At 39.1% G+C, this 72,089-nt stretch overlaps 2 protein-coding genes across 4 annotated transcripts in view; one reads left to right on the forward strand and one right to left on the reverse strand.

Annotated features, from left to right (window-relative positions):
• Positions 1 to 14,655: 14,655 nt before the first annotated feature.
• TWF1 (twinfilin actin binding protein 1) lies at positions 14,656 to 27,007 on the reverse strand. Its single transcript, XM_047066220.1, has 9 exons — positions 26,899 to 27,007; positions 25,198 to 25,275; positions 23,440 to 23,618; positions 22,370 to 22,465; positions 21,209 to 21,313; positions 19,431 to 19,556; positions 18,814 to 18,964; positions 18,539 to 18,660; positions 14,656 to 16,803 (listed from the first exon to the last, which is right to left on the reverse strand). Exons 1-9 carry the CDS (start codon positions 26,921 to 26,923, stop codon positions 16,633 to 16,635), a joined length of 1,053 nt encoding a protein of 350 aa, XP_046922176.1. The 5' UTR covers positions 26,924 to 27,007; the 3' UTR covers positions 14,656 to 16,632.
• A 34,397-nt stretch (positions 27,008 to 61,404) lies between these two features.
• The window catches only part of TMEM117 (transmembrane protein 117), a 496,769-nt gene continuing 486,084 nt past the window's right edge, over positions 61,405 to 72,089 (forward strand). Inside the window, exon 1 of one of the 3 annotated variants that reach the window (XM_047066667.1) lies at positions 61,405 to 61,697. The gene's annotated coding sequence lies outside the window, so the exon portion shown is untranslated. Of the gene's footprint in view, positions 61,698 to 61,863; positions 61,885 to 72,089 lie in introns of those variants that run through there. The other 2 variants (XM_047066664.1, XM_047066665.1) reach the window with 2 other exon arrangements.

Below are 72,089 nucleotides of genomic sequence, written 5' to 3' on the forward strand. Positions count from 1 at the left end.
TCAGTTGGTTGCGCAACGGACTTCGGCTCAGGTCATGATCTTGCAGTTGGTGAGTTCAAGCCCCACGTCGGGCTCTGTGCTGATAGCTCAGAGCCTGGAGCCTGCTTCGGTTTCTGTGTTTCCCCCTCTCTCTGCCCCTCCCCTGCTCATGCTCTGTGTCTCTGTGTCTCTCAATAATAAATAAATGTTAAAAAAAAAATTTTTTTTTAACATTTAAGTCCAGTGTAGGTGACATACAGTGTTACAGAATTACAACACAGTGATTCAAAACTTCCATATACGACTCAGTGCTCATCAACATAAGTATCCTCTTAATCCCCTTCACCTAGTGCACCCATCCTCCCACCCACCTCCCTTCTGGTAACCGCATGTTTGTTCTCTATAAAGAATTTTTTTTGGGGGGGTATCAGACTCTTGGTTTCAACTCAGGTCATAATCTCACGGTTTTGTGAGTTCGAGCCCCGCATTGGGCTCTGTGCTGACAGTGTGGAGCCTGCTTGGGATTTTGTCTCTCTCTTGCTCTGTCCTTTCTTCACTCGTGCTGTGTCTGTCTCTCTCAAAATAAATAAATAAATTTAAAAAAAAAAGAGAGAGAGAAACTGTTCTTTGGTTTATCTCTTTTTGCCCCTTTGTTCACTGCTTTCTTTTTTTTTTTTTAATGTTTATTTATTTTTGAGAGAGAGACAGAGTGCAAACAGGGAAGAGGCAGAGAGGGAAGGAGACACAGAATTGGAAGCAGGGTCCAGGCTCTGAGCTATCAGCACAGAGCCCAACGTGGGGCTCAAACCCACAAACCATGAGATCATGACCTGAGCCAAAGTTGGATGCTTAACCAACTGGGCCACCCAGGTGCCCCCACTGTTTTTTTCTTAAAATCCACCCTATGAGTGGAATCATATGGTATTTGTCTTTCTCTGATTTATTTAGCTTAGCATTCTACTCTCTAGATCCAACCATGTTGCTGCAAATGGCAAGATTTCATTCTTTTTTATGGCTGAATATTTCAGTGTGTTTGTGTTTCTGTGTGTCTGTGTGTGTTTATCACATTGTCTTTAACCATTAGTGTCTATTCATATCTTCTACCCATTTTTTAATTGGATTTTTTTTCTATTGAGTTATATGAGTTCTTTATACATTTCAGATATTAACCCCTTACCATAAATATGATTTGCAAGTATTTTCTCCCAATTAGTAGGGTGCCTTTTCCTTTTGTGGATGACTTCTTTCCTGTACAAAAGCTTTTTGGCATTATGTAGGTTTCATAGTTTGGTTTTGCTCTGTTGCTTTTTGTGTGTGTGTGTCAGATTCAAAATATCATCACCAAGACCTAAGTTAGGGAACTTACCACCTATGTTTTCTTCTAGGAATCTTACAGTTTCGGGTCTTATTTCTTTTCTTTCTTTCTTTTTTTTTTTAAGTTTATTTATTTTGAGAGAGAGAGCCTAAGCATGGGAGGTACAGAAAGAGTAGGAGAGAAGGAATACCAAGCAGACTCTGTGCTACAGAGTGCAGACCTTGACATGGGGCTCGATCACATGAACCATGAGCTCATGGCCTCAGCCAAAATCAAGAGTCAGACACTCAACTGACTGAGCCACCTATACACCCTCTGGTCTTATTTTCAAGTCTTTATTTTGAGTTAATTTTTATATATGGTGTAAGGTAGTAGTTTAGTTTTATTCTTGCATATAGCTGTACAGTTTTCCCAACACCATTTATTGAAGAGACTTTCTTTCTGTCATTGTACATTTCTTGGCTCCCATATCATAAATTAATTGACCACATATGCATGGGTTTATTTCTGGGCTCTCTATTCTGTTCCAGTGATCTATATGTTTATTTTTTCCAATACCATACTGTTTTGATTACCATAGCTTTGTAATGTACTTTGAAATTAGGGAGCATGATGCCTCCAGCTTTGTTCTTTTCTCAAAATGGCTTTGGCTATTTGTTTTTGTGTGTGTGTGTTTGTTTTTTTGTTTTTTGGTTTTTTTTGTGGTTCCATACAAATTTTAGGATTATTTGTACTATTTCTTTGAAAAATGCCATCATAATTTTGATAGTGATTGCATTAAACCTGTAGGTTGCTTTGGGTAGTATGGACATTATAACAATATTGATTCTTCTAATCATGAGCATGATATAGCTTTCCATTTTTTGTGGGTTTTTTTTCACTTTTCTTTCACTATTGTCTTGTAGTTTTCAATATATAGGTTTTCCCATCCCTGGTTAAATTTATTCCTGGGTATTTTTTTTATATACAATTTATATAATTGTTTTCTTTATTCTCTTTCTGAGAGTTTATATCACTGTATAGAAACACAAGAGATTTGTGTTTGATTTGATTTGATTGATTTGATTAGAGAATTTAATGCATTTACATTTAAATTCATACCTGATAAGTATGTACTTATTGCCATTTTGTTAATTGCTTATTTATATCCTGCAACTTACTTGTTTCACTTAATTGGTTCTCACAGTTTTTTGTTGGGAGTCTTTAGGGTTTTTTTTATATGTACTACGTCATCTGCAAATAGTGACAGTTTTACTTCTTTCTTTTGGATGTCTTTTATTTCTTTTCCTTTTCTAAGTGCTCTGGCTAGGACTTCCAATACTTGAATAAAAGTGGCAAGAGTGGTCATCTTTCTCTTTTTTCTGATCTTAGAAAAAAGGCTTTCATCTTTTCACCATGGAGTAAAAGCTGTGGGCCTGTCATACATGGCCTCTATTATATTGAGGTACATTTCTCCTATACCCACTTTGTTGAGAGTTTTCATCATAAGTGGATGTTGAACTTTGTCAAATGCTTTTTCTGCATCCACTGAGAAGACCATATGATTTTTATTCCTATTTTTGTTAATGTGGCATATCACATTCACTGATTAGCAGATGTTGAACCATCTTTGCAGGCCCGGAATAACTCCTACTTTATCAGTGTATGATCATTTTGATACATTATTGAATTCAGTTTGCTAATATTTGTTAAGGATTTTTGCATCTTGTTCATCAGGGGTACCAGCCTGTAATGTTCTTTTCCTGTGGCATCTTTGTCTGGTTTTGGTGTCAGAGTAATGCTGACATTATAAAGTAAGCTTAGAAGAGTTCCCTCCTATTTTTTGGAAGAGTATGAGAAGGATTTGTATTAATTCTTTTTTCAACTCATTAATGAAACCATCTGGTCCTGAACTTTTATTTGTTGGAAGGTTTTTGATTACTAATTCAACCTCCTTACTAGTAATCTGTTCAAATTTTCTATTTCATCATGATTGTATCCTTATATCTAAAGTGAGTCTCTTGTAGGCAGAATATAGATGGCTCTTGTTTGTTTTTGTTTTTGTTTTTGTTTTTGTTTTGTATCTATTCAGCCACTCTGTGTCTTATGATTATTTAGTCCATTTGCATTTAAATTAATTACTGATAAGTATGTACTTATTGCCATTTTGTTAATTGTTTATTTTATGTTTTTGTAGTTCTTCTCTGTTCCTTTCTTCTTCCCTTGCTCTTTTTTTTCTTTTGTGGTTTGATGACTGTCTTTAGTGGTATACTTATATTCCTTTCTCTTTATCTTTTGTGTATTTACTATAGATTTTTGCTTTGTGGTGACAAGGCTTACCTATAACAATTTATATCTATGACAGTCTATTTTAAATCGATAAAAACCTAAGTTTGATCCTATTCTAAAGCTTAGCATTTGTGGTCTCCCTCTCCTCCAATGTTTTCTGGTTTTGATGTCACATTTTACATCTTTTTATCTTGTGTATCCCTTGCAATCATAGTTATTTTTATTACTTTTGTCTTTTAAACTTAATACTAGGTTTATAAGTGACTAATCCACTACCTTTACAATGTATTTCACCTTCCCAGTAAGATTTATTTTTCATGTTTTCTTGTTACTAGTGTCCTTTCTTTTCAGCTTAAAGTTCCTTTAATATTCCTTGTGAGTTTGGTTATGGTTTACCTTATGCTCCCCAAGGAGATAAAGAAAAACTCTATCTCCCCTTCAGTTCTGAATGAAAACTTTGCCAAGTAGAGTATTCTTGGTTGAAATTGTATTTTCATCCAGCTCTTTGAATATGTTGTGTCACTCTCTTCTGGCCTGCAAAGTTTCTACTGAAAAACCTGCTTATAGTCTTATAGGCGTTCCTTTGCATGTAACAAGTTGTTTTTCTCGTGTTGCTTTTGATATTCTCTCTTTGTCTTTAATTTTTGCCATTTTAATTACAAGGTGTCTTGGTATAGGTTTCTTTGGATTCCCCTTATTTAGAATTTTCTGGGCTTCCTGAATCTGGATGTTTGTTTCCTTTCCTAGGTTAGAGAAGTTTTGGCCATTAGTTCTTCAAACAACATTTCTGCCCCTTTCTCTCTCTCTTCTCCTTCTAGGACTCCTATAATGCAAATTATAATCTGTTTGATGTTGTCCTATAAGTCCCTTACGTTATCTTCACTTTTTATTTATTTATTTATTTTCTGCCCTGATTGGGTGAGTTCCACTGCCTTCTTCTGCTTAATATATTCTACTTTTGAACCCTTCTAGTGTATTTTTCAGTTTAGTAATTGTATTATTCAGCTCTGTGACTTCTGTTTGGTGTTTTCTTATATTTTCCATCTCTTTTTTGAAATTTTCACCGTGTACATCCATCCTCCTCCCCAGTTTGGTGAGTATCTTCATGACCATTACTTTGAACTCTGTGAGGCAAATTAATTATCTCTATTTCATTAAGGTTTTTTTTTTCAGATTCTATCTTGTTCTTTTATTTGGAACATATTCATCTGTTTCTTCATTTTGCTCAACTCTGTTGATTTCTTACAGTAGATGAAACAACCATCTCTCCCACTCTTGAAGGAGTAGCCTTGTGTAGAAGCCTTGTCATTGAGCTAACTCTGACCAGCTAACTGGTCATGAGCCAGCTAACTCTTTGTCATCTCTCAAACCTTTGTTCTACTCAAGCAGCCTATTACATTTTTAATAGCTCCCAGTAGCTGAGGATGTACCAAGACCTGTGAGTGTCCCTAAGGGGAGCATCTCAGCATGTAGATTCAGACTATTTAGAAGCCAGGCCCTCAGGCAGCAGCTTTTAAAAGTTTGCAAATATATATAGTGTTGTGGGACTACAAGTGTTAAGTTCCACTGGTCAGGCAATCTGGCAGTATCCTCTGGGTAGCAGTCGCAAAAATAGGGGTTCATATGAGCAAATAAGTTCTTTTCCGGGAGATACTTGTGAACTGGAGCAAAGCAGAAGGAGAGCATCGAGATGGTGTTCACAGCCTATGCTCCTTGAAAGCAGCTTCATAGTTCAATAGGTGTGTGATAAACCTAAATCTTGATCCTTAGGTTAAAGCTCCAGGAAATGCCGAGGCCTCCTTCACAGAAAGACTAGGGGGTGTGCTTCCATCTGCTTTCTGTGCAGTGCCCTGAGGGTGGCAACCTGCTAAGAACCATCGTTCCCATTGCCAGTCCCACTGGACCCAGGAATGCAAGCCCCCATGGCCAAAAGAAATAGGCAGTCAAAGGCATCCCTTGGGTGCCAACTGCAAAACCAGAGTACTAGATAAGAAAATCAGATTCAAGATGGCAACATAGGACCCTCCCACAGACACACTGAGTCTACAGCTACAAATGGAACAATTTCCTCTTTAAAAAATCCCCTCAGAATGATGACTGCACATCAGGCAGATAAGAAAGACACATCAAAACAGGTGGAAGAGGTGGGGATACAATTTACCATAATCCCCACCTCCAGCACAGAGACCCACAATGGGGAGAAAGCTTAGAGCCCACCACTTCTCCCCAAGGAGCAAAGGGTTTGAACCACCATGAGGCATCTCAACTTGCATCTTTATGAGCCCCCAAAACATCTAACTCTGAAAACAAAAAGGACTTGTGTCCCGAGACTCATAGATTATAGTGACCAGGGAGACAGCTTTCATAGGCCTCTGCACTTAGTCTCCCCTACCCCAGGGCCCAGCTCAGAGGCAGCCAATTGCACCCAGACTTAGAGTGAAGGAGGCTTACCTGCTTGTATTAAAGCTCTGGCCTGAGGGGCAAGTGTCTAATTTAATACATCTGGGAGCCAGCTGGAACATTCCTCAGGGACAGAGATTGGTGGGCACCATCTTTATGCTCTCCCTTTTCTGTATTCCAGAGCACCAGGATCCCCAGAAGGGAGTTTTTACATGTGTGTGGTGCCCCGATCTTTGTGGCTGCTGCCCAGGATATACCTCTTGACTGTGTGGCTCTGGAGGCCAGGGGAGCTTGTGTTTCCAGTCCCATGCTATTGTAATAATTGGTGTCACCAAGATTTGGAGCTCAATGTCTGTCTGGTGCCCCAATCTTTGTGGCTGCTACCAGGGAACACCTGTACATCACCTGGTTCTGGTGGCCAGTAGGACTTACGCTCATGGGTCCCACAGGACTGTAAGCAAAAGAGAAAGAGTTCTTAAACAGCAGTTCAACACCACTGAGGCACAGCAGGAGGCGACAAACCCAGCAGCTAGGTCTTTCTGTGAAAGAGACCTTTCAGCTAATCATCAGAGCTGCAGCCTGAGGGGCAGGCTTCTAATTAAAAAGGGATCTAGGGGTTGACTAATCCTTTCCAGAGACCCCAGAGGACAGGCGCTATCTTTATGCTCTCCCTCTGACCACTCCAGAGTGCCAGTCTGTCCTGGAGGGGTGCTTTACATGCAGCTGGTGCCCTGGTTAATAGCTGATTTTTTAAAATCAGAAACCATGGAGGTTAGAAGGCAGTGGGAGGATATATTCAAACTGAAAAAAAAAAAAAATATATATATATATATATATATAAGAAAAAGAATGTCAACCAATAAATCCAACAAAACTATCCTTCAGATAAGGAGAAAATATGACAGTCACAGAAAAACAAAAGTTGAGAGAATTTGTGACTAGAAAATTTGCCCTATGAGAAAAAGATAAGAGTTCTTCCAGCTGAAATGAAAGAACACTAAAGAGTAACTCAAATCCATAGGAAGAAATAAAAAATTTCTAGTAAAGGCAACTACATAGGTAAATATAAAAGACATTATAAATATATTTTGTTTGTGGCTCTTTTTCTCTAAAAGACAAGTGCATAGAGCTATAATTAAAAATCTGTGTTGGTGGACATCCCATATGTAAGGATATCATTTGTATGACAATAATGGCACAAAGAAGGGGGCAGGGCAGAGACCTATACAGAAACTATTGAAATTAAGTTAGTATTACTCCAAAGTAGATTTTTATAAGTTAAGATGTTAATTGTAATTCCCAGGGCACCATTAAGAAAATAACTTTTAAAATATGGTAAAAGAAATGATAAGGAGGGTCACCTGGGTGGCTCAGTCGGTTAAGCATCTGACCCTTGATTTCGCCTCAGATCATGATCTCATGGGTTCGTGAGTTTGAGCCTTGCATAGGGCCCTGAAATGACAATGCAGAGCCTGCTTGGGATTTTTCTCTCTCCCTGCTCTCTGCCCCTTCCCGGCTTGTTCTCTCTCTCTCTCTCTCAAAAAAATACATAAAACTCAAAAAGTAATGATAAGGAAATTTAAATAGTACATGAGAATGTATCTATTGGCAGTCATAGAGGAAATGAGTAGCAAAAATGACAACATATAGAAAAATAAATAGCCAAATAACAGATGTAATTCCTACCTTCTCAATAATTACATTAAATGCAAATGGATTAAACACTCCAACTAAATGGAGACACTGGAAAATGGATAAAATTACATGATCCAACTGCATTCTTTCTAAAAAAGACTCACTTTATATTTAAAGATGTGAATAGGTTGAAAGTAAATGGACTGAAAAAGATATACCATGCAAATGGTAACTAAAAGAGAGTTGGAGTAGGTATATGAATACCAGACAATATAGATTTTGAGGCCAAAATTCTTACTATAAACAAAGTAATATGTTTTTTTATATATGCTAAAAGAGTCAACCTATCAAGAAAATATAAAAATTATAAACAGATATGCATCTAACAACAGAGCTTTAAAAAACATGAAGCAAAAACAGACATAATTGAGAAAGAAAATAGACAATTCAACAATTGTTGAAGACTTTACCACCAATCTTGATGGATTAGGTGGAAGATGACAAGGAAATAGAACACTTGAACAGCACTATAAATCAAATAGACTTAACAGAATCTATAGACCACTCCACCCAACAATAGCAGAATACACATTCTTCTAAGCTCATGAGTAATTCTCTAAGACCATATGTTAGTCCATAAAAAAGATATTAGTTTCCAGGGGCTGACGTAACAAATTGACACAATCTTGATAACTTAAAATAATAGAAATTAATTCCCCTAAAATTTTAGAGGTTAGAAGTCTAAAATCAGTACTATTGACCAAAATCAAGGCGTGGACATGGCTGTAACCCCTCTCCAAAATCTCTAAAGAATCCATTTCTTGCTCTAGCATCAATGCTGGTTGCCAGCATTTTTAGCTGGTGGCCACATCACTTCAATCTCTGCCTCCATCTTAACATTACCTTTAACATTTACCTTTACCTTAACATTAATTTTGTAGTCAATTTTTTTCCGCCTCTCTCTTATAAAGATACATGCTATTATATTTAGGGCCCACCAGATAATTCAGGATAATTTCCTGATCTCAAATCCTTAGCTTAGTCACATTTGCAAAGACCCATTTACTGAAGAAAGTAGCATTTACCAGTTCTAACAAAAAGGACAAATCTCAATAAATTTCAAAGGATTGAAATCATACAAAGCTAGTACTCTAGCCACAGGAGAATTAAATTAGAAAATAATAAACTGGGGGTGCCTGGGTGACTCAGTCGGTTAAGCATCTACTCTTAGTTTCAACTCAGGTCATGATCTCATGGTTTGTGAGTTTGAGCCCCACATTGGGTTCTGCACTCTCAGAGCAAAGTCTGCTCAGGGTTCTCTCTCTCCCTCTCTCTCTGCCCCTCTCCTGTTCTCTCTGTCTCTTTCTCAAAATAAGTAAATAAAGTTTAAAATTTTTTTAAAAATAACAGAAGGAAATTTGGTAAATTCACTAACATATATAAATTAAACAACACATTCTTAAATATATGATGATTCAAAAAGAAATCACAGGCAAATTATAAAATGCTTTGAGATGAATGAAAAACAAACAAAACTTAATGGGATGCAGCAAAAGCAGTGCCCAAAGTAGACACAAAAATCCACCCCCAAATTCTAGCAAACTGAATCCAGCAATATATAAAAAGGATTACACACGAAAACCAAGTAAAATTTATCCCGGGAATGCAAGATTGGTTCAATATACAAAACTCAGTGACTATAATACACCATTTAAATAGAGTAAAAGACAAAAACCACATGATTGATCCTATCAATAGATGCAGAGAAAACATTTCACAACATTCAATACTCTTCCATGATAAATTCACTCACAAAGAATAGAAGGCAACATAATCTCATAAAGCATATCTGAAAAAATAAAAAAACAAAAACAACCCAGAACATCTTATGTAATGGTGAAAGCCTGAAAGCTCTTTCTCTAAGATCAGGAACACAGCAAGGATTTCCACTCTTGCCATTTCTATTCACACAAAACAAAAGAAGAAGCAGAGGAAGGAGGAGGAGGGGAGAAAAGGGAAGAGAGAAGAAAGAATGACAGGAGTAGCAGACAGGAGGGGGAGAAAGGGAAGGAAGGAAAGGAATCCAGGCTGGAAAGTGAAACTCTCTATTTACGATGACATGTCTCATTAATGGAAAACTCCAAGGAGTCCACATGCACAGAGGGAAAAATCATTATTAGAGCTAATAAACAAATTTAGCACCGTTGCAGTATACAAGATCAACGCATGAAAATAGGTTGTGTTTCTATACATTAGCAATGAGCGGTCTGAAAAGGAAACTAAGTCTCACTTACAATAGCATCAAAAAGAATAAAATACTAAGGAATAAATTTAATCAAAGAAGTACAAGATTATACACTAAAAACTACAAATCATTGTTGAAAGAAATTAAAGCAGACAAATAAGTGGGAAGACAGTCTATGTTTATACATTATAAGCCTTAATGTTAAGGTGGCGATATTTTCTAAATGATCTACAGGTTCAGTAAAATCCTTAGCAAAATCACAACTGGCTTCTTTAAGTAGCAATGGACAAGTTGATCCCAAAATTCACATAGAAATGTAAGGGAACCAGAAAGCCAAAATAATCTTTAAAAAAGAAGATCAAATTCGGAGGGCTCCCAGTTCCTGACTTCAAAACTTACTAAAACTACAGTAATCAAGACAATGTGGTCCTGGCATAAAGATAAATAATTGAGAAATTAACTCTCACATATACGGTCAGTTGATTTGCCAAGACTGTTTAAAAGGAGAAAGAATAGTCTTTTCAACAAATGGTGCTGGGACAACTGGATACTTACACGCAAAAGAATGAAGTTGGACCCCCTACCTTACATCACATAGAAAAATAAACTCAAAATGGATGGAATACCTAAAGGTAAGAGCAAAATTACAGAACTCTTAGAAGAAAACGTCAGTGTTTTCTTTTTGAATGGGGCAAGTTTCCCAGGTATGACACCCAACGCACAAGCAGTCAAAAAAAGAATGAATGAATGAATGAATGGATGGATGGGTGGGTGAATAAAGATAAATTAGACTTAATGAAAATTAAAAAGTTTTGTGCCTCAAAAAACATTATTAAGAAAAGGAAAAAGCAATCCATAGGATGGTATATTTGAAAATCATATATGTGATAAGAATCTGCTATCCAGAATATAGAAAGCACTATTACAACTCAGTAAAAAAGAATAATAACTCAACTGAAAAATGAGTTGTTTCACATCTGGATAGAAATTTCTTCAAGATATACAAATGGTCGATAAGCACATGAAACATACTTGATACATGTACAGGCCTTTTTATAACTTCTTCCAGAAATGGCAAATGCCTCCAGAGAAATGGAGATGCTGGGTTTATGTTTTTAGATTTCTATCTTCTCCCAGATCTTGGTCTCTATTTCTTGACTACTTGTGAATCCTCTAATGCCTTTGAGCAGAATTTTTCCCCTACTTTTCCTCAGGGGGAAAGTTGAACTGAATTAGCTGCTCTACTCTTAGCAAAAGCAGAAGTCACCTGGTTTCATTTTCATTTCAGATAGAATTCCATCCCTTCTTGAGACTTTTTTTCTTGGCTTCCTGGTTTTCCTCCTGTCTCTCTGTTCCTCAGTTTCTTTTGAATGCTTCTCTGTCCCTTCCTAGCCTGTTCATATTGATGATTCTACCCTAGATATCTCTTCTTTCTGGACATATCTATCTTGTCCAGTTAAGGAGTTTCAAATATCATCCACATGCAGATGACTAGATTTTTCTAGTTCTCATTATTAGCCAACCAGCCTGAAATATGCTTTTTTCCCAAACAAACTGCAGTTCTTGGAACTTCTTAAATATGACATGGCTATCTGTGTATTTATGCATATGACCCATTCTTTTCTTCTGCCTGAAACGCTCTTACCTGCCTTGTCCACCTGGCAATATCCAGATATTGCCACATATCAATTCTTTAAGATTCAGTGCAAGGATCCACTCCACAGTCTTTTCTGATTCCCAGGTAGAAATAGGTGCCTCTCCTCTGTTCTTTATTTTTTTTTTTTTAAGTTTATTTATTTATTTTGAGAGAGAAGGAGACAGCAGGGAAGAGGTAGAGAGAGGAGAGAAAGAATCCCAAGTAGGCTCCGCACCATCAGCACGGAACCTGTTGTGGGGCTCGAACCCACAAACCGTGAGGTGATGACCTGAGCAGAAATCAAGAGTCGGATGCTTAACTGACTGAGCCACCCAGGCGCCCCCTCTGCGTTCTGACAGTACCCCAATAACAGTTAAAAATAATAATAATGCTGGGGCGCCTGGGTGGCTCAGTCGATTAAGCGTCTAACTTCAGCTCAGGTCACGATCTTGCAGTCCGCAGGTTCGAGCCCCGCGTCAGGCTCTGGGCTGATGGCTCAGAACCTGGAGCCTGCTTCCGATTCTGTGTCTCCCTCTCTCTCTGCCCCTCCCCAATTCATGCTGTCTCTCTCTGTCTCAAAAATAAATAAACATTAAAAATAATAATAATGTTATGTATGTTAATTTATAAGCTTGTTAATTTTTAAAAAGTTGTATGTTGCACTGGTTTTATTAAACGATTACGAACACTGCTCAAAGTACTTCCCCTCTATTAACTTATTTAATCCTCATAACAAGCCTAGGAATTTGGTATTTTTATCCATATTTTACCAATGAGGAAATTGAAGTGAAGTGACTTGCCCAAGGTTATGCAACTAAGAAATTTCAGGGCTGGAATTTTAACTCAGGCATCTGACAGCAACATGCAACCTTTACCACCACACCCTATGTCATCATATAAACATCATCTTCTCTATCATTGAGAGCTAAATGCTGTTATGCCAAGCGCTGTATTATGAGCATGTTCTCATTTAATAATCCTATAAGACATGTTCCATCTTTTCCTTATTGAGGAAATTGATGACCCCAAAGTTTGTTCCTAGCGGTCATCATATTAAATTGCCATTGTCCACTCTTCCCTACATCCATGCCCTTTGCAATATAGTTGTATAACTTTTCTCATCAGGAAGCACAATCTGTTTCCCAAGCCCTTAGATCTAAGATGGCCTTGTAACTAGCTTTAAACAATAGAATGCACCAAAAGTGATATTGCAGTTCCTAACCTGGGCCTCAAGAGTCCTTGGGTATTAGTCTCCTGGAACACTGCCACTGCCATGAGAACAATCCTGGGCTGAGAGACCATGCAGAGCAGGGACAAGTCACCTCAGATAATGTCATCCTCGACCAGCCAACCTGTCAGGTGACCACAGATATATAAGAATATGAGAGGTTAACCAACTGTAGACTTGTGGAAAGTGATTGCTGCTGTTCTAAACCACTACATATTGGGAGTGGCTTGTGGTATGGTAGCAATAACTGAGTTCAGTCATTTAGCCACTAAGTGGCAGCATCACACACACAGACACACACGTTCACAAACACATGACCCATGTTGGTCCGTCCATACAGCCTGGTAATCGGAAACTAGGAAATTACAGTTTAAATCGCATTCATAGCTTGCCTCTTCCCATTAAGCATCCAGACTTCAATAAGGCCCTGTGGCCTGGCTGAATTCTAGCAAATGTTGATGGGTGGAACGGCACTGGCAGTTGAGTAAAGGCTGGTCTTGGCCTTTCCAGAGCAGTCTGCTGAAAGAAGATTCCCATTGGAAGATGCCACTCAGGAGTGAGTTAGTACTAGAGTCTTTCGTGGTAGAAATCACGGTCCAGAGGACAAGAGGCTGGCTGTGCTAGTGACATTTGCTTTGGCCAGAAATGCAGCGCTGAAGGCCAGAGCCTCCGTGAGGTATCTGCCATTGCTGGAATGTGCTCCTCTCCCCACTGTTCTTCAAGGAAAGTAAAATCTCTTTTATTCATTCAATACATAAAGTATCCACTATGTCTTAGACACTGTTCTGGGTGCTGAGGATGCTGCACTCCTTTCCCCCATTACTTTGTTATTTTACTGGAGGAGACAAACAATATGCATAGATATAAAATCCCTGAGTGCTCTAGAGGAAAAATAAAGCAGGATTATGGTGAGAGGGACAGGGAGTACAATCAGATTGGGTTGTCAGGGAAGACTTCTCTAAGGGGAGGACACTTGAGCAGAGACCTGCGTTAAGTAAAGGAAGAAGACATGTAGATCCTGGATTGGTGATCCAGCGTGGGAACAGTACCTTCAGCATTCCTAAGGCAGCAACAAGTTTGGTCCATTAGAGAGGTACAACAAGCAGCTGATGAACTGGAGCTGACTGATCCAGTTGGAAAGCCATGGGCTCTCAAGTCACGAAGACAGGAAGGACTAGATTTTATTCAATAAGATGTTCTCTCTACTGATAACCACTATATACCAGTATACAATACTAAAGAATTTGTTGACTGAATAGAGAAAAAATTTTATCATAAGGCAAACTGTATCCAGTCATGGCAACACAGGATTCATTTATAAAACTATGTAATTCCTGGGCCCACTGATTTTATCAAAATCTTTGGATATAAAGCCCCAGAATCATTACTTAAGAGAACCTCTCATCCTTATTATTTATGGCTGTGTATGCAAAGTATATGAAAGGATATATACCAAACTACAATATGTCTCTGAGGCACATTATAGTTCTGAGTAGGAATGCCTTAAAGAACTGAACTCTATTTAAAGGTTTCTAAAATTAGCCCTTTTAAGGACAACTCTCCAACTTTTGTAATTTAGCCCTAATAAAAAGATCCATCTGATAGTGAATCATACGCAGGAGTGCATTCAGTATTCGCTGGATGGGTGGCAAGCTTAGTGTCAAGCATGTTGGTCACCCTATCGTACTGGGGTCTTTCACAGTCAGAACAGTTTAAGTCATGGCATTTTCATTATTGCTGCAGCAGTGGGAAAGTTCTAATCTAAATTAAGCACTCTATTGACACAACTTGCCTAGGTTGCGAGATGTTTAAAACCCTCCATTTAGATAGGTGAATTAACAAATGAATACATGGGTTGAATTTTCTAACTTGCTACTAGATATAGCATTATGCAGAATTGTCCAAACATTAAAGAAAAAAAGTTACAGAAAACAACTTCGTATACAATGTAAAGAGAAAAAAATTTTATTGCAATATAAAATGCACTTATAAAATGTCCACAGAAGGCATGTAATTCTTTACTGCTATATAAATTTACTGGGAATATTTTATTCACCTTTGATTGTTATGATGTCACCTAAAACATATTGTAAACACTGAGTTATACTCTATAACAAATGCATCACTGATTTTCAGCAATCTTGGTTTAATAATAATTAAAGACTATATAATCACATCTATATTCTGGAATGTCCATTTACTTTCATGTAGTGTAAAATTTAGACTATAATTGCACATGAATAGTACAAAAAAACATTCACTACCAAATTACTTTATACCTTCATTACAGGCTTAATGTTCTTTCTGACTGAAAATACAGCTTCAGCTATGGCCTGCAACACAACTCTAGGATTCTCAATGCAGTAATTTGTGTATATGTGTGTCTACGTGGGCACCCATGAAACAACTTAAAGTGTATCTTTAGAAAACAAGTGCAACATTACTGCCAATTATTTTGCATGTTTAAATATTATAGTCTGATTATCTGTAAACAAACAAAACCCCACACAAATACTCTTAACTCTAGAAAAAAATCCTGTCAACCCATAATTATTCTAATATGCTTTACTTGAACACACATGGAATTTTTGAAAGGTGCATATAGTACCTTAGATAATAAGGTATAAAAATGTGTTTCATATTTTATACTATGAAATGTGCATTTCTAATATGTTTTATGCAGCATAAAGTTTAGATCAAGAAATTCGAAATCCTGGATCCCCATCGTTCATTTAGAAAACTCCTCCCAGTTATGGCTCTTGCAGCAGGTTTATCAGATTTAACATGACGAAGTGTTCGATCTAACTCCTTCCTTATTTCAAGTATCAAAAAAAAAAAAGGCTCAAAATTTCTAAATTTCTGTAGGTTGTAGCTAAAATGCAAAGCTTTGAAAACAGTTAAATGTGTTTTGAAATAAGATATAAATTGAAACCAGATTCTTAAGTGTTTAATTTGTGTTAGTCTGTTAAGTACTAGGACTTTCCAACAATTTTATTAAATCTGAGTATGCTTAAAAGTAATAAAGAACACAATTTGCCTATAAATATGTGGTTCTGGAGAAAAATCAATCTTGATGTTTAAAACTCTTTCAACATTGTTGACTTTTGTTTTTTTAAGGATATTAATATTCAATCTAAACATAAATATTTGGCCTCACACTATATAAGGAAATGACTTACTTTTGAAAAGGAAATTTTGTAAAGCATTAGAGAGAGAATTTACTAAAGCTGTTCAAATAGGTCTTCCAACGTCATCAGAAATCCTGCAGTATAGAAAATATCTGGTACCCTTAAGGTTTCAGAGTGAACTGATCTTCTGAAACTTTAATGCCATTTAAAAACCAAAAAAGTCAAATAGAAAAGACTGCTGCCATGAAACAGTGTTTCTACAAGTTGCAGACGTGACCCCACAGGCTGAGTTAAGCGTTGCTTCTCAGAGTCAGCAACTTTCCACCTTTACCCAGGCACACTAAATTCTCAGTTTAGAAAATAATCTAACCTGGTCCTTAACATATTCATAAGTAGTATGAATATTTTAAGGTCTTTCTTCCTTACAGAAAAAATTTGATGCCTCACTAAAGAGTAGTAAGGAGTGTATCTTACTTTGAGACATTAGACTTTCTGGAGTTGGCCCAAGTGTATAAAATTTTAAGAATTATGTGAAAGCATGGAATCGTTATTACTCTGTGAAAACAGTGTGACCAAATTAAACATCACTATGACAAACCCTCTTCTACCTTTAACTCAAAAATAGAAATCATGAGTCTTCTATAACCTTAATTTTAAAAACACACAGAAGTGAAAAGTGCTATTTTTCAAAAAGTACATTTTTTCCCTACTATGTGTCAACGTGGAATGATTTCAGTTCTCCTGTACTAAAAGCTGGACTTTAAAAAAACTAGTATTCTAATGTTTAATATAATGATTTTAATCAGCAGTGGCTTCACTTTCAGCTGGACCCCTAATAAGTCTTCGAATTCCTCTTTTTCCTGCAGGACCTTTGGGTTTTGCAAAACTTTGCTTATGTGCATGCTGCTTTGGGTGTACTTCTTCATAAAGGAAGTCTGCTGTCAACTCATCCCCATTGTCTATCTCGATCTGTAAGAGATGGAATCAGTAAAGTGTGATATGATATGAAGAAGACAACATTCAAAACCTAATACAAGCAAGGAGCCAGTTTTCAGGTGTGAATGCTCACAAATATGTAACACCCATTCCAGCAGTATCAAGAACCATATGTAATAGTTTCACTGTTGCTTTTTTTTGGGGGGGGGGAGGGGATTTGTGAGTTGCCTGAATACATAATCAGCTATAATCATTTTCTGTTTGCTTCCCTCTTTCTTCTCCTGCTTAACTAATGTTTATTTATTTATTTATTTAAGTTTATTTATTTATTTTGAGAGAGACAGTGACAGTGTGAGCGAGGGACAGAGAGAGAAAGGGGGAGAGAGAGAGAATCCCAAGCTGTCTCCACACCATCAGTGCAGAGCCTGATGCAGGGCTCAAACTCACGAAATTGTGAGATCATGACCTGAGCCGAAACTGAGAGTTGGATGCTTAACTGAGCCAGGTGCCCCTTAACTAACATTTAAAAGTAGAAGCCAGGGGCGCTTGGGTGGCTCAGTCGGTTAAGCATCTGACTTCAGCTCAGGTCATGATCTCACGGTTTGTGAGTTCAAGCCCCGTGTTGGGCTCTGTGCTGACAGCTCAGAGCCTGGAGCCTGTTTCAGATTCTGTGTCTCCCTCTCTCTCTCTGACCCTCCCCCATTCATGCCCTGTCTCTCTCTGTCTCAAAAATAAATAAACGTTAAAAAAAAAAATTTTTTTTTTTTAAATTAAAAAAAAAAAAAAAGTAGAAGCCACCACTGTACTCTCAAGTTGTTCTGCTTTGGTACACTATGCATATTGAGGAACATGACTCATCGGCCCCTTCATTCTTGGGTCACTTGAAATCACTCTAGAACAGGGCCAAATTTAGCCCAAATTAAGAGTGTGTTTTACATTTTTAAATGGTTAGAAACACAAAATAATAAAACAAGAATATGTAACAAAGACCATTTGTGACCTGGTGAAGCCTAGAATATTTACTATGTGGTCTTCTTGTAGAAAACAGTGCGCCAGTCCCTGCTTTATCTTAGGAACTTAAAAACCTTAAAGGGTTCAGGACCTAATACACTGGTAGTTTATAAGAACTTGTGTTTTAAAGACTTCAAGGGCTCAAGAGTAAACCATCATCTTTCCCTAAGCCTCAACTACATTTAAGAAAATAAATTTAAGAAAACTGGTAGCTTAGCTCCCCGAATTCAAATATTTATGTCCGTTCCCTCCTTTGTCAACAACTAGAGTCTCAACCATCCCAAGAGTCAGTTGTAACTAGAGACTATAGTTCTTTACTAATAGCAAGTCTTGAGACAATCACAAGTATGTGGCCCTAGCAGCACTGTCCAAAAGAACTTTCTGCAATATGGAAGATGTCCTCTCAATTCTGCGCTGCCCAGTACAGTAGCCACCAGCCTCATGTAGCTAATGAACACTTGAAATGTGGCTAGTATGATGAAGGAACTGAATTTTACATTTTACTCCATTTTAACTTATACTTAAATTTAAATAGCCACATGTAGCTTATGGCTACATATGAGAGAGTACAGATCTAGAGAGACTGCAGTAATGCCAGATCACCCCCAAGCACTTGGAGAAGATCCTAAGGATTTATGAGGAGAACAAGAAAAAATACTTTCATTTATAAACCACCATACATCATGAACTACACAGAGAAGATAATAAAGATCTAATATAAACCGAAAATTTTAAAGAAAGAGGTAGGTAATTTTACCTTTCTAATGACATCCATTTGTAATTGTCTTTCTACAATTTCTAACAGAGGGCTCTTGCAGCTAGAATACAGCATCCGTTCTCTTATACTGCATGTGTATCCAGGCATTGAATAAATAAAAACTGTGAGTTAAAATAATAAATACAATTAGCAATATATCACTCAAAGCAAATATTAAACTATAACTAAGTCCTCTGGGCAAGAAATAAGAATACAGTGCTAAGCTGTCAATAAGCAAACTTAAAGTAACACGTTCAAAACAATATATTATATACCTATGGACTCCAAATAGTCTCCTTCATGGGAATGTTTATACAGAAAGAAATGGTAACGTGCTGAATCCTTGGGAATCCTCTTTGGCAAATCTTTCAGTTCTGTATTTGTCGTACTGGCCAAAATTATAATTTCATTTTTTATGTCTATTTCCTGTCAATGAGAAATACATTCATTAAAACAGATACACAGAAAATTTAAATTTATAATAAATAAAACCTAAGAGACGAGGGGAAATTTATACAGGCTTGACTTTTTCACAAGGAACATACATTGTCTTGTAGTTTAAAAAAAAAAAATGAATAAAAAAAAAATCAGGAAACATGCGGCACCTAGGTGGCTCAGTCATGAGCCGACTCGTGATTTGGCTCAGGTCATGATCTCATGGTTAGGGAGTTGGAGCCCTGCGTCAGACTCTGCACTGACAGTGGGGAGCCTGATTGGGATCCTCACTCTCTACCCCTCCCCCACTCATATTTTCTTTCTCTCTCTCTCTCTCTCTCTCAAAATAAAATAAACTTAAAACAAATTTTAAATCCACTAAAAACGAACCTATTTTATGAGCCAAGAGCCACCAGGAAGAGCAGCCATTTCATAATAACCATCATCTGTCTCTTACCAATTGCACATAGTTGAGCTGTCTGTTACTTAATTTTTCCAAAGCCTGGAAAGCTTCTCGAGAAATAGGAAATGCTACTCCTTGTAGTGTTTGATGCTTAGTGTCCACACCCACGTCTGTTTGTACCTAAGTATGATAGATTTAATTTACTGAAGCTGTAGCATTTAGCAGTGTCATACAGCAAAGACAAGAAACCCAATCTCTACCAAGTGCCATTCCACCCTTGCCCATTTTAATGTAACTAAAATTAACCCTTAAAATACCATGAACTTAAAAAGCAAGTAATTTTTCACATTTGTTCATGTTCTGGTAGCACCTTGTCAACATGCAGAGTGTATGACATATCTTTATGAAATGCTGGGAGTGAACATTTGAGTGGGTATGTGCTGTTAGTGGGGCTTTGGCGGGGAGGTTGTTTATATGTTCGGTTTGGCACATTTGCAGAGAATTATATAAACTCTTTGAAGTGTCTTCAGATTATACTTTAATTACAAAACTTACTTGATAAAATTTATGAACAGTGTGATATATATGCAATATGCGTAAAACTTTACTTTGTTCTAGAAGACATAAAATGCAACACAAACACCATGCACTGAATTGAAAGGAGTATGAACAGTATACAAAGACACAACACAGCTCAACAAATTATACTACTGCAGAAGTTCCAGACTTAGAGCTTTTCATTACTAAGAACAAATACTAGAAGAGTACTTCAAGAAAGCTTTTGATGCATGTTTCACGACTTTTATACTTAAATGATAGCTAGTATAGGGTCTCCTTTGCAGTGTTGCAACAGAAAAGTTAAATAGAAATTTTACTTTTAAAAAAAATGAATGGAGATTCTACAGCATAAATGATATTGGATAATGAAAACATCATAGAACATATGCAAATGCATACCCCAATACGATCCTCTGGGTTCTGATTGCAAGGAATAAAACAAACTATCAAACTTGTAAAAAAAAAAAATCACATAAGAATCTTTACTCAAATAACTTGAGTTAAAATAATATAAAGATAGATCCTTGCTATCAGGTTAATATTAAGTAATATTCAATCACTTTCCAGACAGATTTCTATTAGTCTGTTATTCGGACTAGTGAATAGTGGTTTCTGTTACTTGTTCTTTCCTATAAAATCCCAGTAGAAATATAGTAGTTACTCTAACTTGTAATTAGAATAGCTGCAGTGAACACATTAAAAATATGATAAACTACAATATGGATGAAGTTTATTGACTCTAATAGAACTGGGCTAAACAAGTACTCAAAAAACCATCTCCCATAAATACATATGCACATGCCTATCCAGGTACCACTCAGAATTTATAGAGCTTCTAGAAATAATAAATATCTTATAGCATTTATATTTTTTCCTCTTTAGTTACCATGATTCTCTGAAATAATGTAACTAAACAAACCTGCTTTGGGCAACCTCATTAAATATAATTCTTTGCACTAAATGGGTAATGTACATTTTTCCCATTTACTTAGTAATCAAAGTACGAGGTTACAAAAAGTTGTACTTCCACCAGGAACACTTACTAGTCTGTCACATACATTACAAATATAGGCGAAAGCTACTTATGAAACTGGCACGAATTTTAGTATTTACTTTTAATTATTTTTTCCTGAAAACACATCGAGCACATAGTCTTATCTCTAAATTATACAGAATAAATGCAAGCTACCTTACTTAATCTCTATTAATCTATTAGTTAAAAATATTTTTTCAAACACTTAAAATCTTGCAATCGTTTCAAAAATGTAATTTACCTCATTAATTTTAATTTGTCGTAATTCTTCCTCAGCTGCAGTCAATGGGGCAGGAGATGACTGTGAAAGCAAGTATTTTTTATATCCATGTAATGATACATCTTCCTGTAAACAAAGAAATGGACTGTTACTAGCTATTCTCTAAAAGTAAAACCTCAGTGAAGTTACTTTAGGAAAAACAAAATTATTAACTTAATAGAAAATATTTTGAATGAAGTATAGTATCAAGAATTTTATTATTCGTTACAGGTTTCAAAAAATGGTGAAGGGAGTATCTACTCTTCATTTCCCACAGTTTTATAATTACTAAATCTTTTGTATGAGTGTGGTGGTGCTGCTGCCAGTCACATGATACACTTGGGTCATGTTTAAATCTACAGGACAATAATAAGTAAACTTCTGGGGAAGCCTGCCCCATAATTATTCAATAATCACCACAATTTCTGTATAATTATTCATAGAAAATGACCGTAGTTCTTATTTAGAAGAGTAAAATATTCCAAAGAGGTCTACCTTTCATCAATATTTTGTGACTTGGAAAACTGGGAATGGAAAGAATTGAGAAACCAGGCCACGGCACAATTAATGGTGAATAAGAAAAGTATTCCCACAAGTCTTGTGGTCTACCTACTAGATAATTTAACTGTTAAAAAATATTTGTTTTCTTAATTTGTGTGTATATGTATAAATATATGTATTTACCATATAAATTATATAAGTAAATTCTTAATCATAATTTAACTAGTTAAATGTATTAATCAACTATCCCAATTAATCATCAATCAATTGACCTGCCTCAATGTTCCTGGTTAACATAATATGCATAGTTACTGCTTCTACAATGTGGGTATAAATGTCCAAAATATCTAAAAATTACCATCTCTTTCAAGTAGTCTCTCATTTTTGTGAGCCTGTTTCCCTTATTATTAAAGTGAAAAGGGTGAACTAAATGAGGGGTTGAACTAGATGATCTCTAAGGCATATTGCAGTTTCTGAAGACTAGCAAAGGGCATTTCAACATATTTTAGAGAGTAAATACAATGTTTTAGTATTGTTACAGATTCATTAGTCTAATTTCATAACAATTACACATTACCTAGAAGTTCTTAAACTGGTTTAATTGCAACACGTGGAATCCACATAAAAGTTTAAGTTTTGTACCTTTACTGTTCCAAATACTTCATCTTTAATGTGGCCACCTCCAAACTCCTTTTTCAGAGTTGCTCTTGTTGCTGCATATAGCATTTTTTGACGAACCTAGTAAGTTGTGAAAGTTTACTCAGAAATGTACAGATGAAAACTATTCATTATAAAAGATAGCACTTTCTGAATGTATTAAAATCTTCAAGCACATTAGAAATAAACTATGATAAAGCTGAAGTCCATGGACTGTAACAGGCTTAAGTACATGTGTACAAATAGCCATCATGACAGTTCACCTATTAAGGTAGATTTCACTTTATGTCATATTTTTAAAAAATTGGGAAACTAAATTTTTAAAAATTAATCACTTTTCAAAGTATACAATGAGATCAAGAATTAAAAAAAAAAACCTATTAAAATACTACTTCGGAATATAAGGTAGAAAACATCGCTTGAAATGAAGTAACCTGGATACTGACATTTTACTCAAAGCAAATCTCTAGATCAGATATTACTGATTAAGTTGTTTAAGAATCAATGTTCATAGCACACCTGCAGCATATACCATTCTATGGGAAACACAAAGATGAAAACTACAATATATACCATATTATTAAAGAGTCTAATAGCAACTACTAAAAACTACAAAAGGTAACTGCCAACTAACAGAGGTAGTTTCACAAAACTGCATGTCAAATCCAGGAGTCTGAATCAATCTGCTAACTTTCCTAAAAGAAATACTTGCGTGTATGCCTATCATTTAAATGGTAGCTATTAAAAATATTTAACATAATGTTCAATTAGGTTTCAGAATTATTTGAAGTATTACTCTCAGAGTATAGTCATTTACATATAATTGCCAAAGATTTTTAAATTTAAAATCAATAATACTGTTGATTTCAAGGGCAAGACTTCTGAATATAAGTACATTACTCCTGATTCTACATTACAACAGTAGGATTTTCTTCATGATCACTCCCTTCTATCGGAAATAACTGTTGCTTCTTAACTTTCTCCTAGCCTAGGACTATTTCAGAAAAAAATTTTCTAGCATTTAATGTTAAACAAGTAACAAAAAAATTACTTACATGAGAATGATCTGGAGACCAAGCAATGAATATCCACTCATATCCCTGGGCATTCTGAGAATCTAACCTGAATAATATATAGCACGGTTGTTTGTCCTCCAATAGGGGTAAAACAAAGGTATCATAATCCTTATCCCAGGAATCTGAAGGCTGACTACATGAGCCAATCACAAGTTTCTCTATGAAGAACAAGTTTTAAAAGACACATGAATGGTTTGAAATTCCAAATGGTAATGAAGAGACAATAAATTAATAACATAGTCATCTATTAATACTATTATTCACATCTCCACATAGAACAGCAGAAGCTGCAAATAGCATAAATGTTCATCAATAAGAGAACGATCATAGATGTGGCACAGTTATATAATGAATTCATATTTAAAAATAGTGAGTTCTCTACCAAGACAAATTATAAAAATGTTTACAGAAAAAAAGTTGCAGAATAAGATGTTAGTTTACATGAACTTAAAACTCAAAATAGCACTAGGAGTTATCTAGGGGGCTACATATAAAAAAACACACTGCAGATATATAAAAACTCCTAATATGGTTGCCTCAGGAGAAGGAGGTCAGGAAGTGAAATTGTTTAAAGAGGATGCCCTAATATCACAAAAATATTAAGTTAAAAAAAAAAGCTGAAGCAAATACGATAAAACGTTAGTAGTTACTAATTTAAGAGGAGATGGAAGTATTTGTTATATTATTTATTCTCTGTAATTCCCTTATTTAAAAAATTTTCTCAAAACAAAAATAACGATTTAAGAGATAGTGTCATTTTCCTTCCGTAGTGATGCTAGACAAGTTTTTCCATTTTAGTCACTTAAATAGTTGGTTAGGAAATGATGGCATTTCAATATTTCTAAAATATGCTGCTTTACAGTATATGTTTATTACTATCAACTATGGTAATATATATATATATATATATACACATAAACACACACACACACACACAGAAACAGTAACAACTGCATATTTTTCAAACTACTCTGGTATTTTTAACATATAAGTAGAAAATAAAAAGGAAATTAAATTTACTTCGAGTTTATAAAAGAACAAGTTATTTTCCCAAAGCAAAATATTTCCAGGTATTCAAGAAATTTAGGTATTTAAGCAATTGGACCATTGGAATATTTTAACATACTCATTTGCGATAATTGTCCAAATTCAAATACAGGGAAACTAAAAGATTCTCCCATCCATTCAATATCCTTAACAGAATTATTTTGAAACGATCAATTTGTAGTTTTTTACATTCTTAGAACTTTTCCCCAAAACAAAACAGGGAAATCCTTTCTCCAGCACAGATTGCAATCATGTGGAGAAACTGGGAATTTGAAGTCCTTTGTTTCTACTTCAAAACTAACTTTACTGAATAACAATTCTCAAGTAACTTCTCTTTTGGGGGGGGGGGGGAGTTGGAGATGATCACTTGTTTACTGATTTCCAATCCAGAGATGGAAGCACTCACATTAGAAACGGGTTGTGGTATAGAAACTGAGACGCAAAAGGTAAAGCAGAGGAGGTCGCACCAAAAAAAAACATCTTTCTGTTTCCCTGATTGTCAACTACAGAATTCAGAAGGTAAGCAACAGCTAAAGGGACATGACCAAATATACAGGATCCAAGTTACCTAAAGGCAAGCTTTGAACTTTCTTCACAGTAATTAATAGTTCCAATCACTGAAATGACTTAGAAATTTAAAAATATAACAGTAATCCAAGGACAAACAATATTCAGAAATGTAAAACTAACCGTTTTCAATAGATATTTTTAGAAGTCTGTATTTTCCATTTCTTGCTCTTGCAAAGATATCTTTAACATCTTCACTTGCTGTATAAAAAGATAAAGAAAAGTAAACCTATTTTTTATACTTACATGTTAATATTTTCTAATGCTACTCAAGTGAGGAAAAAATAAATTATAATACAAAGAAAAAATCTTCAGGATGTAGTATCCCCTTATTGTCAGTAATTTAAATTATAAAACTTGAAGGTGTAAATAGCAGACAGAGTATACAGCTAAGAAATATACATGTTAATATAGCTTAAAAGTATATGAATTCTACTATGTTTTAGCTAGAAAATTCCAAAGCAGAAATAACACTGGGAGTGAAAATATTAAAGTTACTCAAATCCAATAAGGAACAAATTACAATTTTAAAAAACACCTTGATTGCTTGGTTGAAATTGTTGAAAATCTTTCATTCTCTTCTAGTCCAATTTTAAGCTTATAATAACAATTCGATTCATTTTTACATTTTCACATTAAAAGCAACAGTAAATATAAGATATCCTATCCCAATTAAACAAAAAGTCATTAAAGTGCATTCAAGCTTGTACTTCTGGTAATATTTTTCTAACTTGTATTTCTCAAAAAGCTAGAGTTAAGTTCACTAAACAAATATGTATTTAATAACTTAACGCTTGTGTTCCTATTAAAGCTTCGATTTCGTTCTGATTTCATTCTTGGGTTGTAAGAATGAACCATTACTTAAGTAGTGAATGCTGTAAGGCTCAAACATGAAAATGAGTAATTACAAATTTAAATGTCAAAACTAACTCTGACGAATAAAACAGTGCTTTCAGGTTTGACAGCATTTTGCTTGTGTTTGTGTGTGCAGGGAGAGGTGCAGGATGGTCAAAGACCCATAGTAACAAAACACAATTAAATGTTCATCTGGGGAAAAGGTTCGTTGTCCATTAACAGAAGAGCGTGGGTTTATATTAGCCCTCGTTAAGTAATCTCGAGTAACCCCGGGATATATGATTTCTGATGAGGCGAGCGTTTCCAGACTGCCCATTTTCAAACCAGGAAATAATGGAGGTCAGATAATAATTGCACACTGAACTGCCTTCACGGAATGATTAAATTCAGCCACACAGATCGGACTTTTCAGTTCCCTGGGGAGTACCTAAGAAAAAGATCAAAACACCCCACACTCAGGATTTCTCAGAACATAGTTCATGTTTCCATTTTGAAAGAAAATGCGGAAGAATTTGGGAAGCACCTTTACTGGAAATAAAAAAGATTCCAGTATCTTTCGTTTTATAATCAAACTCTTGTAACAATCTCCTTTGCACAGTGAAGCCCCGGTAACCTCCAGTGTTTCAGGTCTCCCGTACCTGATACAAAAGGGGGAAAGTTAGACTACAGTCAGGGCCAGAGGAAGGCATAGCCCCTTCACTCAGGCCTCCTCGCAAACCAATTTCTTTCGCTTCTGCGAATTTCGGGTCCGTCTGTAACGTGGCAGCAGACGGACCCGCCTGGGAGGAACGCAGGCCGGGTGGCCCGGGACCAGAAAGCGCGGAGAGGCGAAGAGGCCCCGCCTGCGCGGCGAGAACGGCACCCGTTCCCTCTGGGCCCGACTCCAGCCCTCCTCGTCCAGCAGCCCGCCCGGCTCGCCCGGGGCCTCCCGGGAGCCCCTCTCCCGCGCGCCGCTCCGGGCGCCGTTACCTTGGATGCCGGTCTGATGGGACATGGCGGTGGCCGCGGGGTCCCGGCTCCGAATCTAAGTGCAGAGAGCGGCCCCGGCCGGCGCCTCCAGGAAGTGGCAACTCCTCCGCCGGCCGCCGCGCGTCATCGGCCCGCGACCCGCGGCCGCCCCGCCCCGCTAGGCCGACCGCGTCCTCGCGCGCCCCTGCTGTCCCCCCGCCCCCCTTCCCCGCGCGCTCTTCTGCCCGCCGGGCTGCAAGTCCGCTTCACCCGGCGCTCTCCTCCAGCTCTCTGCTAGGGGTCTCTGCCCTGGCTCTTGCCGCCGGCTTCTCTGGCCCCATCGCCGTGAAATATCAAAGAGCCAGCAGGATGACCTTGCCCTCTACTGTCTGCACTGCCGACACCACCATTTGCCTGGTTCAGCAAAAAAGATGCTCAAAAATGGGAATGATCATTTTACTGATCGTATATTTTCAATTTGAAAAAGATATGAACGGTATCTTTCTTTGTTTATTCTTCCTACAGTATAAAGGGTCACGCACTGCCCCGTTTTTAAAAATGAGTATTAATGTATAGGTGGTCTCTCATCAAAATCTCCCATGCTTTTAATTTTTATTTATTTTTGAGAGAGAGAAAGCGTGTGAGCAGTGGAGAAGCAGAGAAAGGGAGACACAGAATCCGAAGCAGGCTCCAGGCTCTGAGCTGTCAGCACAGAGCCCCACGTGGGGCTCAGCTCACAGACCGCAAGATCATGACCCGAGCCAAAGTCGGACGCTCAACCGACTAAGCCACCCAGGCGCCCCAAAAACCTCCCATGCTTTTAAATTGAATTAATCTCAGACTGTTAACTTTTATTTTTTCAGTTGGGTACATTTAGAGACTAAGTTTTGCTTTCTCTTCATTCCAAAAAGAGCCACTTAAAGGGAGTAAATTAGCTGACTTGAATACTCCTTTGTGGTCAATTTATCATAGCAAGCTATGATTACCGCTCTGCTTTATCTTGGCCGTTTATTCTTGAATGAAGTAATTATTTAGGATTTATTTAGATAAATGTGTAAGATAGCAGATATTACTAAAAATTCTTTTCCATCTTCTGCTGTTATGAACATATATTTCCTTCTCAAAGGTAATTTTAATTCTTTTGTACTACTTTTCTACCATTCCTAGATTATAGTTCCTTAGATAGAAAACTGGGTATTTTGTTTTTAGGGCCTTGATCTGATACAAAATTACAATCTGCTTATCAACAAATACTTTCTTCAGCCAATAATATAAGTGCAAGTTAAGAAAATCACTCTTCAAATACAATGTATTTTTTAATCAGTCATTAACTATCAGGCTTGCAGTTATTTCTTTGCCAGGATCACAACAAACAAGGTTGCTATGTTCTGTTCTTGTTATCTAAGCTCTGTTTCTCAAACAGATCCTCATATTATGGAATAAGCAAAATTTAGTTTGAGCCTTATAACTTGTTTGGATTTAAGAAACGTAGGGAGAGTTTCACTCTAACCAAATTCTTCCTGACATAACAGTTCTTTCTGATTTTCCAGTTTTTGACTGCTTTGTCGAGCACAGAGAAAATTGCAGAGTTCATCTTCAATTTTTTGACTGATTCATGTCCTGGTGACTCGGGAAAATTGCCTAAGGATGTTGGCTTTGCTCAAAAGTACTGATAAGAAAAAATAATTCTCCCATATTCATGTTTAGAAAAGACCACAGTATGATCAGCTCAAAAAAATAGGAAAGTCCAGTTAGGTTGAGTAGGACCACCCTGGAATGCACTAGAAAGTGCTTATTTTATGGCAGTACAGTAGTTTGATGTAATAGCTACAAGGACCTTGGGTGCGTTGTTTTCAAAACAGCAAAGTTCCTCTGAGCAAAACAGGGAATCTGAGAAGGGAAAATATTTGCTAAGCTATAAAAAGCATGGCCAAAATGATCACTTTTACTGCCCATCAGTGTTTCTACACATAGTTAAATAATTTCCTCTATTTTACTATATTTATGTGTGTGCAAAGAAAATGGATTTTTGATGCTTTCATAGGATGTTTTTGAAAATATCTCTGGTCGATATTCACTATACAGTGAAATCTCACTAATTTATTATGTATGATGTTTATTTCAGATTCGGTTAAAGTTTGGCATTGCACTAATTTTGGAGAAATAGTTTATTGAATATGTGGAGTGCTAATGCTGCATATATTTTAGCTACCTAGGCAAACAGAGTCTGGTAGAAATCCTGTTCCTTTGGTTAATTTGATCCAAATCATGACTTCTTGCCTTAAGTTAAAAAAAAAATTGTGGCCAAATACATAAAATATACCATCTTAGCCATTTTTAAGTATGCAGTTTAGTAGTGTTAAATACAACTACCTTGTGTTGCAACCAATCTCAAGAATTCTTTTTATCTTACAAATTTGAAACTCTGTATCCATTAAACAACTGCCTGTGCCAACACAGCACCCATGCCTTGGCAAACAACATTCCACTTTCTGTCTCTATGATTTTGACCACTCTTAGTATCACATATAAATGAAATCCTACAGTATTTTTCTTTTTGTGACTGGCTTATTTCTCTTAGAGTAATGTCCTCAAGATCCATCCATGTTGTAGCATGTAGAATTTCCTTCCTTTTTAAGGCTGGATAGGGGCGCCTGGGTGGCGCAGTCGGTTAAGCGTCCGACTTCAGCCAGGTCACGATCTCGCGGTCCGTGAGTTCGAGCCCCGCGTCAGGCTCTGGGCTGATGGCTCGGAGCCTGGAGCCTGTTTCCGATTCTGTGTCTCCCTCTCTCTCTGCCCCTCCCCCGTTCATGCTCTGTCTCTCTCTGTCCCAAAAATAAAATAAAAAACGTTGAAAAAAAAATTTAAGGCTGGATAATATTTCATTGTATACATATACACGCCATATTTTGTTCATTCATCTGTCAGCGGGCATTTGCATTGCTTCTACTTTTTGGCTATAATGAATAATACTGTTATGAACATGGGTGTACAAATATCTGTTTGAGTTCCTGCTTTCACTTCTTTGGGGCATATACCCAGAAGTGGGATTGCTAGATTATGTGGGAATTCTATTTTAATGTTTTTGAGGAAACTCCATGCTGTTTTCCCTAATGCCTACACCATTTTACATTCCCAGCAATGGTGCACAAGGGTCCCAGTTTCTCCATATCCTTGCCAATAATTGCTATTTCCTGTTTTGATTTGCTTTTATAGTGGTCATCTTAAAGGATGTGAGGTGCTATCTCATTGGGGACTTGATTTACATTTCTCTAATAATTAGTGATGTTGAGTATCTTTTCATATATTTCTTGGTCATTTGTGTATATTTTTTTTGTGAAATGCCTAAGTTCTTTGCCATTTTTGAATCAGGTTGTTTGTGTTTTTGTTTGTTTTTGAGTTGTAGGAGTACTTTATATATTCTAGGTATTGACCCCTTATCAGATACATGATTTACAAACATTTTCTCCCATTCTGTAGGCTCCTTTTTCATTCTGTTGTGTCCTTTGATGCACAGAAGTTTTAAATTTTGGTGTAGTCTAATACATCTTTTGTTGTTATTGTTGTTTCTTCCTATAACTTTAGAATAGCTTTGCTAATATTCTGAATATCTTCTGGCTTTTCTTCCCTAAGCCTCTACTAAACGTCATATAAATATCATCTCCACTTTCTATATACATTTTTTCAGCTCTCACTCCTTAAATCCATGGTTTCTAAAGTGTGCCTAGGTGCCCCAGCTACAGTGAGAATGCCTGGGGGAATACTGTAAATTTTTTAGGAAAACACAATAGTGTTTGACGTCTTTCTGACACCACACAAAGTATTAGCTCGAGATAGTTCAGCTTTAACATTAGATAGCCCTGCCTTCCTTTCCATAATGTCATATCTTTGAAAAGCTGAATTTTTAGCAGTTGCCGTGATATAAAGCAACTATGGGTTGGAAATCAATGAGGAACAGAAAATGACAGTAGTTGATGTGAAATCTAATCCCAAAGTTTAGGAAGTTGTGTAATGTGTAATAGGTGCATGTATCCCATTAGTAAGTGATTGTGATTATTTAAAACTAAAATCAAATGTTTTTTAATTTTTATGTATTTTTCAAACAGCTACTGAGTTGTTAGTACACAAATACTGAGTAAGTTGTTTGGAACTGACTACTTAATCAACTGTTCAGTATTTCTTTTGACCTATGAACCCTACAAAAAAAATTACTGAGATAAAAAAGGCCCCATAAACTGGGAAAGCTTGGGAACCTCTGCCTTATAACCTTTGCATGTGGCTTTATTCACATCACTTTATTGAAACTATTTTCTTGAATGTGACCAGCATCATCCTTCTTAATAGCAAAATTGATTATATTTATTCTCATATGTTTTATTAGTTCCTGTGGCTACTGTAACAAATTAGCACAAACTGGATAGCTTCAAACAACTGAAGTTTATTTCCTCTCAGTTCTGAGCCCACAATCCAAAACAGCTGCCATTCCTCTGGAGGCTTTAGGGAACTATCTTGCCTTGTCTCTTCTAGCTTCTGGTAGCTGTTTGCATTCCTTGACTTGTGACCAAATCACTCCAAACTCTGCCACTTTGGTCACATTGCTTAATCTCTTCATTTCCAAATAAGGTAATATCCATAGGTTCCAGGATTAAGATGGGGGCATATCTTCAGGGGGGGCAGTTACCATTCAACCTACTATAGATGTCTGAGGCTTCTGACACTCTTGATCATTGCTTCTCTTTCTTTGATGCTGCATTAAACTGATTTCCTGTCTTTTCTTAAATGTTTATTTCTTTACTTTGAGAGAGAGAGAGAGAGTGAGAGAGTGCACACACACATGCACACACGCACACACACACACACACACGTGAGGGAGGGGCAGAGAGAGAGAGAGAGAGAGAGAATCCCAAGCAGGCTCTGCACTGAAAGCGCAGAGCCAAATGTGGGGCTCAAACTCATGAACCATGAGATCATGACCTCACTCAAAATCAAGAGCTAGATGCTTAACCAGCTGAACCACAGAGGCACCCCTGATTTTCCTCTTAACTTGGCTGGGCCACAGTGCCCAGAGTGTTATTGTCAAACATTATGGATGTTACTGTGAGAGTGTTTTGGGGATGAGATGAACATTTAAATTGGTAGACTTTGAGTAAAGCAGATTACCCTCCTTAATGTGGGTGGGCCTCATCCAATTAATTGAGGACCTTATTAGAACAAAGACTGACTTCCTCAGAGCCAGAAGAAATTCTGCCAACAGACTGCCTTTGGACTTGAACTACTACTCTTCCCTGAGTCACCAGTCTGCCAGTTTACCACATCAGATTATGACTCACCAAGCTCACCAAGTCTCCACAATTGCCCAAACTAATTTCTTATTTATTTATTTAGTTATTTATTTATTTATTATCTATTTTATTTATTATTGAGAGACAGAGAGAGAGAGACAGCATGAGCATGGGAGGGACAGAGAGAGGAGGAGACACAGAATCTGAAGCAGGCTCCAGGCTCTGAGCAGTCAGCATGGAGCCCGATGCAGGGCTCGAACTCACAAACTGCGAGATGATGACCTGAGCTGAAGTCAGACATTTAACTGACTGAGCCATTCAGGCGCCCCCCCCCCGCTTTTTTTTTTTAATTTTTTTTTTTAAGCCCAAGCTAATTTCTTAAAATCAACCTCTCTTTCTCTCTCCATTCACACATTCCATTGGTTCTGTTTCTCTGGAGAATCCTGACTAAATGACCTTTAATTCCATCTATGTCTTCTTTACTTCACTTTGCTAACGTACATAAAAAATGAATTAGCAAACTAGCTGTCCTCTGGACTTCAATGTCTCTTGATATGATATCATTACTTAAAAGCAGGCCCTTCTTATCTGCCACATAACTGCCTCCAGACCTAGGAGGACTTGCTTATATTAACCACATTTCTGGTGTCAGGTGTAAAAGTAACATAGATGATGATTAAAATGCTTGATCTTGGAACTGTGAGGCTCGGTTCTTCTATATTCAATCTATACTTGGTAAATCACCTTTCCCAATTACTTAGCAGAATTCAATGAAGCGTTAAACAGAGTACACAATTAGTGTTCAATAAAATAAATTATTTCATTTACCCAGTTCCCTTACTTATGCCCATTTCAAATCCTCCCATTCAATTTCTCTTTTTCTTTCTTTCTTTCTTTCTTTCTTTCTTTCTCTCTCTCTGTTTTTTTTTTTGTTTTTTTTTTTGTTTTTTGTTTTTTTTTTCTAAATCTTATAGATTCAACTGGTTTGAATTCTGAAAGCAAAACCCTCCTTTAGGTTTCCTTCTTTGTGTCTTGTTCTACTCTTTTTACCTTACCTTGTATTATTTTCTCTTCTGGCCTCATATTGACAAATCCGTACTCAACTGTCAAGTTCATTTCTTTCTCTCTTTTTTAATTTTTTTTTATTTTTTAAGTTTCATTTTAGATAGAGTGTGTGAGCAGGGCAGACAGGCAAAGGGAGAGGGAGAGAGAGAATCTGAAGCAGGCTCCATGCCTAGTGCCGAGCCTGAAGTGGGGCTTGATCCCATGACCCTGGCATCATGACCTGAGCCAAAATTGAGAGTCGGATGCTCAATTGACTGAGCCACCCAGGCACCCCTGACGTTTATTTCTTGAAATCCTTTTCTGACTGTTCAATCTTCTGCATGGTGACTATTAAAGCCTCCCCCCACTACCTACAGAATATGGTCCAAGTGCTGTGGAGAATACAGGCAAAAGAAAAAAATTAAACTTCCTTACAATTTGCAACGCATTGACAAGTACTTGAGACAGGCAGAGTGAGCTTTCTCAAGGAGCTCAGCTACCTCCATGTTAATACTTTGCTAGAGGTAAAAGGCAACCTTAGCTTGAAATTAGCTTGAACTCAGGGATCCTGTAAAAAATCCCTTTGGAAACTTCCTTTATCTCTACCCACTTCACCCAAGATATAGGTTACCAGTCATCCTCTGTCATAGACTCTGGGTCTAAAGTTCTCTCTTGTCCAGCAAGAGAGGTGGACCCAGGATTAAAATGCAAGAGATGGCTAATGTCCGGGAAAAGACAAGAGCCCTGAATAAGGGCCCTTGTTCCATATTTATTAAGATCAGAAGGCTTACAAACATGATGGGCTTGCACAAAAAGACAATGAATCTGTGAACATTAACTCATGGGCATGAGGGAAAGGGGGTTTTGAAGATATAGGGCATTAGGAGTTTGGGTCAATATAAACCAAAATCCTGGTGCCAGGCAGATGGTTGTTAATGGCAGACAGGTGTCCAGTCTGTTTATCTTAGCCAGCCTAGGGGATAAGACAGAGAGGGCAACCTCAGGGTCAACAAGGCACCTTTCTTTTGCTAATTAGCTCTGCTCTGGACAGCTTCACCCTGTAGAGGCTATAGTCCTGTTGGCTTATTTACCTAATTTGGTCCTTCCTTCCTGTGAAAGCAGCTTTCTGCTATGGTACTAAATTGGAGGACGTTTTTGCCCTGAATACCTAATCTTCTTTACCTCATATACCTTTGTATTGGAGCCTTTGCCCCACCCTCTCTATACTGGGGCCTTTGCCCTGCCCTCCCTATACCTACTTACCTAATCTTGTTTACCCAAACTTGGGTGTGAGCATCCTATGGCTTTGTAATTCTTTTTGCCTTGTTAACCCATCAGTGCAGGCTCAGGGAATGCCTAAGCTTGTTTCCCACAATCCTCCAACCATATGGCCCCCTGATATACATGTGAAGGGTCTCCTAACTAAGGTTTTACTAGACAGTAGTAAATGACCTTTTTCCTAACAATAAGTAGGCTCCTCAAGGTCCTGGAAACCTTGCTTCCAAAATTCCTTAGAGACTTGTGCTGTCCTGACCCCCTCCCAACTTGAAAGTATATATTCAACTGCTCCTCACAACCCCAGTGCAGCTCTTTCTGCCCATAGGTCCTGTCTCTGTGCTTTAATAAAACCACCCTTTTTGCACTGAAGATGTTTCAAGAATTTTCTTGACCATTCACTCCCAAACCCCAACATTTCACATCACAAGCTCCTCAGCTTGGCACCCAAGACTCTGCAAAGTCTTTCCCAATTGTGCCCCATGCTTCAGAAAAACTGACACAATCACCCCTAAACATGACACTATATTGTCTCCATCATGTTATTTTCCTAATCTGGAAGACAATTCCTCAGTCTCCTAGTTATACACCCAGATCTTTTTCTGCTGTCTCTGCTTTTCAACATTGAACCCATTCTTTGGAGCCATAGCAACTTCCATGAAGACTTTCCTCAATCTCAATTATATATGAAGTCTTGTTTCTTCAAATGCCTTTAGCATTTTGTGTGTCTATTCTAGTACCTCTTTATTCTTTCCTATGGTCCCAGATGTACATAAGCTCATTCCAGGCTTCATATTAGCCTGTGTAGTCCTTGATATCAGGGATTTTATCTTGCTTCTTTTTGCATCTTGCATGTATTTAGTACTCATTAATTCATTTAATCATTCATTCAGTATATTAAGTGTTTAAATTTGGGGGTATAATAATGATCCCAGTGCTCTGTAAACATTTCTGGAATTTGAAAAGACTTGATGATTTTTGTTTTGCATATGAGAATTGATGTTGCTAAGTCACTTGTCTTCTGTGAAACTATGAAATAGGGTGCTGAACAGTTTTCTAAGAACATTTCTTTAAGTTATCAAGTTGTATGATTCTTTTGTAATTAAAATTATATATTCACTCAGTAAAACTACTGTTTGGAAACACTTCTGATTTCCTTATGCAGTTAAACTGAATTTCTTTTGAAAAATCTGCATTGTAAGATTTTTCTTAAAATACTTTATTTTTACAGTAATTATGTTTTTAGAAGTGACTGCTCAGACAGTTATTAAAATTGTGTCTTCTAACCCTTACTCCTTTCTTTAAAAATTAGCTGATTTAGGGGAGCCTGGGTGATTCATTTGGTTAAGTGTCTAACTTTGGCTCAGGTCATGATCATACAGTTCATGGGTTCGAGCCTTGCGCCAGATTCTGTGCTGACAGCTCCGAGCCTGGAGCCTGATTCAGATTCTGTGTCTCCTTCTCTCTCTCTGCCCCTCCCCTGCTCACACTCTGTCTCTCTTAAAAATAAATTTAAAACTTTTTAAAAATTAGCTGATTTTACAGTGGCACCTTACTGTTGATCCTACCAACTTATATATTCTTATTTCCTATTATTTGTATGTATGAGTCCTCTGCTCCGATCATGAGTATTTTCCCACTTTTCCTCATCTGTTCTGTCTCTTTGTATTAAACATTTGTCAGAGCTGTCATAAAAATATAATTCGTATGATGGTTTACAGTTTTCAATGAATATATAGACTTATTTGAGCACAACAGAATCCCATCTGACAGGCTGAATGAAATGTTATCAGCTTTTATTTTTTAACTCTCAGATATTTGAAAATTGAGGCAATAGAGAGGGGAAGTCAGCAAGTTTCAAGGCTAGAACAAGTGTTTGTAAGAGGCAGAAACCATTTTAAGACAACGTATGCAAGTAACAGGATTTATTATAAGATTACAGGAGAATCTCACGAATCTTAAGGGCCTGGCTTTATCTGTGTATCCCTCTTTCTCTCTCCCTCTCCAAATGGGATCTTGCTACTTGTGCAGTCCAATGGCAGAATGTGGCCACCCTACACTTCCCAAATTGACAGTCACAATTCTAGCCACATGCAGAGATTAAATAGTTGTTTGTAAATGCAACTTCCAAATTCCTAGGAGAGCATATGATTTACCCTACGGGCTCACATTGTAAATCATCCTTGACCAGACCGGACAGTTTATCCAGTACGTACTGCCCCGTGGATGAAAGACAATGACCATCAGAGGGGAGACAGATCTTGGGTTTGGAAAGCAGATTTAGAATTCCTGCTTTTTACAATTTGGTGGAACTAGTGCTTAGAACCTAAGTTAGAAGTCACTGGCTGAAACATGTTCAGAGGGCAGTTAGATAACGTAAATGAATGAAGCTGACAGATGGAGACTGCAGCACCCAGAGAGAGCACAGGCTCCATCTAAAGGGAATTACTCAACTCCAAGCTGATAGATGCTCTTTGGGAATTTGGGCTCAGGGTATATCTTCTGATTTTCAAATGAACTCAGAATTGCGATTTTATGTAAAATCTGTTTAAATCAATGAAAGTAAATAATTTCATTTTACTTTGTGAGATAATTATAGAATAAAGAGCCATACTATTTGCTTTGGGCTTTCCTACATTAAAAAAAAAAATCTATTATAGGAGAAAAAGCCTCATAGAAGCTCTGTGACCATGAACAAAAAATTTTTAACCTCCCTGAGCCACAATTTTCTCTTATACCAATACCAATGTTTCACGTTGTCATGAAAATCAAGTGAGATATTGCGATATAATTTTATAAACCTTTTAACATGTATTAGGTGCTCACTGGATATTAGGCTTCATATCTGCTCATTAGAATTAAGTCTGAAACAATACAGTATGTTTGAAACATACTGTATGTTTCAAAATAATATGTCATTAAAAACAGAGCAAATAAAGTTAGACTGAATTTCCAAACATCAATATCAATGGTCTACGTTTGATTTCTTATATAGGTTCATAAGGCCACAATGTCACTGTTAACTGCTATGTCTTATTTAACATCTTCTTAGAGTTATAAATAATCAAATAGGAAAAATAACTCTTGGTCATAAATATCAAGCATTGAGCAGCTTTTATATGAATGTAATTATAATCCCCAACAATCTGTAATAAACACCTGGCAAGGTTGCTAAAATTTTTAACACAATAGAATGTATCACAGAAGATTCTTTCATTCCACTCAGGCTCTGTGATGCTTGAATGAGTCACCGAAGAAACAGAACAAAGAGTTTGGGTTTAAAGATCAGTTCAAGCAAATAATATCTCTTTATTACTCTCTCCTGAGTGAAATCTAGACGGAGGTAATCTTAATAAGTGATGTGCACTTTCTAATGGAAGAAACAGGGAACACTTTGGTTCATAAGAGTTGTTGATAATGATAAAGAGGCATATTGGAATAAAAGTGCAGGAAAGCACAAAGCAACCAGCTTTTTAATGTACTATTTATAGTGGGATTTTCACCCTGCCTTGGAGAAATGCCTTAGCAACAAAATCTTGAACCTCATTGTCATGATCTCTAAGGTCTTCATGTGGGTAGGATGGTTTAAATGGCTAATGGGAATATTATCAAACCATTTTGAAAATAGAGTACTCTCTCTCTTTCCTTTTTTCTGTCTTTTCGTGATACTAATTAACACCTAAAAAGATCCTCTACAGCGTGCACAGAAAAGCCTAATACTGAGTCTGCAATGGGGTACAATCTTCTATGTCTTTTAGGTATTTTTGTCATCACAACAGAGGCTACTCTAGTGTTTCTGTGTTAGAGGAATTAGGACTAGAATCTGAAATTTTGTGAGAAATCAGAGTGAAGGGGATTGTGAAGTTGAGCTTACACAACAGGGTTTTTTTGTGCTGTGTGTGTGTGAGAGAGAGAGAGAGAGAGAGAGAGAGAGAGAGAGAGAAATTGAGAAAACGATATCAAGTAATTTGGAGGGAGGCAGCTGGAGCTAAGCGAGATTATGGAAAAGTTAAAATCCCTTCACCCTCACCCTAAACTACTCTTTGGAGATGCCTGGAAACTATAGTCTCATGGTTAGGAGCCAAAATAAATTAACCTTTTACTAAGTACTAACAAAGTCATAACAAAGACTTTATATTAAAGCTTCAATGGGGGCACCCAGGTTGCTCATTTGGTTAAGTGTCCTACTCTGGACTTCAGCTTGGGTCATGATTTCATGGTTGGTGGATTCAAGACCCAAGTCAGGCTCCATGCTTTCAGCATGGAGATTCTCTCTTCCTCTCTCTCTGCCCCTGCCCACTCATTCTCTCTCTCTCTCTCTCTTTCTCCTCTCTCTCTCTCTCTCTCTCTCTCTCTCTCTCACACACACACACACACACACACAGTAAATAAATAAACTTTTCTTCAATGTATCTATTCTGTTATTTAGGGTAGGCAAGATTAAAGTGGTGAATTTTATATAAGGATATGCTAATTAGGGGGTTAACCCCTACATTTTGTATGTTAATGATGGGAGCATTGTACAGTACAATGAATCCCAGAAAAGGGACTGTTGAAAAGTCATTAAATAATTATATTGGATCATATATATTTTTAGTGCCTTAATAATGCTTTTGGTGAGACTGACAGGCACTACACAATATTCTTATTTCTTAACAAGAAAACAGATTTCATTTGCTGTGGCAAGACACCCAGATAAAAATTTGCATTTCTACCTCCCTTTCAGCTAGATGTGGCCATGTGATTAAGTTCTAGCCAATGAGATGGAAAAGCTGTTGGGCAAGTCTTCTGAAAGGCTCCTTAAACCATGCTGGAGAGCCGGTGAGGACCCTCCTGTTTCCTGTTAGAATGAAGATATGATGGCTGGACTTCCAGCTGCTGCTTGGACCTCAGACAACCTTGATGATGAAAGACACAAATTAGGGTAGTGGAAAAGAAAGAAAGGAACCGTGGTCTGCGTTGGTTGTGGCTCTCCTATACCAGACTTGGCATGCCCACCTCCAGACTTCCTTTACATGCAAGAAAAATAACTTCCATCCTATTTAAGCCACCATTATTTCCAGTCTCTGTTACTAGCAGCCAAATATATGTCATAGGAGAGACATTTTACTTCACCACAACTGTTATGTGTAAATACTCCTTATTACACAGTTCTTTAGTTCGTAGAGAGAATGCTTGGATAGTAGGTTTGTAAAATAAGAGATGTTGTGTTCTCCATGTTCATTTAGCTCTTGAATTTTGAGGAGCAGTTACTGAGAATTTGGACACATGTAGTTTTAAAGGTGAAATTACAGGGGCGCCTGGGTGGTTCAGTCGGTTAAGCATCTGTCTCTTGGTTTCAGCTCAGGTCATGATCTCACGGTTTGTGAGTTTGAGCTCCACATCAGGCTCACACTCACAGGGTGGAGCCTACTTGGGATTCTCTCTCTCTCTCTCTCTCAAAATAAATAAACTTAAAAACATTTTTTAAAAAGGTGAAATTACAGTTAGTTGATATTGTACATTCCCTATGCATAACAAGATAGGCAGGGGCAAAGTTTTCCTATAACTTTGCTAAATAAGAGAAGGAAATCAGCCTAGATCTAAAAATATTCCTTTGTAGAAAAGCAGATAAACATGCATTCTTTATCAGATTTAGAAATACTGTCAGTCTTTCAAAATGTTTTTCCATTCTTTAAAAAAAAAACATTTTTAAGCCTTAGTGAGATTCACTTCTACAGTAATTGAAACATTTTAAGAAGCATTTTTTTTTATGAAATTTATTGTCAAATTGGTTTCCATACAACACCCAGGGCTCATCCCAGCAGGTACTCTCCTCAATGCCCATCACCCACTTTCCCCTCCCTCCCACCCCCCATCAACCCTCAGTTTATTCCCAGTTTTTAAGAGTCTCTTATGGTTTGGCTCAAGAGGCATAGTTTTTGAATGTCAACATTTTCCTAAATGTTGACTCAACCCAATGTTATACAGGAATTCAAAAAGTCTTCACCATATTAAAAAAAAAAAAACATATTTAGGAGCCTCCTCAATATTCTTTCTGTGAATCTAGGATGTAATCTTACGATCCTGGTTTGTACCTTGTCCTTTGTTACCTCCAGCCTTTCACCAGACATTGTTTTAACTGTCTCTCTTAAATGAGTTCTCACAGACAGCTTCTAAAAGAGAAAACCCTTGGAACAATTTCTCGTCAGTGTTTCCTGTCAGTTATGTTTGACCTGTTGTCAATGGAAAATGGCCCTTGTGGGACAATTGAGTGGAAGGGGACCGTGGAATCCTCAGAGGCATGTGGACTTGTCCCACGTGTTCTTTCTCTTTACTCACTGCAGCACAGCACATTTTAATACCAGTCATGTGCACCCTGGATCTATTACAGTAAGTGGAAAGTGAAGGTATACCACTGAGAGAAATGGCAAAAGTGTGTCACTTTTGTGCGACACAACGGTTAGGTTGGCAAGGTGTCAGCATTACTCAGATTCTTCCATGTACTTTTTGTTTTTCCCTCCCAGTCATCACTAGCCCTTGCACTTGGCATTTCTGATCGATCTTATTAAACCAGTTGACTTTGATCCTATGACTACACTTGGCTCTCTCATTAAGAAAAAGTTGAGTCTGGAGTGCCTGGGCGGCTCAGTCCATTAAGCATCCGACTCTTGGTTTCCGCTCAAGTCATAATCTCGCAATTAGTGAGTTCAAGCCCCGCATTGGGCTCTGCACTGACAGTGTGGGTACACTTGATATTCTCTCGGTCTCCCTTTCTCTCTGCCCCTCCCCTGATTGCTTTCTCTCTCTCCCTCTCCCCCCCCCCTCAAAATAAATAAATTAATTTTAAAAAAAAGAAAGAAAAAGTTGAGTTTGTCACTGTGGATCCCAGATCCAATTCCATTTGGCCTCACTATAGAATTCTTCTGCTTGGAGTCCCCCGACTCACAAACTCAGTGGGCACATCCCAGCTGCCCTTATAAGTAATACCCTTACCAGCCCTCCCAATGATGGCGGGGCCTGATTCATTCAGGTTTTCTAAACTGGTTTTCCTTCTTAACTTTCACATCCTGATCGCTCTTTTTCCTTTCACTGAAATAACATCACAGCTTATGTCTTCACACTCTAGCCCCATGGCGTGGCCAGCCGAGTGGGTCTTATCATTCCATTTCTCTTGTCAGGGCTGGTTTCACTTCCTTTGAAAGAAGTTTATTTCAAGGCCCTTACTCACTGGCTATTGTTTCTTCCTGAACCATCTTTCACGGAACGAAAGCACAGGCCTGTTAAATCACAGCTCACTTTCCCTGGCTGTAGACATGGTAAAGTACCATCCACTTTAACTTTCATTCTGTTTGTTTTTAAAGATTATTCTTCCTCCTGTCTCTCTCTGTCCCTTCCTTCCTTCCTTTCTTCCTTTGCTTCCTTCCTCCCACCACCATGGTCAGTGCCGTGATATTTTTCTTGCAACTATAGCTCATTAACAGTAAACTGGAACAGTGGGGAGAGATCCCCTGTGGATTCTCAGGCATATTCTTTTTTGTTGTAGCGCATCTCAGATAATGCTTATAATGGAGCTGGAATAAGTGTTCAAAAGGATACAGATCTTTCTGTTCTACAGCTCAAGTCTGGAGTAGAAATACATTTGAGATAATAGGTAATGCTAATGAGAAAAATACAGCTCCAAGTGAGGTAAATTGTACTTTTTAAGAATCTAGTCTAGGTGTGTACATGGGAGGCTGTATTTCCCAGTGGGAAACGCTCCAGGTCATAATCTCACTCCCACGACTGCCTCACTGTGCGATGCTGACTGTGAGCCGGTAAAGGAGGAAAGAAAGGATGACAGCAGTGGAGTCATCTTCGAGCAACCATATTAGCTCAGAACTGTTGTTGGTACTTCCTTACCTTTGCCAGATGGTTTCTTTCTATTCTCCTCATTGCCATCCTTCTGACATTCTAGTCATTTTGTGATTTTTCCCTGGCTTCTCTGGATGATGTCCTGCCCTAGCCCACTGGTGCTGAGGCCTCGGCTCTGGACTGTACCTTTTCTTCTGCTTACCACAGGTAACTTGTCCAGGCTCTCACTTGTTCAGCATACTTGCCAGGTAACTGGAAGCCAAGCTGGTAAATGAATTCACAGCAAGGTGCTCGTTCATGGGCTCATCAAACATTTATTGAGTACCTCAGCTCCTGTGCTAGGTGTGAATGACTGACCAAGGCTGCTTGGCTGTATTATCAACATACAGCATGCTATCTTGGGCTTTGGGGTCAAAACATTTCTAGGTTTGAATCTTGCCCAGTCACTTGCTATATATCATCCTGGAAAATTTTATTTAGCCTTTCTGGAAGTCTCAGTTTCCTCATCTGTAAAATGGGGCAGTCAAAACTCCTTGCAGGAGTTTTTGGGCTTTACCAGTAATTACATACAGTGGCTAGCTCCTAGAATAAGTGAAATTAATAGTGACTATCATATTACTGGTTACGCTTTCCATATATCATTTATGGTGACCTTTAACACTAACTCTGAAATCGCCAGGTGCCTTACCAATGAATGACTTTAAGTCTTATGACTCGTTGTGAGAGACATTTGGGGAGTCAGGGAAGTCCTTCTCCCTTCTGACAATAGAACACCCAAGTATCAGCTGTCTGAGGAACCGAAGCAGAGCAAACTGCTGAAGACACAGGAGAGGCGTTATAAGGATACACAGAGGTACGTTTTCAAATCAGGCAGCCTGGCCATGAAATGCCAGGAAACAGCAACAGCAGATCATGACGTGAAAAGTAGGTCACTTGTTTGGAGTCAAGGTGTCAGGTAGCATACAAGGTGAAGAGCCCAAAGCCATAAGAGTAACAGGCTGTGAAAATTGCTGCCGCAGCCATAAACCAAAGAGCTGCCTCCCCGCGTCTGCCAACGGCTAGAACTGCTGGACGCGCAGCCCTCCTGTGGCCACACTTGCGCACACGCAAAACAACACTGTCACCGTCAGCCGCAGTGTTTTGAACATAGAGGACAATGATAAATCAAGAGACACACAACTGGTTGTGTCCAAGGGCAGGGGGGCAGCGCGAGAGAAAGTGGGAATAAATCCATTGATTCTGTTTGTCACCTAACCCTCTCTGTGTTGTGCTTTCCCAATGTTTATGGCTTCAGATTTTAGTGTGTCAGATTTCTGCATGCCTAAACGAGCCATCTGCTTGTTTGAATACTCTTGTGCATTGAGGAGACATTCTACTATTATACGATGTTTTTATGTCATAAGGATTTTTTTAAGTACTCCTTTGGTGTGCAAGTTATACGGGATTCTGAGCCCAAAGGCTGGGCCTACCACTTCACATGACATTTGAGCAGTTATCTGGGGTTGTCAGCTTGGGAGGAAGGAGAGGCAGACAAAACACTGTTGGACTGGGAGGGATAGTGGGCACGGTGTCTGTTCCACTTCATTACACTCCACATCACCCCGCTCCTTTCCACCCCCCAGTTCTTCCCCCTTATCTATGTTCCCCTCCTGCCCACCACCCTTACCAGTCTAGAACTCTGGAGAGATGGTTGAGATAAAAGTGCAGCTGAAAGAGCAGGGGGTTTGGTCAACCCTAGATTTGGAAACTAGTCGTATCCTTGCCATCACATGCCAGCGTTTCACGTTGGTTATTTGATTTAAGCAGAATCCACCAAATTTCTTAGGTCTCTGAAGCTAATTATTAGCTTTTTGAAAAATGAAGTATCCATCATGAACTAAATATTCTTTAAAGTGATGTATTAATATTGTCACCGTTATTGAAAATAAAGTACCTGAGACCCAAACTATGATGTGATGCTAGCACTCTTTCCTCCGAAATCTGATATATATTAGTTTTATGCAAAATGGTATAATTATAATTTCACATACCCTGAAGTCCGTGAAGGGTTTAGAACAAATTGAAGTTATTTGGAAACTAGTAGCTACGAAAGAACACAGAACTATCCCAGCTGCCCAAGCTCTTTCGGCCATTAAGGAGCACAATGGATTCTGTAGCATTTGAGTAGATAAAGGGCCTTTCAAAAGTCCACATTTAAATGAATACAAACACCAGTTCTAATGTGCTCCTTTTTAACAGGAATAAATGATGGGTTAGAAGAAAAATTCTTATGGTTCTCAAGTGTTAGGAAAAAACAATTTGGGTGGAAAATGTGCCTTTTATTCTACTCTTGGGAAAGTAAACTCACGGATCTCCATCAGAGGCATTGACCTCACCTGAAAAGATAACAAGCTGGTTAGGGGGATATATTCCTGTCAGGAAGAGTTACATTTTAAAAGTGTAATGAGTAAAGATAAAAATTCCCTTTGGGAGAAGAATGAGATGAGTTAGGAGATACTCCCTTCGTATGATTGTGAAGAATATGTACATTTGTTTATTTCCATTTGGTGTCCTGACTTGGCAAAAGAAAAATGTGAATTTATGGCTTTAAGTGGCTGGAATACTGGAATGAGCTTAGGATTTTTATAAATTTAGACAGCAACTAAGAAACTCTTCCATTTCTGAAGGCAGTGAAAACTATTTAATTTTTTTAATGTTTATTTATTTTTGAGAGAGAGAATGAACAGGAGAGGGGCAGAGAGAGTGAGATGGAGACACAGAATCCCAAACAGGCTCCAGGCTCTGAGCTGTCAGCACAGAGCCTGACACGGGGCTCGAAACCACGAACCGTTGAGATCATGACCCCAGCTAAAGTCGTATGCTTAACCAACTGAGCCACCCAGGCACCCCAAAAACTATTTAAATATTTTAGAGTTGACTGACAAGGAACTACATCATTCTTTTGAGTTTTTTTCAAGCACCTTTTATTTTTCAGACTATAAATTACGTTAACATATGAGCACAATTTCATAGAGTATTTCCGAAGGGACACTCTTCTTTGAAGGGACACAATTCTTCACATTGGTTGATTCCACTTGTCAATGCAGAATAAATAAAAATACATTTTTTTCTAAAGTCAGACTCAGACTGTGAATTATTTCTTTATTCCCCACTAGCATAAAACTTACTTACATTGGCTGTATTAATGCAAGCACAAGAACTTTATTCTTTAGAGAGATGAATTTCATGAAGTAAATTTAGAGCCACTTAGTTTATCTCATGAGTGATGGTGCTATTTTGAAAAACAGGGATGTAAGGAGACTTTATGTCCACTTTCGATTTACCTCACTTGAAAATGTGTACTTAGAGAACAGGTATATGCTTGAGCTTATTTGGCCTGAAAATACAGGGACAAAGGTTTCTCCTTTGAAGGACATCTCTATGGTGAGTTTGTTTGTAGATCTTCCATGCGCCCTCACAGTGTTTAAAACTTGCAGATAAAGCTATCCACGTATGTATAATTGGTTCTAAGCGTTTGAGTGAGTCAAATTTCCTGTCGGGAATAGAAAGTACATAAAAGTAAGTGCTGACATATTGTTTTCATTTTATTTACTGAAAAGTAAAATAAACTTTTAAACAGATGCCTGTTTTCTAATTTACAAGCTACCTTCACTTATACCCTCCCCCCCTACACACACACCATGGCCTTCTTCTATTTTTAATTAGGTACCTGTTCCCTAAATCTTAATATTTTAATATTGCTTTTATGGTCTCAGTTCAGATTTTGATATCTTTTTTAATGGGGTGAGAAATAGGGATTAGAGAGATATGTATGTCCATAATATTTTAAAGGAACTGCATACCTTCATAACACCTCTCCACCTGTTATTTATTTCCATCATTTTCTTTTTCCTTGTCATTTGTTCCCTCAACTGGAAATAACTCTCAACATATCACTCTAGCAAAGCCAATGGGGTTTCCATAATTCTCTGTGATGTGCTGCATAAATTGAGAACACAGGATTAACATGAAGCCAAAGACACTGAATTGTAACAGGAGAGGCAACATGAGGTCACAATGTACTGGTTAAGTCACTAACTACATGGGGGGAGGAGGGCTTGTTGAACCCGTTGTTCAATAGTTAACCTAATAATTTACTTTCTATGGAGTGGTGTAGACACAGTCTGTGCCAAGCTTTTACTTCCTTTCTTGTTCCTTTATTTTGCTAGAGGAAAAAAAAGACCAGGGGCCTCTGCCTACTTCTGAGTCTGTTTATTGCAGGTTTTTCTGATTTTTGATTCTAAAGCTTGATTGGTGGCAGGCTCCACTGTAAGATGTACTTCATTTCCCCTTATGATATTTCAGAAGGAGTGTTGACCCAATAGCATTGATTCTGTCAATTATCATAATCGTGACTGGGTGGTTAAATTGAAATATATATCATTATAGCACGGAACTCATAGGCTGATGCTGAATTCTAGAAAGAGTTGTAATGCCATCCTAACTATTTTGTGGTCCTTTTCTTCCTTCCTTCCTTCCTTCCTTCCTTCCTTCCTTCCTTCCTTCCTTCCTTCCTTCCTTCCTTCTTTCCTTCCTTTCTTTCTTTCTTTTTAAATATTTATTTATTTTTGAGAGAGAGACAGCATGAGCAGCGGAGAGGCCAAGAGAGAAAGAGACAGAATCTGAAGCAGGCTCCAGGCTCTGAACTGTCAGCACAGAGCCCAACACAGGGCTCAAACTCAGGAGCCATGAGATCATGACCTGAGCCGAAGTTGGATGCTTAACCAACTGACCCACCCAGGTGCCCCATGTGGTCTTTTTCTATATGGAAAAGATCTAAGCCTGCATTTCCCAGATAAAGGCTGTTGAGTAAATACAGTAAAATAAAATTAGAAGAAGAAAAAAAGCAGAAAAAGAAAACCTATGATTATCTACTGTGTAATTTTCAGATGTTCTAGCTCTCTAGCTCTTCCCAGCATGTAATTAAAGGTGTATTTTCCAAGTGGAATGAATGCATTCCTATAGAAAAATATGCAGCAAGCATTCTTTATTCTGCAGATATGCAATTTCACACATCTTGTCTGCTGTATTGTCCTCACAATCATAAGAGAGCAGGAGGAAATTTTTGCTTACTCAAAAATATAAAACAAATTTGTCTTGAACACCCAGAAACAAATAAATGAGTTAAACCTTCACCACATTTATCTCTCTATAAAAAGTATGAAGACACAAAATGAATAAAATTTGCATTCATTACCACTTGATATAAATTATTTTGCATGATAAAACTTTAGGGATTAAATAGACCTATTTTTGTGTGTGTCCAATATTGTTATTTTTCACATGAAGACATTCTGTGCTGTAGTAAAAATACACATAAGTACGTGCAGTGAAATGTAGGTGCCCATGGAGAAGTCATGAAATTTGGAATATCAATTTTATGCCTGCAAATGCCTGGGTCTCCTAAAGTTTACAAAAACACATTGGGTCCCTGAAGATGTAGAGGTTAATGAACTCATCAAAGGAGATAACAGATTTAGTGGTGGAAGACTTGACTAAAACCCACATTTCCTGGTTCCCATTTTAATTCTTTTTTTAATACTTCAAGTGATATTATTTTCAAGGCTCCTGAGTTATTAAATATTGTATTTCTTTAGTAGGGAAGTGAGGGGATTTGGACCCCTTCTAGAAAGATACATTTTTATGGTACTTTATCTTATTCTGCACATTTCTAGAGTGTCAGCTCTGAGGCCATAGGGTACTACATTGGTTGAGCCAGCTGTGAGTATGGCCATATGGATGTGGATCTATGATCTTGATTATCTTTTTCATGGCAACAACTATAAAGAAGTGAAAGATAATGGGTCTCAATGCATTTTTTTCTAAATTTCTTTTAACATTTATTTATTTTTGAGAGAAAGAGACAGAACGTGAGTGGGAAAGGGGCAGAGAGAGGGAGACACAGAGTTAGAAGTAGGCTCTAAGCTCTGAGCTGTCAGCACAGAGCCCAACGTGTGGCTCAAACTCACGAGTAGTGATATCACAACCTGAGCCCAAGCCACCCAGGCTCTCCATAGGGCCTCAATTGCATTTTTTATGAACTGCAGGAGATCCAGCTGTTTGTGGGTATGAAACTGATGTTCAAGATTTCAGACTTCTCTATGGGCATCCAAAATTCAGTGCACGTGCTTATGTGTATGTTTTACAAAGGCACATATGTGGGTTGACTTCTATGAAACATCAGTCTTAGGAAAACACAGCTCTTGTGTGAACCCAGATAACCACCCACACTCATATCAAAATAAGATTGTTCTTTTCTTTTCTTTTTTTAAAGATTTTAGTTTTGAGTAATCTCTGCACCCAGTGTGTGGTTCAAATTCACAACCTCAAGATCAAGAGTTGCATGCTTTGACTGAGCCAGCCATGTGCACCAAGATTTTTCTTTTCTTGTTGTTAAATCTTGCAGAGAAACTCTCAGGAAATAATAAATACTTTGGTTTTGCAGATTCAAGTAAATTTATGATTAATGCTTTTTCAGTAATGATGTATTGTAACATAGGTCAGTTATGTGACAAAATTAATGTCAATTATTTTTAGAGTGTCTATAACTTAGTATCTAGACATTCTTAAAGGTCTAAGAAGCCCTTTAACTTTTCCATTATGTTTTACAAATATTCTAGGAAAAAATTCTATGCTATACTGATATTTTGGAATTAAATTTTGTTTTATGTTTATTGATTTTTGAGAGAGAGAGAGAGCAAGCAGAGGAGGGGCAGAGAGAGAGGGAGACACAGAATCTGAAGCAGGCTTCAGGCTCTGAGCTGTCAGCACAGAGCCTGATGCAGGGCTTGAACTCACAAACCACGAGATGATGACCAGAGCTGAAGTCAGACGTTTAACTGACTGAGCCACCCAGGTGCCCTGGTATTTTGGAATTAAAGGAAACTCTTTTTAGCTTCTCTGGATGTGTCTCTATTAAAGGTAGTAAACCTATTTTGGGACAAGACATTCATACACAAAGATACCTGTGGATTCATAGAGCAGAACACAAATTAATGTCAAGTAATATACAAGTAAAATGCCATTAAAACAAGCACTATTTGTGATGGTGAAAGTTATTTTCCTAGTAATCTTGTTATATCACCTGTTACTTTTGTGAATCCTTCTATACCTTTAGGCAAAATTAGTGGTTCAGTTTTCTGTGTTCTCATGGGCTACTTCTTCCTTAGTTTCTATACTGTTTCTCATGGGATACCTTCTTCTTTAGTTTCTATACCATAATGATGGTATGTTTACCTGCCTGTCTTTTTCTTTACAGGATGAGCAGGGATGATGTTCTCTTAGCTGTTCCTATGGTAGACAGCAAATGTTTGCTGAAAAGATGAATTAAATATTGCTTGAAGTAAGTGCCAATTTGTTGAAATTCGAAAATATTTTTTCTCTTCAGAGAATTCTATTTAACAGAATATTCTTTAACAGAATATATTTAACAGAATGTTATTCTGACAGTATTAGACCCATTGTACAAACTGGACCCACAAAATATGTTTAAGAGATACTAAATAAAAGTCATGGACTCAGCATATGATATTTTTCAATTAAAATTGTGGTGAAGCATAGGAATTTATTATAAAATGTGAGGCCTTTCACTAGAGTTGCTATCTGCCTGAATGAAACTTAAAGCTCTATTAGGAAGATAATAGATGTGCCAGGAGATATCAGATGTTTTACTTCTATTATTTCATTTAATCTTCACTGTGGTCTATATGGTATATATTATCAGCCAAATATTTCAGACAAGGTTGTCTATCTCAGAGTATGTGGCAAAGCAGGATTATTACCCAGGCATGTCTACTTCCAAAATGTCAACCTTCTTCCCATTACACTACACACCTACTCAAGGTATAAGATAACCACATTCTTTTAGGTAAGACTGAAAACCATATCAAACAAAATTATGTAAGTGAGTTTTTTGGGGGGAGGCACCTGGGTGGCTCAGTAGGTTAAGTGTCCAACTCTTGATTTTGGCTCAGGTCATAATCTCACGGTTGATGGGTTCAAGACCCAAGGAGCGCTCCTCGCTGTTATCGCAAGGCCTGTTTGGGATTCTCTCTGTCTCCCTCTTTCTCTACTCCTCCCCGCTGTGTGTGTGTGTGTGTGTGTGTGTGTGTGTGTGTGTGTGTGTTTTCTCTCTCTGTCTCTAAATAAATAGATAAACTTAAACAAAATTTAGGTCGATAGTGAATTTATTGGAGCACCTTCCACATCAGTTCAAATGTTAATTTTCAGTTGTTTTCCTGTTACTGCAGATAAGAAACATTCTGAGTCAGCTTAGTAGTTTTAAGTAATTACTCAAGACAAATTACTTATGCTAATATATACATTCTCACAGCACTAAAATACTAAAACCTAGATGTAAACGTCTAGCACTGATTTTTCAAAAATAGCGATCAATCCATTAGCTGAGGTTGGAGGTAAGGGAAACAGAACAGACATGAGGAAGTTCATTATTACAGACAGGGGCACACTTCTCAAATTCCTCTCATCAAATAAGTCCATCAAATTCACACACAGAACCCAGCCCTCCACAGACCTAGGAAGCATTCTGGTCAAATAAGCCGGCACTGCTCCTTCCCAAAGCAGGGCGATTTCACTGAGATGAGGAGCTTGCTGGGGATCATTCTGGGGAATCTGGGGATCCGGCTGAGATGTGGCTGGAGAAGAACCTAGCCCTGTGGGGAGAATGCAGAAGTATCAGTGTTGGTGCCAGACTTCACCTTGGCAGGGGGGAGTGCTGTTCCAGGCAGCTGTACCAGTCCTCTCCATGGGACCTGAGATGTTGGGGACCACGGCTTGAAGAAATGGGAAGCACAGGATGAAATCAGCAGACAAACGGGGGCCTGCCTCACATGGTTTCCCCAAACTATATGCCATGCTGAGGGGGACTTTGGAATTGTTAAAAAGAAAACCACAGGCTAAGCCAGGCTTAGGCTTAAGACACCAAATTGGGGCTCAATACTTAATCCAATTACAGCTTCAACTTCCCTCAGAAATGTGGTCTCAGCTGGTTAGTCAGGAATCTTCTGGTAGCACCAATGGGCTAATCTGTCACATGGGCCCTGTCTATCCCCTCCCCCAAAGGAAGACAAGGTAGTCCACCTAAGAACACCCCCTGTTTTTCGACAAAGGGGAGGTGACCTTGCCTGGAACAATAACTTGCTTGCCCTGCCTTCCTTCCTACAAAAACTTTCCATTTTGTAGAACTCCTCAGAACTCCCCTCTCCTTGCTGGGTGGGATGCTGTATAATTCATGAATTGCTTAAAAAAGCCAGTTAGATCTTCAAGTTTACTCAGTTGAAATTTTGTTCTTTAACAGGATCTGTGACAAGAGAGGCTGGTGTGGAGACTGGGATGCAGGGTGAGCATGAGGGAAACCGAGGCGATAAAGCCCATTGAGAGTGTGCATTGTAGGCCTCAAATGCTTTAAGAGGCTGTGACCAGACGGGTAACCCAGAGGACTGCAAAAGGCTGTGTTGGAGCAGCTGTTTTGCCATTCAAGAATGGAGGCCCAACAAAACCAGTTCTTCAAATTTTCCTGAGAAACTACACATTCAATTTTTTTTAAATGTGAAATGTACTGGTTTTAAAATATTTACAACTGAATTAAAATTTTAAAATAGTGAGAGAGTCAAAGAAAATAATCTACAGGTCAAACTGCCACCCATTTGCAAGCTTTGGTGTAGGGCAGCTATTTGGGACTCTGGAAGGAAAAGACCCACTTTATTCCCGCTAAGAGATACCAATTTCGTTGACCTGGGATGGGTCCCAAGCATCGGATTATCCTATTGTGAAGTCTAGGCTGAACCCTACTTCATAAGTGATATGAAGTGACTGAATTCCAGGTACCACAGGCCCATATCTACAAGGCTTCTCCGGATGCCTTTTCTCCCATATTCTCCTTATACAACGTTTTCTGTAGAGTTGTAATATAAAAAATTCCCTCTACTTATGTTCCTTCAACTTAAATGTGTATATGAGTCACTCAGGAGTTTATCAAAATGGAGGTTACTAAACCCCACTGTATGAGGTTCTGATTCAGTAACTGGATTCTGAAGTTTGCTCTTAACACCCACCTTAGTTTACTGTAACACAGATGGTCTGGAGACCACACTTCAGAAACACTGACTCATAATGGATACTGTGGCTGCCACATCTGTTATTTCAGCTCCAGCTTCTTGCCTAAGTTATGGATCTATAGTTACAACTACCTACTGTAGGGAAATCTCTACCGTCTTTACCTGGATATCTCCAACTTATCATTGTCTGTATCCAAAGTATTATTGTCCTTCGAAGCCTGCACACAGACATATCTTTTATTTCCTTTCATTGAAACTCATCATCATGTACTTAATTGCCCAAGACCAAGACAATTAAGGTGTGTTTGCACCTTTGGTGGGTGGGGACCAGCATGGCCTATGGAGCAGGCCCCAGCATGCCTTGCTGAGTAGCCTGCTTTCTTATCCAAGTCTTGCCATGTCTGTCTAGTCATTCTCTCTTGGCTCTCTAAGTGTAATCCAGTTCTTCTGGGACAAGCCAACAATAACAACAGCCTTATTCATTGAGGTTTACTCTGTGCCAGGCACTCTTCTAGGTGCTTCACATGTATTAATTCAACTTTTGGAGAAGCCATAGAATGCCCTGTTGTGTTTTGGCAGCTCAGTACCCCCAGAGGCTAGATCTCCCGTACTTCCAATTGCCACTGGGACCTTTGCTTCAGAATCAACAACGTCATCTTCCAGCAATGGTACGATCTACCTGACTGCAGACCCCAGGGTCTAGGATCCCTGCTATTGTTTTCTGCTCATGATTCCCAGGATACTGGTGGCTGCCTGACTTGGAATCACATTTAACATGGCTCCTTAGCTATGGTAATTCAGGTTGCTATTTACCCTAAGACAATAGAGTGCTACAGTCAGAAGGGCATTTTGAGAACATCTGGTCCAATTTCCTTACTTTATAGATTTGGAAACTGAGACCTAGAACCATAAAATGATTGATGAAAGGTAAGGGAAAAGTGAGAGTTAGAACTGGGGATCAAAGCTGAGCTTCCTGTTTTCAAGTGTACTGCTGGAATGCAAGCCCCATCCTAGTGGAGTTACAGGACACTGGGATTTTTGTCTGTGCATTTCCCGTATACGCCTGCACCTAGAATAGTGCTTGGAGTGCAGCAATTGTGACTGGATACACCACAGATGCATCAGTGTGTGGCAGTTGGCAATACAATGACCAGAATACCCATTGACATCAAGATTTCTGGTTATATTATAGTATGATTATGGTTAATGTAGTATGTGTACTATTTAGCACCTCTAGCAAAATGCAGTGGAGGAAAGAGATATAAAGTTGTGGCAGCAGGAGGGGTGCCTGGGTGGCTCAGTTGGTTAAGCGTCCAGCTTCGGCTCAGGTCATAATCTCACAGTCTGTGAGTTCCAGCCCCGCGTCGGGCTCTGTGCTGACAGCTCAGAGCCTGGAGCCTGCTTCGGATTCTGTCTCCCTCTCTCACTGCCCTTCCCTCCCTCGTGCTCTGTCTCTCTCAAAAACAAATAAATATTAAAAAAAGAAAGTTGTGGCAGCAGGAGCTTGCTTAATTTTTCTGCCTAAATGTCCCATGAAAGAAGCTCACCCTGGCCATTCTTTTTAAAATTTTAAATCCTATATGCTTTCTTACTTGATGCTATAATACTATCTACTTTTCTAATAAAATTATATCATTATGCATTTTTGTGTTACTCACTAGAATAAGCTATGTGAAAGCAGAGGCTTTGTCTTTTTCATCACAGTAAGGTCAGAACTTGGAAGTATCTGATACAGAAGGACTCCCTGCAAATGATGGTTTTACATTTTGGAATGGAAGCTTAAATAACAGGCAAATAACCTTGGCATTCAGAGGCCTAACATACCTCCACAAAGAGAAGCAAAATAAACACCCGGTGCTGAACAATGCTGGAGTCATGATGTGAGAGATTTGGATAATACCTTTTGAAGGGATAGTTGTACAAAAAATAATCTTTATCATTAAGTAAATGACTTCTCCTGTGTATTTTTACCCTATATTGAAGGAATAACCCACTACTGTAAGTAAAATTATAACATTTAGTTAGGGGATACTTGCTTCTTTATGAACATAAATGCTGTAGATTGAACAGTGTCCCACCAAAATTTGTGCCCACTCAGAACCTCAGAATTTGATCTTATTTGGAAATAAGGTCTTTGTAGATATAACTAGTTAAGAATCTTGAGATGAAATCATCTTGGATTTGGGGTGGGTCCTAAATCTGATGAGTGGTGTCTTTATAAGAGAAGGGAGATGAGAAATTGGACACACAGAGACACAGAAGAGAAGGTGAGGTGAAGTTGGAGGCAGAGATTGGAGTGAAGCAGATCTTTAAGCTGAGGAACTCCAGGAACCACCAGAAACTGGAAGAGGCAAGGAAGCTTTCTTTCCCAGAGCCTCAGCATGGCCCTGCTGGCCCTGGGAGTTCAGCCTTCTGGCCCCCAGAACTGTGAGAAAATACATTTCTGTTGTTGTAAGCTACTGTTTGGGATAATTTGTTATGGTAGCCTAAGAAACAAATACGGTGAGTACAGGAGATATTTGCTTACTTGTGGATAAAAGGACGAGTGGATTGTACCACAGATAAATTCGTCCACAATATTATGAAGTTAAGGATAGTAACACCTAACACACATGAGTGCTGACTTTGAGCAGAAGATGTTGTCTTTGAAACTCAGTTTTTTAAAAATATTTATTTTGAGAGAGAGAGAGAGAGAGAGAGAGAGAGTGAGCAGGGGAGGGGTGGAGAGAGAGGGAGAAAGAGAATCCCAGTAGGCTCCATACTGTCAGTGCAGCGCCCAACCAACATGGAGCTTGAACCCATGGACTGTGAGATCATGAACCAAGCTGAGATCGGCAGTTGGACGCTTAACTGACTGAGCCACCAGGTTCAGGTGCCCCTGTGAAACTCAGTTTTCTAAAGGACATGCTAAAACTCAGTGGTGTGAGCCAGGCAGGCGTCCAGGCTGAGCAGCGACCATGGAGGAGGGGACCCAGACTCTGAAAGACAGCTTTGCACAGCTCTTTCTTATTTCTTCATATGAACCAGAAAGGCGGAAGGTGGGGGGAACTGCTCCCTCTAACCCATGAGGGAGGCAGGGAGAGCAGTCCTTCCAGTTTGTGGGTGGAGGGGAGGCTTACTGTTTCTCATTTTATGGCTACATGAAAATATGACTGTTATCTTCAAACACATAAGTACATCATTTTCATTTCTTATAATTTAAAATTCTCGGTGCCAAGTATTTTTCTTACCTTCCCTTTACTCCCCCTTATCCTGTCTCCCTGGTCCCACCCCCTACTGCTACAAGGGTTGGAACTGAGAAGTCCCTTCTCAACAGCCTGGCCTTCCCTACTTCATTAAATGACATACTTCACTGTCTTCTACTACCCACTCTGGTGAAAAGACCATATCATTCCTGCTCCTCCCCCTCCCCATCTTCTGGGTAATGAGCACTGTTCTGCGCTGTCCTATTTGCTGGAATTTCTTCTCTCTTTTCTGCTTATCTAAATTCTTCTTACCCTTCATTATTTGCCTCAAGCTTCTTTTCCCATCTGGTCTTCTATAGCAACTCCGAAGGATAATTTTATTTTTCTTCTTCAAATTTCTATAGCCCTTATGGTCAGTAAAATGCATTTGGCCCCAATCGTACGTCACCTTGTATTACTATTTATGGTGATTAGAAGCTATTTCTTGTCTGCTCACTTAGATCATGAGTTTCCTGAGGAAACAGACACACTGTATTTATCTTTGAAACCTCAGCACCTTGCAGCGCTTTGATGGTCTAGTTGCTTTGGATATGTTATTGATTGGGTGGCATATTTGGTACTTTTAAATGAAATCAGGAGGTTTGGAAAGCCAATATATTTTTGTGTTACCTCACATCAACCCTCCTCCCCTTGGGCTAACTCTATCAAACCTGTCTAAGTGGGTCTGCTGGAAACAGCTTGAAGAAGGAAAAAGACGATTTGTTTTAGGAGAAACCAAGCAGGAAGAAAGGAAAGGTCAGCTCAAAACTGCCCAAAGGCAAATTTGCCATTTAAAACCAGCAGTCACATTCCTGTGGATGAAGTCATCACTAGTCTTAATCAATCACTACTCCCTTGAAGTGAGGCACTGCTCAGGTTTTAGGGTCTCTGTGTATGTACGAGTGGGTTGTGGGGTAGAGAAGAAAGCAACAAAGCAGTGAAAGGAGGTGAAGGGAGTGGGCAGTGAAACAATTGTCTCTCTCTGTTATAAGAGCAAGGGCTCTTTGAAGGAACTGTTGCATTTATGCAGATTCTTCAGGACTGCATATGAATCAAGGGTGATGCTGGGCACCAGGCAGGTGACAGTCCTACTTCTGCTATGACTGCTAGCTTGCCTTCTGTTTGCATGACCCCTTTGCTTTAAAAACCGCGCAGAAAAATCCCTTTGTCCGTCCACTTCCAGGGTAAAGGGAAGGCTAGGTGAATCTGTCCTTTGGTAAAAGAAACGATGGGATGTGCTGAATATTAGCAGGGCAGAGATGAGATGAATAACAATGATAATAAAAAGAACATTTATGGAGAACTTAACATGGACAGACCGAATGTTAAAAGTGTAACACACATGGGGCCCTGGGGTGGCTCAGTGTGTTGAGCGTCCGCCTTTGGCTCAGGTCATGATCTCACGGTTTGTGAATTTGAGCCCCATGTCAGGTTGTGTGCTGACAGCTCAGAGACTGTAGCCTACTTCAGATTCTGTGTCTCCCTCTCCCTCTGCGCCTGCCCTGCTCGCACTCTTTCTCAAAAATAAAATAAACATTTAAGAAATTTTAAAAAAGTGTGACACACATTATTTAATCCCTCTAACAATCTATGAGGCACGTACCACTAATGGACAGAGAGGTTAAGGAATTTGCTTAATATCACATTCCTACTATGTGGCTGAACCAGGATTCCAGAGCACAGGCTCTAATATTCCAAGCAGTTAGACATGTGATGAGCATCTTTTCCCAAGAAAAATTCAGGACATGTGGCCTAAAATATATTAGCACACCTTGGGTACAAGGGAACTGGACATTTGTGATTTGGACTGTTGAGGAAAATGCTGGCAGTGAAGTCACTGGCCTTTAAATACCAGAAGGAAATTATGTTCAAATTTCTGTTCTTGCATCCTTGGCAATAAAGAAATTATGCTGTTTATATTTGGAGTGTGCAATTAGCATCATCCTGATTGATCTATTGGAAATTAAAAATAGTTTTGCTTAGAGTCTACCAAATCACTGATGAGAATGTTTCCTGATAGACTTGGTAGAGATTCCTGATGCTTGTGACTAGAGCTTCCGTTTGCCATTTAGGGAGGGTTTAGTTTGGTCATAATCAACATTTTCACCAATTTCTGAAGTGTATATTGAGCTTTCTTTTTCTTTTTTTTTAAATATAGAGCATAACTGTATTACTAACCTATGTGAGGTAAACAGAAACATCATCTCATGTGGTGACTTCTGATTTCTGCACTTTGGGGTCAGAATTTACAAAGGAATTATACATAAATAAGACACACTTCTAAGCCTGTCTGCAAGGTTGACTTTGTATGTGGAGGTGGAGTGAGAAGATGATTGGATAGTGTGATTTGAGAGTTTCCAATCATTGTCCTGACACTGTCTGAAGCTGCGGCCAATTTGCTGATATTCTCTATGGAAAAGAAATGGAAAAAAAAACTGTTTGGGTTATAGTAAGGATGGATTGAGTGAGAGATCTGAAGTTCTGCCATTTCGTTTCTTCCTGGGGCTTCTATCTATACCATTTCTAACACTGCTGGCCAACACTAGAGAAATAATTAATTTCTGTGAGTAAGGAATCACATTCTGTATACCAGATCAATAGATTTTGGCCCTGAGGAAAGTTTTCATGGAACATTAATGAGAAGGAAGGATGGTCTTTATTGACCACCTATTATGTACTTGACAGTGTATATATAGGTGTCTTACACACATTAGGGCATTTAAATCTCCCAACAGGTCTGTGTGGTAGTGACTGGGATGGAAAGAGACTGGAGAATGGGGAGCACAATACCTAATCCTAAGTAGGATCTCTCCTTGAACTGGCCAAATGTCCTATGTTGGACTTGTAAGTCCATATTCAGATCTAATATGTTACCACTTCAGTGGTGAAGAAAGTGAGACCTAGGGATTCTTACTGATTTTTTCTATAGTAGTTATAGCTAGGGTTGTGGTGGAACAGAATTCTCACCGATAATCCATATTCTGGGTCTCCTGGCTGTAAAACCAGCACCCCTGTCCTGGAACATGGGGAGGAAGTGTAAGATGAGAGGTAAATGTGGATTGGTAAGTCCTTACTCCTTACTCCACCTCTCTGGCTAGTCATGAGGTCTTGCATGAGCCCCTCAGTCTTTGTGTGCCTTTTTCCTCTATTGCAGAGAGCAAACATTTTGATACATGGGATGGGCCTGGTAGACAACAAGCCTTCAGTAAGGTGAGCTATTATCGCTATGTGTGACTAGTGTGGCAAAGATCAAGTGCAGAGGCTGTTCCTCTGCCTGGTTCTTAGGACTAGACTGGGGACCTTGGGTGGCTGGCAAAGCAAAGGGCACAAGCTTCTTAGTCAGTGGTAAATGGCTATTTTAGGATAATGGATGCTGAAGAAAACCTTGGTCATTTCAATATTTTGCCCCGAAGTGGTCCTGGGGAGTTATATTCCTTAAACCTGGAGATCCCTCAACTAAGAGCAAATAGTAAGTGCTAGTTGAGCTTATTCTTGAAATTATTATTAAAGAAAGCAAGGCCATATGTTAAGAATACAGGGATACAAAGGTAGGATAAACAAGCATGGTGCAACCGAGGGCAGACGTTTCAGTTCTGACTAATTTAAGTTCATTTTAATGGACACCGTCTAATTCAACTGATTGTGAAGTAAAGTGAGCTCTCTCACATAGTCAGAAAAGAAGCCGCTCATTGATTTTTACTTCACTATCCTCTGAAATATAGTATGTTTTACAGACTTTTAATGACAGGAAAAGTGCTTCTGTTTTGTTTTCTTTTGTTTCTTGAGGGCGAGGGGTTGGTTAACAAGCCATAGATATCAGTACTGTGCTGCATAGTTTGCAAAACTTTAATGTTTTCCAGTTTCAACTGACTGAAGACATCCTTGCTTTAAATGGAGATACAGGGGTGCCTGGGTGGCGCAGTCGGTTAAGCGTCCTACTTCAGCCAGGTCACGATCTCGCGGTCCGTGAGTTTGAGCCCCGCGTCGGGCTCTGGGCTGATGGCTCAGAGCCTGGAGCCTGTTTCCGATTCTGTGTCTCCCTCTCTCTCTGCCCCTCCCCCGTTCATGCTCTGTCTCTCTCTGTCCCAAAAATAAATAAACGTTGGAAAAAAAAATTAAATGGAGATACAAAGAAAATATAGCACATGGAATCCATGTTAGACAGTTACACAGTTTAATCATCATTTGGAAAATAATCCTGAGTATAATTCTAAAAGCACTGTAGACTCTAATAATCTGTAGAATTAATCTATTTATTGGGCCATTACCATCATTCACTATGTTAGGTGTTGAGGATGCATTGGTAAGACTTAGTCTTTGCCTTTGAAGAGTTCATGGCTTAGTGGGGGAGAAAAAGACATGGTGAAAAAAGTACATTCAATGTAAGAAGTGTCATCGTAAAACGTACAAAGTGCTAGCATAGGAAACAGCTCCTTCTGGGAACACTTGTGAAAACTTCACTAAAAAGAATCTTACCAAGCTAAGAGTTCCAGAAGATGATTACAAACTATGACTGTACTGTAGATACACGTGGTCATTCTTAGAAGCTTGAACATATGTCAAGCTAGTGAGAAGTATGGTAGTGAACTCCCAGTTATGCCTGTGTAGATTAGCTATACTGCAGGACTTGGGAGTGGCTCTCTCTGTCCCATCTCAAAATCTGCTGATATCTCAGCTCTCCCTCTTGCTACCCAGAACATTCCTGAATCATGCTGCCAGTCCAGGAGAGAGGCAATTTTTCTCCTCATATGTCTGCTATTGTAGGCATATAGGAATTACCATCTGACTATACCAACTAGGGATCACTTCCATTTGCACAGAATATCAGTATACTGGAAAGCACCTTTTAATACAGTATAAGCAGCTGGTAAACTGAGGTAGCAGTTGTTATTTGGTGTGGAAGGAAACAAAGGCCACACACACATGTGATGGAGAAGAGGTTACATCAGAAAGAAAGGAATTGGTCAAATGTGGTCAAAGGTCTTCCTCTGCCATGCTACAGATAAAGCGTTTAAGAATTACAGCATGATAGGTTCCTGAGAGCTTCAAGCTTCAAAAATATTGCACATGTGTGTGCTTCTGATATATGTATGCATAACTGTATGTATGAATGTATGTGTGATTGTATACGTGTGTATGGGTATATATGCATGTGTACATATATCTGTCCATTTCTAAGTGTGTGTGAATGTGTGTGAGTTTATAAATATGTGAACAAATGTGTGACTATATTTGCGTGGGGTGTGCCAGACCGGACAGGCTGGAAAGTAAGTGTATGGAAAGTAAGTGTAAGACTACTCATGTCCTCCCGGGCTGTCTCTCCCCACCCCACCTCCACATCGCCAACTGGCAAAAGCAGAAAGGATGCTCTATATGACCTGAGACTGCATTAGAAAGTTTGCACTTCTTTGAGGCTATTCCACCTGGGAATCTCATTGGTTCCCTTGCAGGATGGTGGATTTTGCAAGAAGTCTGCGGATTCCCCCAGGACGAAGGGACTGCTGCTGACACGCTAGGCTGAAGCCAACCGCACGCCCCCCCCCCCCCACTCCACCCCCAATCCCACCCCGCCCCCGCCTCCGCCGCTTCCCAAGTGGTCCTGGGTCTGCAGCCGCCTGCTCTGCAGAGGCGGGCCCGGCCGGGGCGGGCTCGGCGCGGCGCGCGCGGCCCGCGGGCTGGAGTCGGCCCGCGGCGCAGGCGGGAGGGGAGCGGGAGGGCGGGGGCGGCGGCGGCGGGAGGCCATGCCTCCAGCTGCGGAGGCTGCCGAACAGCTGGAGCCATCGCGGTCACCTGCGCGGCGCCGTCGCCGTCGCCCTTGCGCCCCGGCTGCCCGGCCCGCGGCCGGCGGACTTTGCGGAGGGCGCCCGGCGTAGGCGGCGGCGAGTGTGGGCCGAGCCGGTATTTATAGCTCGGTGACAGCAGCGGCGGCAGCGACGCCGGCGGGCCGTCTCGCCGCTCTTCCCAGCGAGGCCGCCGGCGCGGCGGAGGGCTGTGCTCGCCCGGCTCTCCGGTGTTGCAGACACCCCGCGCCCGCGCGGCCCCAACCGGTGAGTACGCGGGCCCGGGCGCTGGGCGCGCCTCCCCCGCCGCTCGGGCCGGCCGCAGCGGAGCCCTGCTAGCCCGGCCGCCCCCTCGTCCCTGCCCGCGAATGCGGAAGCGGCCGCGGCCCCCCCCGTCCCCCAGTTCCCCCGGCGCGTTTCCTCGGTTCCCGAGGATGGCACGCCAGGAGGCAGGGTAAAGTGTCAAGCGTGGGGGGTGGGGGGTGGGAAGAGGCGGTAACGGATGCACCGGTCCTTTTGCGAAAGGGCAGTTGAGACTCCTAGGTGGAAGGCTGTCGGTGAGGAACCCTGGAACTCCGGGGCTCCCAGGGTTACCAGGACAGACCTTGAACTTTCCTCGCTTCGCTGATTACTAGCACGGGAGCGCTGGAGAAGCACTACGTATTGTTTGTTAATTAAATTAACAGGTTGCTGTTTTGGGGCGTTCTCCATAAAAGCAAAAAAGCAAAAAAACGGAACTTGAGTGTTTACTAACTTTATTGTGGCTAAAGAAAGCTATTTGGCGATTCCTATTTTTGAAAATGCCATAGGCCCACAAGTGTGGTAGGTCCCTGTGGTAACACTTGGGCTACCATTATTCATTCTACCCTCTGTGGAACAATGAACTCTGTGTATGGGTGTGAGAGAGGGTAGTAAACATCACATGCTTGTTTTAGTATTTGTGTGTCTAATGAACCAAAAAAAAGGGTATGTTGAACAAATATATTTACCCCTCATTATAAATGACATACTGTTTGAAATCCATAGAAGGACTTCTAGGAAGATTTCAGGGTTTAGTTTTGTCTTCAGAAAACATTCCTTACAATTTATTGAATATAAAGAATAGTAGAATCTCTGTAAAAACTATTTTTGTTGTAAAGTTTTTAATTTTTTACCATGCCTACACTTCCTAACACCCCCCCCCCATCTATGTAGTTTAAAAGCAATTATGGATTTTGAAATTTTAACTTGGGTGTTTATACCCACTCCCATTCCACCTCCATTTGATCCTTTGCTCAGAAACCAATACTTGTCTATTTTATTTAATATGCTTCTTTAAACTGCCAGCTATTTAAAAAATAATTTCAGATATGAATGAATTTTACTTTATTCTTGAACTATTATTTTCTTTGGTGTTTGTTTAGATTCTTTATCATAAACAGATATCGCTAAAAAGAGCTCTAAGCATTTTTAAAGAATTAATTGCTGAATATGTTTCAACTTTATGACATGAAAGTGTTCATAAATACTTTGCCATTTTAATGAAAAGTTAACTAATTAGAGAGAACTCCAGACCTACTTTGCTTCAGCTTCTCTGTTTTAAAAACTTGCGTGGTTTAGAACTTTGTTATCCCAAAGACTGCTGGATAAGAACAAGGAAAGAAAATCACTTAAAGGTTGAAAACAATATGAAGAGAAAGTCTAGGAAGGGATTTATGGATATGATCCTCTAAATTAGCAAGGGTACTACAAATGCCATCCTGGTATCTATGTAAAGTCATTTAGGGTGGTTTCATTGATTGACTTAAAAGGTTGCTTTTTATTTAAAAGGCTGTGTGGTCTCTGGTATTGGACCAAAAGCAAGAAGTTCCAGCTTAGTTCTGTTATTATTGCGATTTGTGTTTTTAAAACCTGTATTAAGCATTCGCATTATGTAGAATGCTATATGTAATCTCCTCACGCCTGCCTTTCACCTAACATTTCAGGATAATATACCAAGACCTTAAGGCTGGTCCAGGCAAATGTATATTTGGTTTCTCCATTTTTCTGCCATGTGTCCTTTTATAGACTTGAATATCCCCTTATCCAGAGTTTGTTCTCTCTGGAATGGAATCTTCAGTGTTTTTTGTTTTTTGTTTTTTGTTTTCTTCTTACTCAAGGCTGGTTCATTATCCCATCATGATCCATAATTTTTTTTTTCATTTATTAATTCAATAGCAAATATTTGTTGAATGCCTACTAGGTACAAGTTATCACCTAGTACTTAATGGTTCCTAGTGCCCCTGCTTCCTTCCCATTGGAACTTTAGTCTGTATTTTATACTTCTCGGTGTAGGGACCATAGTAGTTATTGAGAATTTTGACTTTGGGGTCATAGAGGTACTTCTCCTGTTTCCACTGGTTGGTACCTATATGACCTTGGGCAGATTATAACCTTTCTGAGTCTCCACTCCTTTATTGGTAAAGCCAAAGGGCTGGTATAAGGACTAATTGAGGTACTGAATGAAAAGTACTTGCCTAACATATAAAAAGCACTAAGAAATTTTAATGATTATTGTGCTGTCCATGTCTGCTTCGGTGGTGTTCCTCTCAGGAAATGGCAGTTCCAGTCTGGGTTTTGCCAGGCCCCGTCCACATCCAATCTATCACGTAACTGTTGTCAGCTCTTCCGTTTAAATGTCTAGAAGTTCATACATTTCCAACCACCAGACAGAAATGTGGCCCTTCTGACATGTAAGTCACGTGTGTCACTCAGTCTCCTGTTTCCCGAATCACACAAGGGAAAGCCCACACACATTGGATGGCCTCAAGGCCAGATCACTAAAGGCCACCTCACAATCGGATGCTACCTTGCAGGCTCCATCTCCTTTCACACTCCCCTGCATTCACACTCTATCCAGTCACACTAGCTTTTTTGCTCTTCCTTAAATGTGCTAATCATTCACTCAGCACAGATTTTTGCAATGTCTTGTTCTCTGTGTCTGGGTCCCTCTTTCCCAGATACCTGCTTGCTTCCCTCCCGTCTTTGAGGTTCTGTCCAAATGTCACCTTATAGTGAAGCCTACTTTAATTTCCCTCCCTGCTGACATTCCCCAGGAACTTCCTCCATCACCTTACAGCTTTTTAAAATATTATGTATCTATTTTCTTTTCTGTTTAACGTCTGTTTCCCTCAGTGAGACTGTAAGATGCAAAACAACAGGAGTGTCATCTGTTAGCAACCCTGATGGGTAGGCCAGTGCCTGGCACAAATAAGCAACTAGTAAATGTTGAACAAATGAATGATGAATGTTATCATGGAATTAACACTTTCTAAATACGATTTTGGACAAGTAGCTTAAGCTTTCTGAGCCTCAGCTTCAATATTTGCACAGTAAGGATAGCATTCATCCTTTACCTTGTACAGTTGCATTAAAAATACTTTAATGGTGAGAATAACATAAAAAATCACTCCGTAAATGTAATGTGTAGGTGCTATTACCATCATGCTCATTATTAGTGGGAATGACCAAGACTCGTTTGTATTTTAACAGTGGCCTTCAGGGTAGGAGGTGGCTGGAAATGACCAGGCACTTTACAGATGAAATCTCCTTAGGTCTTCACTACAGTGCTCTGAGTGAAGTACTTTTACTGGGATTTTACTGGCGAAGAAGTGGAATCTCCAAGAGGTTAGGGATTTGCCCAAGGTCACAGAGCTAGTAAGTAGCAGTTAGAACTGGACCGTATTCCTCCCAGCACATCAGGCTGCCCTTTGAAAAACTCATGCTCCTGATTCCTTTGAATCATTCTAGTGTCATTCTAATGGTGTGGTTTTGCCCATTAAAAACACTAAAAGGTAAAATGTGATATAAATATAGGCTGCTATCCTTATTTATCTTTTAAGGAAAAAATATTAAACAATTTTAAACTGTGTCTGCCTTTTGGAGGTAGAATTTTATTTTATTTTATTTTATTTTATTTTATTTTATTTTATTTTATTTTATTTTATTTTATTTTATTTTATTATTTTCTTAATGCTCATTTATTTTTGAGAGAGAGAGAAAGACAGAGTGCAAGCAGGGGAGGGGCAAGGAGAGAGGGAGACACAGAATCCAAAGCAGGCTCCAGGCTTTGAGTTGTCAGCACAGAGCCCGATGCAGGGCTTGAACTCACAAACTGTGAGGTCGTGACCTGAACTGAAGTCGGGGACTTAACCAACTGAGCCACCTAGGCTCCCCTGGACATAGAATTTTAAAAGCAATTATCCTAGGGATTAAATGAAATGATTGTAAACAGTGTTCTGTGAACTGCAAAGAACTTTAAATACTATGCTAGAACTAGGGTAATTGAAGAAAGGAGGCTCTTCTTTGTCTTGTAGCCTTTAACTTTGTCTTGTACTAAAACAGCCAAGAATGGCCCAAAGTACAGCTGTATGTGTCACAAAGTGCATACCACAAAAAGTAAAGTACTGGAAGTCTTTTTAAAAATTATTTTTCAAGAGATTGGATTCAAGGTGCCGGGCTACAGTTTATACTCTTGGCACAGTCATCTTTTCAAAGCCCTTTAATAAGAGCTAAGAGAGGTTCCAGGTGAATTTTCAGACATAAATGCTAAGGAGCTTCAAAAAACTTGGAGAGATTCTTTTTTTATTTTAGACCGGTGCCCTTCACAATGGAAGTGCCCTGTGCATGTTACCTGGTTAGGTGTTACTAGATGCCGAGACCTGTATTTGCAGGGCTGTGCACTCAGTGTACTCTACCTGGCTAGTAGTAGTGTCTTTTGTAGAGCATTAATTCATCAAGGACTTTTCCAGATGCATCCATAAATTAAAAAAAATTTTTTTTTAAATAAAATAATGTTTATTTGTTTTTGAGAGACAGAGAGAGGCTGAGTGCAAGCAGGGGACGGGTAGAGAGAGAGAGGGAGACACAGAATCTGAAGCAGGCTCCAGGCTCTGAGTTGTCAGCACAGAGCCTGACTCAGGCTCGAACTCACAAACTGTGAGATCATGACCTGCGTTGAAGTCAGATGCCCAATTGAGTAAGCTACCCAGGCGCCCCAATTTTTAAAAATGTAAGGGTAAACTCCATCTTTTTAAAAAATTTTTTAATGTTTATTTTTGAGAGAGAGAGAGAGAGAGAGAGAGAGAGAGTGCATGAGCAGGGGAGGGACAGAGAGAGAGGGAGAATCTGAAGCAGGCTTCAGGCTCTGAGCTGTCAGCACAGAGCCTGACACTGGGCTCGAACTCATGAACAGTGAGATCATGAACTGAGCCAAAGTCGGACGCTTAACCGACTGAGCCACCCAGGTGCCCCTGCCAGGCGCCCCAAGGGTGTCCTCCATCTTAATCAGACTTGTTATTATGCAAGAACTGTTGCCTGAGCCAGGGTCCCTTCTGAGAAAAATGAAATTCACCCTCCTTCAGTGTTTTCCTTTATTCGTAAAGACTCTAATAAGTGATGGAGGCAGGGTACTCTGGTTCAGTCAGATTATTACAACGATTCTTGGGGGATCTATTTTGTTGTAGTCCACGACCTGATTATTTTTACTTAAACTGTTGAAGTTGCCTATAAACTTATTTTCCCCACTTTCATTATGCCTCATACCAAGTTTTCATGATCTAAGCTGACAGAGAATTCTCTCCCAAATTCTGCTCTAGTCAGTTATATTACTTTTCAGTTCTGAAACTTTTCATTCTCTGGTCTCTATTCAGTAAAATACACAACAACACTTTTGTGTATGTTCCTTGAATTGGCCCCAAATTATCCTTGCCTCTCACAAGATGCCCTCAAGCACTCTGTGCTCCAGCCACACAGAACTCCAGATGCACCTCCTACAGATGAAGAAGAAAGTCTCTTCTCTGCCTTTGTTCAGTGCCCTCCCAACTTGAGTATCCTTACCTCTTTCCCATTTTCCTTTGAATACCTCTCCATTCTTTGCCTTTAGATTAGCCGAAATACAATACTTGTAGTAAGATGTATAGGATTCCTAATATCTATGATAAATATTAGTCCATCTAGAGCTGGAAACCATGACTGGAGGCCTGTGGATTATCAGAGTGTAAAGTTCCAGCCTGTAGCCAACCAACTTCTTCAATCACTGCTATAATGTGGAAAAGCAGAGGCTTCCAAGATATTGGTAGTGACATCTACCTAATCATGTCATTACTTACAAGAGGGAAGTGAATGGTGTGGATTAATCTAGCTCTCAGAGATGTGTTCTTTTTAGGCATAGTTGGAAAATCACAGAATGAGCATCAGTGATGCATTGCAAAAGAACAAGCAGATCAACTCAACTACTTACACTTGATGCTCGGAGAAGAACAAAATTCAAGCAATCCTGTAGTCAGTTACGTGACCCTGATTCTTTCTGATCATGCTAGCCAGGTCCGCTGGAATAGTATGAGTAGACTCGTTCATCCTAGAAGTACTGTGAATCTTTTATATCACACAGATTCGTTATCAGAAACTTCCTAACCAACACGTAATGGGTAAGATTTTGGAATTTTTTCCTTTACGTGGGAAGGCTTGGTGTAGAGCGTTAATGACAAGTGGCTTGGATTTGTATCCTGGTTTTGGCCCAGACCCATTTTGTTATTTGGTACAGATTACAAAATTTGTAGGTCTCAGGTTCAAATTTGTAAAAATAAGAGTATTTTCTTCATTGGACTGCTGTGCAATTTAAATAAAATTTGTAAAGCTCATTAGCATAGTGTCCTGGTATACGGTTAAGTACTCAATGTTAGCCCTAGTGATAATGATGATAATGCAGAACCTGTGTAAAATGAGGTGTTGGGTGGGATCAGGGGTGAGTCAGCGTGGCAATTTTTGGGTTCCAGTGCTTTTTTTCTCCTTTTTTTTGTTAGTGAAAGGTAATGGCAGGTTGCTGTGTCTCCTCATCTTGCCTGAACAATAAGGAGGCTTTTCTTTCTAAGTGTACCGCTCACCCCTCCCCATCTAGTAGATGTCCATCGATTGCCCACTTTGAGCCCATCCCCGTGTTGTGCCCTGGAAGTGAACAGCCCTTCACTGAGGATCTTATGACCCAGTGAGGGAGACAAACACATAAATCGATAATTTTACTATAATATACTAAGACCTAAGATAGATCACATTTATTTAAGATAAAAGCTCAGCTTTGGTGGCAGAATTGAGTTTAAAGAAATTAAAAGGGTTTGTAGACTATGAATACTGTGTAGCATAGTCAGTTTGAACCATTTCAATCCTGGATTATTAGCACTAGAGTCACTGAATGATCATATTGCTTTATGTGAACTACAGAAGTGAAAACAGTTTTGGTGCTTTGCATGCCTGGTACCTAGGGCTGAGATGACTAGGCAAGCTTTGGGTGACCTTGTGGATGAAGTCAGGAAGTGGGAATAAGTAGAAGTTTCATTCAAGTTATTATGTAGGTTTTGAAATTTGGGACCCCCTGGAAGACCTCACTTCAGCTTTGGCATATGAAACAAGAATAAATATCAGCCATGTTTAGCATAAAATAGACCAGTAATTCAGCTGGTCTGTGAGTCACTGAATCTGTTTGTGGAAATAAAGACTAGCCTGCAGACCTGATGGGAAATATTTATTGGAAGAAACACTTCCAGCTTTATGATGTATTAGATCAAGGGCTAGGAATGGATTTGGATTCAGATGCTGGCTCTTCCACTTCCTGGATGTGGATAGGCAGCAACCACTCTGATCTTTGTTTACGTGTAACCTGGGGGTGATGGTACCATTCATAGCATGCCTGTGGGAGTTCAGATCAACAAGTACAGGATTGTTGTTCAACTCTACAGTTCTCTGTCTTGAAATAATATAAGTACTGGAGAGGAACAGCTGTCTCCCAACTTTTTTGAATGTTCTAATTCAGTTTGGGCACGTGGACATCACATAGCTCACTAAACAAGATTCTAAAGTTAAAAACAACAATGATAAAATAAGTATATGCTAACCCTTCACAAAGCATTTATTCAAAAAACAATCAAGATCCTATGTATTCAGTGTTCTGAATCCTGCTGCCTTGCTTGTATGTGGGTGGGGGGAAAGGAGGTGGTGGGGCAACTACAGGAGAATTCTGCATTGGTAAGAGAAGCAACCTAGAAACCTGTTTAACTTCATAGATGTTACTCATGCCCTGTTCTGATGGGCATGTAGGAGTGAGTCCTGCTTCAAGACTCATTGGCCTTGAGATGATTTCTATGTAGTCTCTCGTGATAGCGGTCTTTGGACATTTCTAAAAACATTGCATGAAATTGAATTGACAACTCATTCTGGCATCCTTGCATACTGAGTATCATGAAAATGCATGATGCTCATTTTTGTTCTTCACCACTTTGCTCTCTTTCATGTGATAACCAACTACTGCTATACTTACTGGGTGATGAACTTCACATTAGAAAACAAAATCTTGGGGTGCCTGGGTAGCTCAGTCGGTTAAGCATCCTACTTCCACTCAGGTCATGATCTTGCAGTTCGTGAATTTGAGCCCTGGGTTGGACTCTGTGCTGGCAGCTCGGAGCCCGGAGTCTGCTTGGGATTCTGTGCCTCCTTCTCTCTCTGTCCCTTCCCTGCTCATGCTGTCTCAAAAATAAACATAAAAAGAGAAAAAAATCCTTGTGCAGTCGCCATTTCTAAGTTGTCTGAGCCTCAGCCCCTGGGAACAGACATTTCAGAGTATTCACAAAGATCACGAGGGACTTGAAATTGCTTGGAAGGCACAGAGACTATCTGTTTTACTGAGTTATATTTCCAGTCCTTTTGTGTGTTTACATTGCTTTTCTGAAATAGTTAAGACAAGTCTTCATTAACTTAGATTGTGGGTTTGATTGATATCCATCACCCCAGAGTGTTGGACAGGACTTGGGAGCCTGGGATCCTATTCTCAGGTCTTCCATTGACTTAGAGTTACTTCAGGCTTGTGGCTTGATCTTTGTGCTTTTAGTCATGTGGAAATGAGAATATTTGTCAGTGGGAAATTTATCAATTTACCAAAGTGCTCAGGATTTGTGAAGGATTCTTCCACTTATATATTTTTTTGCCTGGGTATAGAAGTATACTCTATAGAGTTAATATAATCATCTCTGGAGAAGAATGTGTCTCCAGAAAGCATTCAAGGGATGACATCCCTGGGGCTGGGCCCTGTGTCTTTCTAAGGCAGGGGAAATGCCTGGAACTGACTGGGTGATTTGGCTCTACAGTTGACTTCAGAGGCTCAGATAAGAGCTCTGCTGGCTGACTTTGGGCCAGTTACATAATCTGTGTGAGCCTCAGTTCCCTCCCTGTAAAATGAGGTGATGGGAATGATAATGACGGTATTTCAGAAGGTTGTTATGATAAAAATAATTTAATGATGCATGTAGACATCCAACACAGAGCCTGGATGTCATATGCTGTAGGCTTTGTAAGGGTCCCTTTTTTCTCCCAGTTCTAAACAAATTGAGAAAGGAGAGAAAAGAATTGGCAGATTTCAGTGACATTACTACCTTTATTGTTATGTTTTGATCTCAGCTTTTATTCAGTTTTATTGTTATGTTTTGATCTCAGCTTTTATTCAGCTTTGTTGCTGAAATCATAGAGATATAGCTTAATCTGAGCACCAAATGGGTTCACCAAAACTGCATCCCACAATTGGATAGACTTAATAACAACCAGTCACAGCCTTGGTGAATCTAATGTAGGCTTGTGCTCTTTATAGGCAGGCTGCCTCCCAAAGAGAAAGGAAGAGGTGAGCAAGATTTTGGAAGTGGGGTCTGCACAAAAGAGTTTTAAGAAAGCTCTTTACTCTCAATGCACCTCGAGGTTAGGACCCACAGACAGAGGCATAGTATGTATTTTGCAATGCCTCTGTGCCTTTCCAAAGGCCTAGATTGAGCATTCTTGCCTTCTCCACTGGGGAAAAATTCCTACTAATCCTTCAGCCCTGAACTTGGGTATGTCCTCTGTGCAGTCTTCCCCTTTTTCCTCACTTCCCACAAGCAGAACTGTCCAGTCCCTCCTGCATGTAACTCACTACTGTACTATAGACTCAGCTATTTCATAAGACTTATTCTGTGTTGAAATTATTTGACAACTAGTCTATGAACCTTTGTATAAAAGTCCATACACAACATATAGGAAAAGGTCTGAGAGTACAGATTATTAAGGGATCATGCTGAGGAGAGGGATTGGGGCAGAGGAAGATGTTTATTTTTTGTTCCTATGTGCTCAGTTTGCTTCTACATTGCTTTCATTTTTTAAACGACTCTATATTATGATTGTAACCTAAAAATAGTAATCTAAAAGAGGAAAAGCATTGTGTTGTGTTTTTGCCCTGCATTTCCTCCTGAGGTGACCTCTACAGGTCATCTCAGTCATCACCCCACCCCGATTTTGGACAATCTTTTTCTGCCCCTCTCATGTCCCTTCTCCCCCTGCTCTTTCATTCTCCTTCTTTTCCACATCCCCCATGTGGTCAGAGGTATGATTAGATGGCAGCCAAGGGACAATATTTACTTTCCTCAATCTCAGACATGACTTGGGACCATGAGAGGAGCAGGTAGCATTTAAAAAAAATTTTTTTTTAATGTTTATTTATTTTTTGACAGAGAAAGAGAGAGAGTGAGAGAGCAAGCTGGGGAGGGGCAGAGATAGCAGGAGACACAGAATCTGAAGCCGGCTCTACTGTCAGCACAGAGCCCGATGCGGGGCTTGATCTCATTAACTGTG

Source organism: Lynx rufus, unplaced genomic scaffold (genome assembly GCF_022079265.1).
Source record: "Lynx rufus isolate CCGP_SWC_20201006 ecotype Redwood Valley unplaced genomic scaffold, mLynRuf1.p SCAF_7, whole genome shotgun sequence".
NCBI classification, from domain to species: domain Eukaryota; kingdom Metazoa; phylum Chordata; class Mammalia; order Carnivora; family Felidae; genus Lynx; species Lynx rufus.

Excerpts from the sequence above, each read along its gene's own strand:
- TWF1 (XM_047066220.1), bottom strand. The coding sequence starts at position 26,923 with ATGTCCCATCAGACCGGCATCCAAG. Across the intron at positions 21,314-22,369 it reads AAGTATTTGGAACAGTAAAG|GAAGATGTATCATTACATGG; the intron begins GTACAAAACTTA and ends CTTTGTTTACAG. Across the intron at positions 16,804-18,538 it reads AAATGGATGTCATTAGAAAG|ATCGAGATAGACAATGGGGA; the intron begins GTAAAATTACCT and ends CATCTCTTACAG.